This window comes from Symsagittifera roscoffensis, chromosome 8, assembly GCF_963678635.1.
Source record: "Symsagittifera roscoffensis chromosome 8, txSymRosc1.1, whole genome shotgun sequence".
In the NCBI taxonomy this organism is placed as follows: Eukaryota; Metazoa; Xenacoelomorpha; order Acoela; family Convolutidae; genus Symsagittifera; species Symsagittifera roscoffensis.
The window spans coordinates 45,668,488-45,740,576 of NC_087069.1; the positions used below are offsets into that span (position 1 = coordinate 45,668,488).

General features: G+C 35.5%; 2 protein-coding genes across 3 annotated transcripts; both read left to right on the forward strand.

The window, feature by feature from the left end:
- The first annotated feature begins 20,319 nt into the window (after positions 1–20,319).
- On the forward strand, positions 20,320–30,716 carry LOC134853098 (leukocyte receptor cluster member 1-like). Of its 2 annotated transcripts, none has more exons than XR_010164319.1 (4): positions 20,320–20,507; positions 22,910–22,995; positions 23,412–23,561; positions 29,757–30,716. XR_010164319.1 is itself a non-coding variant. In XM_063869036.1 (4 exons), exons 1-4 carry the CDS (start codon positions 20,324–20,326, stop codon positions 30,132–30,134), a joined length of 792 nt encoding a protein of 263 aa, XP_063725106.1. In that variant the 5' UTR covers positions 20,320–20,323; the 3' UTR covers positions 30,135–30,716. The 2 variants fall into 2 exon arrangements, 1 of the variants encoding a protein (XP_063725106.1); XM_063869036.1 differs by having other exon boundaries at positions 23,418–23,561.
- A 3,193-nt stretch (positions 30,717–33,909) lies between these two features.
- Positions 33,910–56,125, forward strand: LOC134852934 (STAM-binding protein-like). Its single transcript, XM_063868808.1, has 10 exons — positions 33,910–34,158; positions 35,262–35,326; positions 35,661–35,736; positions 36,164–36,240; positions 48,459–48,597; positions 50,930–51,074; positions 51,521–51,651; positions 52,215–52,316; positions 55,204–55,352; positions 55,554–56,125. Exons 1-10 carry the CDS (start codon positions 34,042–34,044, stop codon positions 55,714–55,716), a joined length of 1,164 nt encoding a protein of 387 aa, XP_063724878.1. The 5' UTR covers positions 33,910–34,041; the 3' UTR covers positions 55,717–56,125.
- The last annotated feature ends 15,964 nt before the right edge of the window (positions 56,126–72,089 follow it).

Below are 72,089 nucleotides of genomic sequence, written 5' to 3' on the forward strand. Positions count from 1 at the left end.
GAAAGCGTTCAAGGTCTTCGAGTTAATTACTTCTCCTGGCAACATGTTCCAATCTGTAGCTGATCTATTCGTAAAAATTTTTTTTCGCAATTCGAAGTTGGCCTTCTTTGTTATCACTTTTTTTCATTTGTCCTTCGGTCACGATAATTCAATTCGAACATGTCTTTCGTAGCTTTAAGGTCATAACGTTTGTAACCTATTTTGAACGTTTCGATCATTGTTCCTGGCCTTCTGCGCTAGTCAAGTGACGGTAGTTCTAGGTTCTTTAACCTTAATTGTACCTTAGTGTCTGCAGCCCTTGTTCCATTCGTGTGGCTCGTCGTTGCACATTTTCGATTAATCGTGTGTTCTTCTTTAATCGCGTTTACCAAGCTTGATTACAGAACTCCGAATGAGGCCTTATGAGGCCTTTATAAGCCTTTAAGAACACAGGTATAGTCATATTAAGGAATGTTTTCTTAAAAACTGCAATGATAGAATTTGCCTTTTTAAATTTTGCAAAGAAATGAGAGTCAAAGGAGAGTTTACTATTGATTATCACTCCAAGGTCTTTTGTCTTGTCCTACCGTTTCAAGCAGTTTATTGTAAAGTTCATATGATCTTGTTGCACGATCTGATTTTCCATTTGAGATTATCAAATGTACACATTTATCTTCTTTGAATTGTAAAAGACTAAATTTTGATCATTCATCCAGTTTTCTTAGATCTTCTTGCAGCAACTCAACGTCTTTGTTACTGGTAATTTCTCTCTATAGTTTTGCATCGTCTGCAAAAAAATACGATTTTGATTTGACTGTGTTAGGTATTGAATTTGTATATATTACAAACAAAACAGGTCCTAGTACAGATCCTTGGGGAATCCCACTCAGAAAATCTTTCCAAACAGATCTACTGTCGTTTATCACAACTCTTTTTCGTCTTGTTAATAAAAATTCGTTGATCCAGCCGGGTGTTTTTCTTTTTATTCCATAATGTTTCAGGATTTTTATCTGTCTTTTGTGCGGAACCAGGTCGAACGTTTCTTGAAATCCAAGTAGATAACATCCGTTTCTCGGCGACTAACTATTGTTTTTTTGAAGTCATTCAGCACTCTCAGTAGTTGTGATTGTGATGACCTACCGGGCAGAAAACGAAACTGTTCGTTTACAAGCATTTTATTTTTTTCTAGATGTTTCATAAGCTGGGCTCTAAATATTTTCTCAAATAATTTTACAAACTATTGATGTTAAGCTTACTCAATGATAGTTGTCAGCTAACAACTTTTTCGTTTTTTTTTGAAGATAGAGATTATGTGAGCATATTTCCAGTCTTCAAGTAGCTTATGTTTCGACCCAAGATTTGTTTGAAACTTCATTAGAGCTTGAGTCTCTCAATTCAAACAGAAATTTCGGGTGAATTTCGTCGGGTCCTGGAGATTTCGATGTATTGAGTGAGTCTAGTTGCTCTTTCACCAATTGCTCTGTTATTACTTTCGTTCTCCTGTCGGTTTGTGTGTGAAGACTGATGAAAAAACTTTGACAAAACTTCAATTTTTTTGATCTCATTGCTCGTTAAAGATCCATCATCCTGCACTAAAGCTGGTATTGCATTTTGTAACACGGTTTTCTGTCTCACCTAGCGCCAGAATTGTTTTTGGTTTTGTTTTTACATCTTTATCTACTTCATTTTCTTTTGCCCTTTGATCATTTCGTGTAGCTGTCTTAACAGCATTTCTTTTTTCTTTATAGTTGTCAAGATTTACTTTTGCTCTATTGCAGCAAAATTTTTCCAGTATTTTTTTTTGCTCCGATTGCCTGTCGAGTGCAATTGGTGAATAGTAAGTTGTTTCTGATCTCCGGATTGAGCCTAGTTAATGGAACAAACTTTTTTGTTAGTTCAGTCAGGAGTTTGCGCAAATCCGTCCGATGTTTTTCAACATCGTCTTCACTGTGAAGATACGACAAATTTTTTTACCTCATCTCTCATTGGGTCGTAGTCTCCTTTAGCGAAGTTGTATCTAATCATGGTCCTACTAATTTTGCGGTACGCGTTTAACTCCACTTCTATGAGAACGTGGTTGCTCTGTCCCAGAGGTGTGGTTGGATATTAGGTCGCTTAGACCGGTATCAGTTCAAACTTTATCTAGTAGTGATGGTTTATCTCCGGCAGCAATGCGAGTTGGTTGATCGATGTGTTGGGTTAGAAATGCATCCCTAACTGCTTCTAGAAATTTGATTTCTTTGCTCTCCTCGTCCTTGGTTGTACTGCAACCATCCCAGTTGATTGATGCAAAGTTTGTGTCGCCTAAGTTACAGTATAATCCTTCACATCTTTTTCGCATAGTTCTTTGATTGATCGGCAAAAGCCATCAATAGTCATTTTTGGTCAATTTGGGCTCCGGTAGACAATTGACATGCGGATAACTTTTCGATCAATAGCAATGTCACATATCATCGTTTCTTGTAACTCGTCTGGTTTTTTTCGAATGCAGTTGTCTATATCTTTAATTACGAAAAAGAAAATTCCTCGCCCTCAGTCGTTTGGATTCATGTTTACTGACTCAATGTAATAGTTGTTAATTTTGTACCAGGCTAGATTCAATTCGGGTTGGGAATTTTTCTGTTTCGCTTCTACGAGAGCAATTACATCTGGTGCGTTCGTTTTGTCTTCAATTATTTTGATCAACTCCTGATGTTTCGTTTGTGTTTGAGTGTCAATATTTGTGAACTAGAAGTTTAATTTTCTAGTCTTGCTTTCTTCTTGACTTTTAGTATATGCGTTTTCAGGCGTTTTGCACAGTAGTGTTCACGGCAACGCTCACACTCTATGACTTTGTCTAGAGGGTTTCCATGTAGTTCCTTGCAAATTTTACATTCCCAAGGATAAAAGGGATCACTCATTGATGTTGCGCTTTTATGGCGAGTTTTGGGGTGCATTTTTGATGACCTCACTTTCTAATGGCTTCGCCGCTCCAATATAACGAAACCTCAGAAGCTACAAAGCCAGAAAAAAAGAAGTTTTTTGGAATCACCTGCCTCCTACTTCGCCGCACCAATATAATGTAACCTCAGAAGCTACAAAAGCAAGGAAAAATTGAGTTCTCTTGACCAAGTTAATCAATACAAGTCTATCAGCTCACTCCGCCGCTCCATGATAATTAAACCTCAAAAGCTACAGAGCAAGTTTGAAGAAAAGCGATAGATTTTAAATGGGTATTTTACTGCTTCTTGTTCTTTGGTTTCCCTTTTCATTTTCGTTTTCTAGTTTTCGAACTTTTCCTCAAGACTAGTTTACGAAGATTTCGCTTGTTTCGTAAAACAGCCCACAGGAGTTGTAGCTCCAGTACAGAAGAGGGATGAACTATTTGTATCTCGTCTATTACTAAACTTCCTTCATTGTTCTTTTTTGATTTCAAGTTCGCGAATGTTGATTATCGTAAGGGTCTCAGTTTTTAACTCTAGTAGTCGGTCAAAATTCCTGTACTTCTTCTTCGACGGGCGCACAAAATTGCACTGATTCGATGTTTGAATGGATCGATGATTTCGAGGAGTTCTTAAGCTGTGCACGGTTCGTCGTAGTTGCTATGATGAGCGTTGATGGTAATACTAATAACGTCTTCGGGGGGTTTCTGTTATTCGGATGTAATCCTAGCCCACTGACAGTAAAGTACTTTCCTGCAAGTCATTTTTGAATAGTCGATCTAATGATGAAGCTCCGATAACAAACACCATAGACTGAGGGATAAATCTGCACCCGCCTTAAGCTAGAGGCGGGGGGACTTTGGACAAATTATCGTATTCGCAAACTTAATTAGTCAATTGTTCATGCCTCTAGCTCAAATCATTTGAAAACCCACGGTTTCAACAAAGCAAAAGGACATCTATTTAATATGTTTATCACAAGATCAATTCCTATCGTTTTAAGAAGCAGTTAAAAAGATTCTAAGAAAAATGGCTGGCGGAATAAAGACACTGCATTCAATCAAAAAACCCTTTCCAATCAAAACTTGCCTATTATTTAAAAAACGCTCTAGTTACAAGTCATCTTTATTACCCGGCCGTACTCTTGAGAGGAATATCACTATTTTTGATTCCACTAGAAAAACAACAGCTGGGCCATAAAGATCGTTCCAAGTTTGACTCATTGTCTGACTTAAAATTGAAATATAATATAATGTCTATACCCAAGTTTCTTGATTGGAAAATAAAAAACAACCTGTTACCTGCCAATGCAGTGTTTATTATCGAGCTTTTAGACAGTAAAAACCTGAATTTGCGTTTCAGTTTGTCCACTGGTGTACTTTATTTAATTTCTCCGCAGTTCATGTATTTTATGGCAAGTCGTGCGAAGATCTCACGTGGTCTTAAAAGGGTGCTTAAAATCAATTTTAGATAAATAATGAACATCCTTCCTCAAAAAAGATGGCATGTGCGAAGAAAAGAAAATGTAGAAAAAGTTCGTCGCGAGGAGGCGGAAGCTGAAAATAAGCGGCTTGAACAGGAACGCAGGCATTCACAAGCAGAGATAGAGGCACTTAGATCAAAGCTAGGAGGAAGCAAACAGTCAACTGAATCAATTCAAGCTTTGTATTCAAAATAACTTTTCCCTCAACTGCTAGCTTCTCATATTTTGAAATTGATTTTGATGTAATTGAATTCAACTCGGGGTATCCTCAGGAAGCTAAAAGTTTATAAAACAGAGAATTACTGTTTTCTCCCGAGACCCCTCCCGATTCTGGAATCCGGTCAGTTAACAACCTTGTTTCATACCGGAAGTCTGGAACGTCGTCCCATTACCCTTCCTGGTTCTCGGGATTCGTGTCAACAACAACATATAGAACTTATCATTTTAGCAAAAAAAATTCGCGAAAACAAGAAGACAAAAAACTTTCAAGTAAATTAGACCATTACATCATTGAAGAAAATGACAATGTCAAACGCACTAGTTACAAGTCATCTTTATTAACAGGCCATGCTCGCTTATTTATTATTCATTTATTTTGATTTCTTTCAAGATGATGGGCTGCATGGCCAACAACGTGATTTACAATGTGATTTACCTCGGAGTGATATTAGTTCAATTCAGTTCTTTTCTGATCTTTAAGGCGTTTTGTCGCCTCTATCGATCAGCTCATGATGTACTCCTTTTCGATTAATAAGGATCGTATTCATTAATTCCGCTTTTATTCCAATGTTTGTCCAGGCTGTTCTTGAAAGCATTCAAGATCTTCGAGTTAATTACTTCTCCCGGCAACATGTTCCAATCTGTAGCTGATCTAATCGTAAAAAAAAATTTCCGCAGTTCGAATTTGGCCTTCTTCGTTATCACTTCCTTTTCGTTCGATCATTGTTCCTGGCCTTCTGCGCTATTCAAGTGACGGTAGTTCTAGGTTCTTTAACCTTAATTGTACCTTAGTGTCTGCAGCCCTTGTTCCATTCGTGTCGCTCGTCGTTGCACATTTTCGATTAATCGTGTGTTCTTCTTTAACTGCGTTTACCAGGCTTGATTACAAATGAATCTTATGAGGCCTTATAACTCCAAATGAGGCCTTATGAGGCCTTTATAAACGTTTAAAAACACTGGTATAGTCATATTAATGAATGTTTTCTTAACAACTGTAATGATAGAAATTGCCTTTTCAAATTTTGCAAAGATATGAGAGTCAAAGAAGAGTTTACTATTGATTATCACTCCAAGGTCTTTTTCTTGTCTTACCGTTTCAAGCTGTTTATTGTAAAGCTCATATGATCTTGTTTCACGACCTGATCTTCCAATTGAGATTATCATATATACACAGTTATCTTCTTTGAAGTGCAAAAGACTATGTTTTGACCATTCTTCCAGTTTTCTTAGATCTTCTTGCAGCAACTCAACGTCTTTGTTACTGGTAATTTCTCTGTATAGTTTTGCATCGTCTGCAAAAAAAATACGATTTTGATTTGACTGTGTTTGGCATTGAATTTATATTATTACAAACAAAACAGGTCCCAGTACAGATCCTTGAGGAATCCCACTCAGAACATCTTTGCAAACAGATCTACTGTCGTTTATCACAACTCTTTTTCGTCTTGTTATTAAAAACTCGTTGATCCAGCCCAGTGTTTTTCCTTTTTTTCCATAATGTTTTAGGATTCCTATCAGTATTTTGTGCGGAACCAAGTCGAACGCTTTCTTGAAATCCAAGTAGATAACATCCGTTTCTCAGCGACTAACTTTTGTTTTTGTGAAATCATCCAGCACTCTCATTAGTTGTGATTGTGATGATCTACCGGGCAGAAAACCAAACTATTAATTTACAAGCATTTTTTTCTAGATGTTTCATAAGATGTTTCTCAAATATTTTACAAACTATTGATGTTAAGCTTACTGAACGATAGTTGTCAGCTAACGACTTTTTCACTTTTTCGTTCGAAGATAGAGGCAATGTGAGCAAAATTCTAGTCTTCAAGTAGCTTATGTTTCGTCCCAAGATTTGTTTGAAATTTTTATTAGAACTTGAGTCAGGAAATCTCTCAATTTAAACAGAAATTTCGGGTGAATTTCGTCGGGCCCTGGAGATTTCGATTTATTGAGTGAGTTTAGTTGCTCTTTCACCAATTGCTCTGTTATTTCTAAGTCCTCTACTGGATGGGTGATATCCAATTCCGGAATTTTTCATTCTCCTGACAAATCTTTGACAAAACTTCAATTTTTTCGATCTCATTGGTCGTTAAAGATCCATCATCCTGCACTAAAGCTGGTACTGCATTTTGTAACACGGTTTTCTGTCTCACGTAGCGCCAGAATTGTTTTGGTTTTGTTCTTACATCTTTAGCTACTTCACTTAACTTTGCCCTTTGATAATTTCGTGTAGCAGCATTTCTTTTTTCGTAATAGTTGTCAAGATTAACTTTTGTTCTATTGCAGCAAAAAAAAATTTCCAGTATTTCTTTTTTTTTTGCTCTGTTTGCCTGTCGAGTGCAATTGGTGAATAGTAAGTTGTTTCTGCTCTCTGGATTGAGCCTAGTTAATGGAACAAACTTTTTTGTAAGTTCAGTCAGGAGTCGGTTACTCCATTTCTATGAGAACGTGGTCGCTCTGTCCCCGAGGTGTGGTTGGATATTAGGTCGCTTAGACCGGTATCACTTCACACTATATCTAGTAGTGATGGTTTATCTCCGGCAGCAATGCGAGTTGGTTGATCGATGTGTTGGATTAGAAATGCATCCCTAACTGCTTCTAGAAATTTGATTTCTTTGCTCTCCTCGTCCTTGGTTGTACTGCAACCATCCCAGTTGATTGATGCAAAGTTTGTGTCGCCTAAGTTACAGTATAATCCTTCACATCTTTTTCGCATAGTTCTTTGATTGATTGGCAAAAGCAATCAATAGTCATTTTTGGTCAATTTGGGCTCCGGTAGACATTTGACATGCGGATAACTTTTCAATCAATAGCAATGTCACACATCATCGTTTCTTGTAATTCGTCTGGTTTTATTCTAATGCAGTAGTCAAATCTTTAATTACGAAAAAGAAAATTCCTCACCCTCAGTCGTTTGGATTCATGTTTACTGACTCAATGTAATAGTTGTTAATTTTGTACCAGGCTAGATTCAACTCGGGTTGGGAATTTTTCTGTTTGGCTTCTACGAGAGGAATTACATCGGGTGGGTTCGTTTTGTCTTCAGTTATTTTTATCAACTCCTGATGTTTCGTTTGTGTTTGAGTGTCAATATTTGTTTAATTTTCTAGTCTTGCTTTCTTCTTGACTTTTAGTATATGCGTTCCTCGAACCAGATATACATAATTTCCTTCTTCCTGATCGTTCAAGTTTTTTGCTTTCGTAACTAGGTTTCGCACTTCTTCTTTTTCTTTTAAACTCCGATCAGGGCTAATTCTGAGATTTCTGATTTCTTTAGTGCCTAGTGGTCTGTTTAAATCCTCATCGGTTTTCCGACCGAGTCGGATCGTTTTCAAAATTTGTTTATCTTCTATTTTGATAATTGATAAAAAAAATTTAACTATTTTCTCATCAATTTTTTTTTGATTCACTGTCAGTAGCTGCACTCTCCTTGGCTGTGTAGATCACAATGTTGTTTTTTCTTCGGTTTTCTTCAGCTTTCTCTCTCTTTTGTTCTTCTGTTGCTTCTATGATGATCTCTTTCAAAGGTTTCATTCGATTAACATTTTCTTTCCAAACTCCTGTCTGTTCATCAACCTTTCTGTGAGATGGTCCCGCTATGAGTTTATAGAATTTAAAGAATTTTTCATGTTATCCATAGTTGTTTCGAGATCTGCACTTAACTTTTTGATCTAATGACCGGTTCCAATTTCCTGTTCTTCGCTGATAGGTTGCTTCACGGATGGACAGCAAGCTGTGCAACACCAGATTAAAGTAGTTTGGCTCATGTACTGCTAGGCTGCGTCAGGCATTTTCAGGCATTTTGCACAGTAGTGTTCACGGCAACGCTCACACTCTATGGCTTTGTCTAGAGGGTTTCCATGTATTTCTCTGCAAATTTTACATCCCCAAGGATCAAAGGGATCACTCATTGATGTTGCGCCATTATGGCGAGTTTTAGGGTGAATTTTTGATGACCTCACTTTCTACCTGCTTCGCCGCTCCAAGATAACGAAACCTCAGAAGCTACAAAGCCAGAAAAAAAGAAGTTTTTTAGAATCACCTTCCTCCTACTTCGCCGCAACAATATAATTTACCCTCAGTAGCTACAAAAGCAAGGAAGAAATGAGTTCTCTTGACCAAGTTAATCAATACAAGTCTATCAGCTTACTCCGCCGCTCCAAGATAATTAAACCTCAAAAACTACAGAGCAAGTTTGAAGAAAAGCGATAGATTTTAAATGGGTATTTTACTGCTTCTTCTTCTTTGGTTTCCCTTTTCATTTTCGTTTTCTAGTTTTCGAACTTTTCCTCAAGACTAGTTTACGAAGATTTCGCTTGTTTCGTAAAACAGTCCGCAGGAGTTGTAGCTCCAGTACAGAAGAGGGATGAACCATTTGTATCTCGTCTATTACTAAACTTCCTTCATTCTTCTTTTTTGATTTCAAGTTCGGGAACGTTGATTATCGTAAGGGTCTCAGTTTTTAACTCTAGTAGTCGGTCAAAATTCCTGTACTTCCTCTTCGACGGGCGCACAAAATTGCACTGATTCGATGTTTGAATGGCTCGAGGATTTCGAGGAGTTCTTAAGCTGTGCACGGTTCGTCGTAGTTGCTATGATGCGCGTTTATGGTATAACTAATAACGTCTTCAGGGGTTTCTGTTATTCGGGTGGAATCCTAGCCCACCGACAGTAAAGTATTTTCCTGCGAGTCGTTTTTGAATGGGGTGTTTCGCAACTTTGATTGCTCGATCTAATGATGAATCTCCGATAACAAACACCATAGATTGAGGGATAAATCTTCACCCGCCCTAAGCTAGAGGGGGGGGGGGGACGTTAGACAAATTATCGTATTCGTAAATTTAATTAGTCAATTGTTCATGCCTCTAGCTCAAATCATCTGAAAACACGCGAATTGAACTAAGCAAAGGGACATCTATTTAATAATTTTATCACAAGATCAATTCCTATCATTTTAAAAAGCAGTTTAAATGATTCTAAGAAAAATGACCGGCGGAATTAAGACTCTGCAATCAATCAAAAAACTGTTTCCAATCAAAACTTGCCTATTATTTGAAAAACGCTCTAGTTACAAGTCATCTTTTTTTTTACCCGGCCGTACTCTTGAAATGAATATCAGCAAAATTATTGATTTCACTAGAAAAACAACAGCTGGGCCATAAAGATCGTTCCAAGTTTGACTCATTGTCTGATTGCGAATCTTGCCTCCAAGTATGACTGCTCAATACTTTGTAGTTTTCGAGATATGACGTTTTTTGCGATTTTTTTGAAATTTTTCAGAAAACTTGAAGTAATCTATTATATATTTAAATGCGGACTTTTATTTTTGCATGTTTAAGCTATATCGTATATTGCAATGGTTCAGAATTTTTTTTCGATTTTCCAATTTGATTTATGTGGTTACTTTACCGAGTTTAAATTAAGCATTCCAATATTGAATTAGGGGTTGCGAATTTGGCCTCCAATTTTGAATGCCCGAATCATTTTCATTTTAGCTAACAAGATAAGACGATTTTTGAAATTTCAATTAACCAAATAATTTTAAAAACTCGAAGTTCCTAACCCTGTAGTTGGGCGCTGTCAGAGTACTCTAAGGAGTTACAAATCTTGCCTCCAAGTATGACTGTTCAAATCCTTGTAGTTTTCGAGATATGACGGTTTTGGTGATTTTTTAAAAAATTTTCAGAAAATTTTAATTAATTATTTCTCCAAGTTTGAAATTCCCAACCTTGTATTTGGGTGCTGCCAGCGTACTCTAAGGAGTAACAAATCTTCCCTCCAAATATCACTGTTCAAATCCTTGTAGTTTTCGAGATATGACGTTTTTTATGATTTTTTCAAAAATAATTTTAGAAAACTTTCATTAATTTTTTTTGCAAAATCTGAAATTCCCAACCCTGTATTTGGGTCCTGTCAGAGTAATCTCAAAGATTGCGAATCTTGCCTCCAAATATGACTGCTCAATTCTTTGTAGTTTTCGAGATATGACGTTTTTTGTGATTTTTTCAAAAATTTTCAGAAAACTTAAATTATGATTATTTTTTTTAAAATCTGAAATTCCCAACCCTGAAGTTGGGTACTGTCAGAGTACTATCAAGGATCGCGAATCTTGCCTCCAAATATGATTGCTCAAATTATTGTAGTTTTCGAGATACTATGTTTTTTGTGATTTTTTCAAAAATTTTCAGAAATTTTAATTAATTATTTCTTCAAATTTGAAATTCTCAACCTTGTATTTGGGTGCTGCCAGCGTACTCTAAGGAGTAACAAATCTTCCCTCCAAATATCATTGTTCAAATCCTTGTAGTTTTCGAGATATGACGTTTTTTGCGATTTTTTCAAAATTTTTCATCAGAAAACTTAAATTAATATTAGTTTTTAAAAATCTGAAATTCCCAACCCTGTAGTTAGGTCCTGTCGGAGTACTCTCAAAGATTGCAAATCTTGCCTCCAAGTATGACTGCTCAATACTTTGTAGTTTTCGAGATATGACGTTTTTTGCGATTTTTTCGAAATTTTTCAGAAAACTTGAAGTAATCTATTATATATTTAAATGCGGACTTAACAATCTCGCCATGTTTAAGATTCTTCAACGTATTATTTTTGCATGTTTAAGCTATATCGTATATTGCAATGGTTCAGAATTTTTTTTCGATTTTCCAATTTGATTTATGTGGTTACTTTACCGAGTTTAAATTAAGCATTCCAATATTGAATTAGGGGTTGCGAATTTGGCCTCCAATTTTGAATGCCCGAATCATTTTCATTTTAGTTAACAAGAGAAGACGATTTTTGAAATTTCAAATAACCAAATAATTTAAAAAAACTCGAAGTTCCTAACCCTGTAGTTGGGCGCTGTCAGAGTACTCTAAGGAGTTACAAATCTTGCCTCCAAGTATGACTGTTCAATTCCTTGTAGTTTTCGAGATATGACGGTTTTGGTGATTTTTTTTAGAAAATTTTCGGAAAAAAACATAATTTTTTTTCGCAAAATCTGAAATTCCCAACCCTGTATTTGGGTCCTGTCAGAGTAATCTCAAAGATTGCGAATCTTGCCTCCAAATATGACTGCTCAATTCTTTGTAGTTTTCGAGATATGACGTTTTTTGTGATTTTTTCAAAAATTTTCAGAAAACTTAAATTATGATTACTTTTTTTAAAATCTGAAATTCCCAACCCTGAAGTTGGGTACTGTCAGAGTACTATCAAGGATCCTGAATCTTGCCTCCAAATACGATTGCTCAACTCGTTGTAGTTTTCGAGATATGATGTTTTTTTGTGATTTTTAATTAATAATTAATTATTTCTCCAAATTTGAAATTCCCAACCTTGTATTTGGGTGCTGCCAGCGTACTCTAAGGAGTAACAAATCTTCCCTCCAAATATCACTGTTCAAAACTTTGTAGTTTTTGAGATATGACGTTTTTTTATGGTTTTTTCAAAAATAATTTCAGAAAACTTTCCTTAATTTTTTTTGCAAAATCTGAAATTCTCAACCCTGTATTTGGGTCCTGTCATAGTAATCTCACAGATTGCTACTCTTGCCTCCAAAGATGACTGCTAAATTTTTTGTATTTTTCGAGATATGACGTTTTTTGTTATTTTTTCAAAAAATTTTCAGAAAACTTAAATTATTATAAGTTTTTAAAAATCTGAAATTCCCAACCCTCTAGTTAGGTCGTGTCAAAGTACTCTCAAAGATTGCGAATCTTGCCTCTAAGTGTGACTGCTCAAATTTTAGTAGTTTTTGAGATATGACGTTTTTGTGATTTTTTCATAAATTTTCAGAAAACTTAAAGTACTATTATTTTTTTAACATCTGAAATTCCCAACCCTGTAGTTAGGTCCTGTCAGAGTACTCTCAAGGATTGCGAATCTTGCCTCCAAATATGACTGCCCAATTCTTTGTAGTTTTCGAGTTATGAAGTTTTTTGTGATTTTTTCAAAAATTTTCAGAAAATTTAAATTATGATTATTTTTTTTAAAATCTGAAACTCCCAACCCTGAAGTTGGGTACTGTCAGAGTACTATCAAGGATCAAGAATCTTGCCTCCAAATATGATTGCTCAAATCGTTGTAGTTTTCGAGATATGATATTTTTTGTGATTTTTTCAAAAATTTTCAGAAAATTTTAATTAATTATTTCTCCAAATCTGAAATTCCCAACCTTGTATTTGGGTGCTGCCAGCGTACTCTAAGGAGTAACAATTCTTCCCTCCAAATATCACTGTTCAAATCCTAGTAGTTTTTGAGATATGACGTTTTTTTATGGTTTTTTCAAAAATAATTTCAGAAAACTTTCCTCATTTTTTTTTTGCAAAATCTGAAATTCCCAACCCTGTATTTGGGTCCTGTCATAGTAATCTCAAAGATTGCTACTCTTGCCTCCAAATATGACTGCTAAATTTTTTGTATTTTTCGAGATATGACGTTTTTTGTTATTTTTTCAATAAATTTTCAGAAAACTTAAATTATTATAAGTTTTTAAAAATCTGAAATTCCCAACCCTGTAGTTAGGTCGTGTCAAAGTACTCTCAAAGATTGCGAATCTTGCCTCTAAGTGTGACTGCTCAAACTTTAGTAGTTTTTGAGATACGACGTTTTTTGTGATTTTTTCATAAATTTTCAGAAAACTTAAAGTACTATTATTTTTTTAACATCTGAAATTCCCAACCCTGTAGTTAGGTCCTGTCAGAGTACTTTCAAGGATTGCGAATCTTGCCTCCAAATATGACTGCCCAATTCTTTGTAGTTTTCGAGATATGACGTTTTTTGTGATTTTTTCAAAAATTTTCAGAAAATTTAAATTATGATTAATTTTTTTAAAATCTGAAACTCCCAACCCTGAAGTTGGGTACTGTCAGAGTACTATCAAGGATCGCGAATCTTGCCTCCAAATATGATTGCTCAAATTGTTGTAGTTTTTGAGATATGATGTTTTTTGTGATTTTTTCAAAAATTTTCAGAAAATTTTAATTAATTATTTCTCCAAATTTGAAATTCCCAACCTTGTATTTGGGTGCTGCCAGCGTACTCTAAGGAGTACCAAATCTTCCCTCCAAATATCACTGTTCAAATCCTTGTAGTTTTTGAGATATGACGTTTTTTTATGGTTTTTTCAAAAATAATTTCAGAAAACTTTCCTTATTTTTTTTGCAAAATCTGAAATTCCCAACCCTGTATTTGGGTCCTGTCATAGTAATCTCAAAGATTGCTACTCTTGCCTCCAAATATGACTGCTAAATTTTTTGTATTTTTCGAGATATGACGTTTTTTGTTATTTTTTCAAAAAAATTTCAGAAAAATTAAATTATTATAAGTTTTCAAAAATCTGAAATTCCCAACCCTGTATTTGGGTCCTGTCATAGTAATCTCAAAGATTGCTACTCTTGCCTCCAAATATGACTGCTAAATTTTTTGTATTTTTCGAGATATGACGTTTTTTGTTATTTTTTCAAAAAATTTTCAGAAAACTTAAATTATTATAAGTTTTTAAAAATCTGAAATTCCCAACCCTGTAGTTAGGTCGTGTTAAAGTACTCTCAAAGATTGCGAATCTTGCCTCTAAGTGTGACTGCTCAAATTTTAGTAGTTTTTGAGATATGACGTTTTTTGTGATTTTTTCATAAATTTTCTGAAAACTTAAAGTACTATTATTTTTTTAACATCTGAAATTCCCAACCCTGTAGTTAGGTCCTGTCAGAGTACTTTCAAGGATTGCGAATCTTGCCTCCAAATATGACTGCCCAATTCTTAGTAGTTTTCGAGATATGACGTTTTTTGTGATTTTTTCAAAAATTTTCAGAAAATTTAAATTATGATTATTTTTTTAAAATCTGAAACTCCCAACCCTGAAGTTGGGTAATATCAAGGATCGCGAATCTTGCCTCCAAATATGATTGCTCAAATCGTTGTAGTTTTCGAGATATGATGTTTTTTGCGATTTTTTCAAAAATTTTCAGAAAATTTTAATTAATTATTTCTCCAAATTTGAAATTCCCAACCTTGTATTTGGGTGCTGCCAGCGTACTCTAAGGAGTAACAAATCTTCCCTCCAAATATCATTGTTCAAATCCTTGTAGTTTTTGAGATATGACGTTTTTTTATGGTTTTTTCAAAAATAATTTCAGAAAACTTTCCTTAATTTTTTTTGCAAAATCTGAAATTCCCAACCCTGTATTTGGGTCCTGTCATAGTAATCTCAAAGATTGCTACTCTTGCCTCCAAATATGACTGCTAAATTTTTTGTATTTTTCGAGATATGACGTTTTTTGTTATTTTTTCAAAAAATTTTCAGAAAACTTAAATTATTATAAGTTTTTAAAAATCTGAAATTCCCAACCCTGTATTTGGGTCCTGTCATAGTAATCTCAAAGATTGCTACTCTTGCCTCCAAATATGACTGCTAAATTTTTTGTATTTTTCGAGATATGACGTTTTTTGTTATTTTTTCAAAAAATTTTCAGAAAACTTAAATTATTATAAGTTTTTAAAAATCTGAAATTCCTAACCCTGTAGTTAGGTCGTGTCAAAGTACTCTCAAAGATTGCGAATCTTGCCTCTAAGTGTGACTGCTCAAATTTTAGTAGTTTTTGAGATATGACGTTTTTTGTGATTTTTTCATAAATTTTCAGAAAACTTAAAGTACTATTATTTTTTTAACATCTGAAATTCCCAACCCTGTAGTTAGGTCCTGTCAGAGTACTTTCAAGGATTGCGAATATTGCCTCCAAATATGACTGCCCAATTCTTTGTAGTTTTCGAGATGTGACGTTTTTTGTGATTTTTTCAAAATTTTCAGTAAGTACAAATTAATTATTTTTCGAAATTTGAAATTCCCAACACCATAGTTCGGTGTTGTCAGGGTACTCTAAAGAGTTGCAAATGTTGCCACATGCAAATGATAAACGCGACTTCTGAACTGCTTTTAATTTACGAGATGTGACGTTTTGATTTTTTCAAAATTTCTCAAAGAACTTATCTACAAAGAAATTCAAAAAATTTGAAACTACCAGCTTGATGAAGATACAGCCTTATTGTCAGCGTACACCCAGGCGTCTCAAATCTTGCCTTTTAATATGAATGCTCAAATCCTTTTAGTTTCCGAGATTAGACGTTTTTTTTTCATTTTTTTTTCGGGAAACTTAGGCTTAAAAAAGTTCACAAAATTTTGGATTCCTTACCCTATAGTAGGGTGCTCTCAGGGACTCTCAGTGGTTGCAAATTGGGCCTCCAAAATTCTCCAGAGGCCCACTAAGTTTTTGAGATGACGCTTTTAAAATGGGAATTAAAAAAAATTTAAAGTTTGTAATTGGTTGCAGTCAGAGTACAGTAAAATTTGCAGATGTTGTTTCCAATATATGCGGTTTTTACTGAGTTGTCAAAAAATTTCGAAGCACCGAAGGTGCGTTAAACGCTAGTTATATATTTAAATGCGGGCTTCACTATCTCGCCATGTTTAAGCTTTTTCAACGTATTATTTTTGCTATATCGTATATTGTAATGGTTAAGAACTTTTTTTTGATTTTCCAATTTGATTTTAGTGGTAATTTTACCGAATTTAAGTTAAGCAGCCCAATATCGAATTAGGGGTTGCAAATTTGACCTCCAATTTTGAATGCCCGAATCATTTTCGCTAACGAGATAAGACGATTTTTGAGATTTTTTCAAAAATTTTCAGAAGTTTCCAATAACAAAATAATTTACAAAACTTGAAGTTCCCAACCCTGTAGTTGGGTGCTGTCGGAACACTCTAAGGAGTTACAAATCTTGCCTCCAAATATGACTGCTCAATTCTTTGTAGTTTTCGAGATGTGACGTTTTTTAAGATTTTTTTCAAAATTTTTCAGAAAACTTAAATTATTATTAGTTTTTAAAAATCTGAAATTCCCAACCCTGTAGTTTGGTCCTGTCGGAGTACTCTCAAAGATTGCGGATCTTGCCTCGAAGTTTGACTGCTCAATACTTTGTAGTTTTCGAGATATGACTTTTTCTGCGATTTTTTCAAAATTTTTCAGAAAGTGCAAATTAATTATGTTTCAAAAATTTAAAATCCCAACTCTATATTTCGGTGTTGTCAGGGTACTCTAAAGAGTTGCAAATGTTGCCACATGCAAATGATAAACGCGACTTCTGAACTGTTTTTAAATTACGAGATGTGACGTTTTTGATTTTTCCAAAATTTCTCAAATTCTCAAAGAACTTATCTACAAAGAAATTCAAAAAATTTGAAACTACCAGCTTGATGAAGATACAGCCTTATTGTCAGCGTACACCCAGGTGTCTCAAATCTTGCCTCAGTGGTTGAAAATCTGGCTTCCAAATTTTTCCAGAAGCCCATTAAGTTTTCTAGATGACGCTTTTAAAATGGGAATTAAAAAAAAATTGTAAGTTCGAAATTACCAACCCTGTAATTGGGGTGGTAAAAACGGCAGATCACTGTAAAATAAATTCCAGAAACGTTTTCGACATAAAAGTCATCATCAGCCAATCTAAAAAACAAAACACCTGTAAAACCGGAATGGAATTGGATGTGTAGAAATTACAAAAAATGTATAAAAACTAACATTAAAAAGAATATAAAAATAGCATCAGTTAAGACCCGAGTTAGTCATGTGACTAAAACAAACGGACTTAAAAAACCACACAACTTGACTGTGAGGTACCGCTGCCGGTATTCCTCGTGCGTGTTGAGGGCAGATCTTCTCCTCGAATTATAAAGCGCTTCTAAGGTCAAAAGTTTATTCGTGTCCAAGCATCCGTCTAAAATTCTCGCCTCAACTGCAGCCTTGTCTGCTCCGCCGGGGCAGAGTCCCTAAGGTGTTCAATTTTTCGGGTGATCAGGTGTCGGACGGTCTGTCCAACATAGCAGGAATTGCATCCTGGACAACATATCTCATAAACCACCCTACTCGTCAAATACCTAGAGAAATCTGTTTTCAAAGTGGGAAGACAGGTTCTGAGTTTGCGGGTCGTGAATATTGTAGAAATACCACAGTTTTGCAGCCTTATCGCGAAAATATCAGACACTTTTCCTCGATACTGGAACCGGATAACTGGTTTCTTGATACTTTCAGGCTTTATTGAATTGGTTGTTGCTTGTGTGGTCGTGATTTTAAGAAGAGAATCTGTCACTATGGTTTCATAAAAAGCCGGAGAAAACTGATTTGTTTCCCAATCATTTTTTGCTTTCCTCAAACCTTTATCAAAGGCCTCCCAAGTGGAAGTGGAGTGATCAATTCTGTGACAGGTGCCCTAAACAATGTTTCTCTTGTATTTTTGTGGCGCACAGGCGTGAAACCCAAGGGTGAGTCCAGTGTCTGTAGGTTTGCTGTACCATTCTGTGCTGATAGTACGGCCGGACTGTCTAATAAGCATATCGAGAAAAGGAAGCGTCCCATTGAGCTGTAATTTTATTGTGAACTCCAGGTTTGGATGTAGCGTATTCACATATGATAACAAGCGATCAATCTCAGCAACCTTGACCGAACGCAGGATGTCATCTACGTACCTACCAAAAATTTTTGCTTTAGCACCGCAACCACCATTCCAATAATTATCATCCATACCTTTGAGCTGGCGGATGGTTAAATTGGTGCTTTTAAGATGAAACCATCGGTCATAGTCATCACAGCAAATAGAAAAACCTTCATCCAGGACCTCCAACATGCACGTGCCACAGGGATAGCGCTCTTGTGAACCATTGCTGTTGAAGTTATCAGGTGGTTGTCTGCTGATTCTCTCTTCGAAACTTTTCATCCAGATATTGGCAAGAATGACTGCTAAAGAAGAACCCATCGCAGATAAAATAAACATCTGTAACCGCCATTCTCATGAGATCTTTAAAAGTTTCTTTATCAACAGGAGGAAGTTCCTCCGAATTATTGAAAATGTCTGCTGCTAACTCGATCGACTTTAGGACAGGGACGTTGGTATATAGGCTCTTGACGTCGAGAGAAACAATAACTTCGTCTTCCTCTAAACTCACCCCCATCAAGTCACGTTTGATATTGATAGTAGACGTCTCTATTTCGGCTTCTTCAATTTTATCATACCATTTACTCAACTGGTTGGTAAAATGCTCATAACAGCTACCCGGGAGAGACAGAGCTGGACGGAGAGGTGTTTTCTGTTTATGTACTTTCGCCAGGCCATATAGTCTCGCCGGCTGAGCACCCGTAGATCTGAATTTACTGTATAAATCGGGTAAGATCTTCCCCGCACGAAGTAGTGACATGAGGTTTCTATTGAACGTCGACACAATCGGAATTAAAACACCCTTCTTTCTAGAATCATCGAAAGGCTTGAACTGTTCTCCATTCAGAATTTCTAAGAGTCGTTCGCTATAATCTCCGGCAGACATCAAACAGTAGCTAGCACCCTTATCGAAAGGGACAACCTTCAAGTTGTTCTTTTTGAGATAAAAGGTAACCATTTTTACTTCGCGGTCAGGCCTCTGTCTCTTCATCTGCTTGAGATAACCAACCGTCAACGCGTTTACTTCGTTCATAGCATCAATATTTGAGTCATCATTTTTCATTTGAGCCAGTACTTTGTCGATATCTGCCAAAAAATGTATCTCATTGAATTGGTCCAGAACAGGGTGCTTGGGACCCAATGAAAGCAGATCAATAACATACTTCGGTGGCTCCAAATCACCAATAATTTTGACAGTATTTCCCACAGATCTCAAGGGTTTTTCCTGTTCGGCAGCCAGTGCCACAAGTTTTTTGTTGTGTCTATCATGAATAGTAAGGCGTTCCGCTCTGGTGTTCCTACGCGAATGCCAAGCAACAGAGAGAAGTAAATAATCTGTGCATTTTTCTTTCAGAAATTGTCGGGCGTTGCGTGACTGAACCGATCTCATGATCATTGTCCGGTGTGCTTCCGACACCTCTCGTCGTAGTAGTCTTCTTTGAAAGTTATGGACTATTGTTGCCTCAAAGCAACCATTTTCAGGAATACGAAACTTGAGGAAGCGGGGAATTAAGTCATTGCTCAGACACTTTTTCAAAAATAAAATACGTTGTTGACAATTTGTCCCTTTTGTCAAAGCCGCTGTGTAATCCAAATAAATTTTCCAAATCCCGTCTTGCTGTAATATCTTCTTCAAAAGTTTAAAAGGGATAACACACATTGATATGTAGACAGTGGTAAAAACGGCAGATCAATGTAAAATAAATTCAAGAAACGTTTTCGACATAAAAGTCATCATCAGCCAATCTAAAAAACAAAGCACCTGTAAAACCGGAATGGAAATGGATGTGTAGAAATTACAAAAAATTTATAAAAACTAACGTTAAAAAGAATATAAAAATAGCATCAGTTAAGACCCGAGTTAGTCATGTGACTAAAACAAACGGACTAAAAGTCAGAGTAATTGGGTGCAGTCAGAGTACACTAAAAGTTTGCAGATGTTGTTTCCAATATATGCGGTTTTTCATGAGTTGTCAAAAAATTTCGAAGCACCGAACGTGCGTTAATTGCTAGTATAATATAATGTCTATACCCATGTTTCTTGATTGGAAAATAAAAAACCACCTGTTACCTGCCAATTCAGTGTTTATTATCGATTTTTTAGAAAGTAAAAAACCTGAATTTGCGTTTCATTTTGTCCACTGGTGTACTTTATTCAATTTCTCCGCAGTTCATGTATTTTATGGCAAGTAGTGCGAAGATCTCACGTGGTCGTAGAAGGTTGCTTAAAATAAATTTTAGATAAATAATGAACATTCTTCCTCAAAAAAGTTGGCATGTGCGAAGAAAAGAAAATGTAGAAAAAGTTCGTCGCGATGAGGCGGAAGCTGAAAATAAGCGGCTTGAACAGGAACGCAGGCATTCACAAGCGGAGATAGAGGCACTTAGATCAAGGCTAGGAGGAAGCAAACAGTCAACTGAATCAATTCAAGGTTTGTATTCAAAATAACTGTTCAACAGTATGCTCACAGGGTACTTTATCAGAAGATCAAATGCCAAGAACTTTATTCGATGAGTCCCTTCACACTGTTTACGAGAGTTTGGGGGAATAGCTCGATATATCTGTGTTCAAAATTGGGGCACGGTTGGGAATGTTACCTTCTAAAAGTATTGCACGGCGCGTCCGCCTATAGTATTCATATTTTAATTATAATCTCTTTACGTAATTTATTAAGTGTCAATGAACGGAGAGAAAACACTTTTTGAGGCCGTGGGATTTTTTGTTTCTTTCTTAAGAAGAAAAATATCACGCTCAAAAATGTTTTTTGTTGTTGTTAATTGACTTGGAGTTCAATTCAAATCCGGTTGTTAACAGCAAAGCAAATTACAATGCAAATACGCAAGTGAAAATTGCACTAAAAATGCGAATGACTACGTTTCAGAAGTAATTTGTAATTCTAAGATATCCCAGCGGGATAGAAACTTTACCTGTTGATCCAATGTTCTCTTATCGAGTTAGTTTTGAGAAGTACCGGCAATGAAAGATTCCTCAATTTAAAGAGCTTTGATGTGATGTTTTTCTACGAACATTATTTCTCGGTTTTCGTGAGCTCATTGGCACTTTCACTGCCCCTGTAGGAGCAGCACTTTCACTGGAGGAGCTGCACTGGGCTATAAAAACCATCCAAAAATTAGCAGAGAAATTAAGCGAAAATTGAATCAAATCATGCTACAACACAATAAACTTTGTAAGAACCAAAATATGCCTTGAACTTATGTGGAGTGGAATCCTCTGACTCAGGGTTGCAAAAAACTTAAAAATACATGCATGCTAAAGTATGCTAAAAACTTTGCTAAAGCGTTTGACACAGTACCGCATAGTGTGCTAGTTAGCAAATTAAGGTCTCTTGGAATTGGTGGAAACATCTTAGGACTTCAAAAATCATACTTAAGCCAACGCAAGCAATACGTGCAAATAAGCGGCGCACCCTAAGAAATGTAACCAGCGGTGTTCCCAAAGGATCATTTCTGGGTCCCCTCCTCTTTCTGCTATTTATTAATGATCTTCCAGAGTGTATGTCCGATATGGACAGTTTCGGGTATACTGATGATTTCAAAGTAATCGTAACAAAGCAAGTAGCGATGAACAAGGCGACCGATAACATCCAAGCCTGGCTAAATACAAATATGATTCTACCAAACACAAAAAAGAAGCATACTCTTAACATCAAAGGAAACCTTGAAGCACACTTATGCAATGCCAAACTCACCCCCGTACAGTCGCAACGTGACCTAGGGCTCATAGTGCAGCAAAACCTAAGTTGGAATGAAAATTGCAAACGCATATCGAACAAAGCAATGGGCGCCTTATTCCAAATAAAGCGAAATCTAACATCAAATTGTAACTGGAGAATCAAATTAAATGCATACGCTGGATACGTTGTCCCAATTGCTGTATATGCTTCTCAGACCTGGTTGCCAAATAAAGGAAATTTAACTGAATTCGAAAAAGTTCACCATCATGCAATAAAATGGATAATAGATTCTGACTTCGGCTATCGAAATCGGTTAATTAAATTTCAGATTCTTCCGTTAAGCCTGTATGTTGAAATGCATGATCTCCCTATGCTTTTATCTATTAAAACAGGTGAATTTGATGTTGAAAGTTCAATTGAAAATGAGAAAATATGCGATACTACTCGACAGAGCAATCGAGGTGAATTCAAGTTTTCGAAACCGCGACTAAATAAAACCAACGAAAACTTCCTTCGAAGGACGAAACTACTCTACAACTACGTTCTTCGTGTTAATGAAAGTTTCGGGAAATATCTAAATAAAGCTACTATTCAGAACATTTACTGGAACTTTTTCACTAAACAATACACCGAAGAAAATAAATGTACTTGGAGAGTAATATGCAGATGTGGCAACTGCAATTCTCTCAGTAAAATAAAACGGAACTGAAGATGAACTGAAAAATGGGTGAAAACCCTTGAGACTCTCTAAATTCTGTATTATTATTATTATTATAGATAATTCTATCAGTGCTATAATCGGGGAGGGTAGATTTTTATTGACAATTGCCTATTTGCTTTACAAACGACTTAATTTTTTCATAAAATTTGCCGATGTATGTATATAGCGTTGGTATGGCCCTAGCTAACCTGTGCACGGATCGTCGCATGACGATAGGGCCCATTTTATTTGACCCCCTTTTTCCATCACTGCCCCAACTTGTTGACTATGATAGGTAATTCTGGTTCAAAATGACTCTTGTACTGTCTTTTCATTTGGTTTTCTGCAGTTTTTAAATTTTTTATTAGTTACACCAAGTTTGACTTAGTTTTCTAAATTCGGTTAATTTCTAAATACAAGCTTTTTTGTTCTGTTTAAGAAAAGCATATTAATCTGTTTGTTGACCGGGACTTCGACTACAGTGAGAAGAACAAAGACACCCATCGTGAAACTGAGCTGAAAAAAGTGCTCATTTACCGTTTTCTCTTCGATGAATACAAACGGATCTGCTGGACAATCTTGATCTTTATTACATTAGAGATAGAAGTTGTCCGCTAAACAGAAAGCTCAAAATTTACATTGTACAGACCCACTATGTTTCACTGCCTATTCTGAATGATTTTTCATGTTAATTTCATATGCAAAGAGAACCGCGCATTTTAGTGTTTTTGGGGTAAATGTAAAGGTTATCGATAATGACATATTTTCACAAAATTACGTAACGCAACCTGTTGTTATGTTGCATAACATTGCATTGTTAAATTTAGGCTTGTTGGAATGGTAATTTTTTTAATGCTTGTTGGCCTACCGCTCCTTAAGTAGAATCAAATTTAATAGATAACAATTCTATTCATTGTCGAAGGGAAACTGTAAAAGAGCAGAGTTAGGATACAGAGCAATGGGCGAGGAAAGTGGGCATCTCAGTCGGGCTAAACGACAAGTCAGAAGAAGCACAAAGTCATTGGGTGTTTGGGAAGAGTGCAGGAAAAGACTCGAAGACGACCCTAGTCGAAGATCTGGAGTTGCAAAAGGTTTGGCATCTTGGAACAATTAAGAATTAATCACCTCACCACCTCATTTTGAACAAACAAGCCTTAGTCACCTCACCTCTTGCGTCTAAGGTCTCTAGCAAAAACTTAAGCAGTTTCACAGAAGGTTAAGTTGTCTCGTTTTACATCAAATTTTTCAGTTGTTTAATACATTTTTTATGACGACTTGAAGTGTCACATTGTTTTTAATTTCACTCTTTGTACCAAATACTGTGTTTGCCTCCTGCACGTTTGTTCATAATTTGGTGTCTTGGTTGCAAAAATCAAAAGATTAAAATACTATAGTAGTGTTACTTTAGTGAGTGATAATTAGCTGGTGCTGATGTCACGAATTTAAGCTAATTTTTAGATTAGCTTCATTTGTGTTCTAATTTGAGTTCAATTTTTCCAATCAAAGTCGAGCATTTCATTGCACAGTTTTTGAACATGTATTAGCCAGAAATACAATCTAAATCCAGAAAAAAATAGTTAACAAGAAAATCGTATTAAAGCAAATTCACCGCCTCGATGTAAGTCTGAAACAATCAAAGAATATAGCCTGGATGGTCGAGGGACTCGAGAATAATTATTTTATTTGGCTAATTTGTTTTTTGGCGCGATAAGGATTGGATTCTTTATTTAACTTCAATGATGTTTGATTCGTTCTACAGCTTTCAGAGTATAATGAAATAAGTAATTTTTTTGTTCATTTAGGTTGTTTGGTTGTTTCTGTGTAGGCCCTCACAGCCCGTCAGTTTCGGTCGCGGCTCTTCTTGGGTCGGTCCACAGAGTTTCTGGAGCTAGGTTGGCAAGTAAAAGGCTAGCACGTGTACCGCTGTCTCTCTTTCTTTCCTACAGAATCCACATGTTGTTGTCTCGATAGTGTTTTCTCTATTTCGTCGATCTCGCTTTATTTATTGGAGATTGGGTGTTGAGAACTTTTTTATTCGTTTGTAGTTTTTCGATAGTATTAATAACGTAGGTTTTGTGTTAGTTCTCTCCCGTGGTTTCTTCGTCTGTCATGTCAAGGCTTGTTTGTGCGCTTTTCAGGTAGCTACTCAGTGATTTTCGGGTTGTCCGTCTACCTTCATTAATTGTTTGTAGCTAGTGGCAAGGGTGGTTGGGGTTTTTCATGTCTCCGGCAAACTCGCTGGCTAGAGCATTTTGCTGTGGGTTTTCACTGGGAGGCAGAGTGTTTCTTGTCGAAGGTGGTCAATAGCTGTCATTCTTGTGCACCCTGTGGCGGTTCTCAGTGCGTCGTTCTGTTTTGCTCCCAACTTCTTCCAGTGGTTTTCGGTGAGGTTTGGAGACCAGAATGGTGCGGCGTAGTTGAGGACGGAGAGGGTAATCGCTTTGTACATAATTGTAACATTCTTTTTCTTGAGTCGTTGTTTTCCGGAGGCGATGGCTCGGAGCGCGTTGTTTGTTGCCTGCTGTGTTGTTAAGGGTTTTTGCGTGTTATCCGAAGGTTATTGATTGGTCCAGTATGACGCCAAGTAATTTGATTTTGTGCTCGGTTGGTATTGGCCCCTTCCTCCCCGATATTCAGTTCAGTATTCCATTCTGCGTTTCAGGTGCTGAAGAGCATTGCTGCGCACTTAGTGGCGGAGACAAAGAACGAGTAGGGGGCGAGTCTGTCGAGATATGTTGTGTGGTTACTTACGCTAGCGTTAGCGTAGTCTAATGTTGCAACATTTTTTTTCTATTCTAACTCGCAAATAAAAGTGTTAATTAAAAGTGTACACTAATTTGGAAATTTCACTGTAGCATTGGAAATTGCATGGCATCTGTTCTCTTTATTTGTGAGAAGTGTTTGGTTTGTGTAAATTAAGCTACCGTGGCTTAGTGGTTAGGTTGTGCGATTCTTAATCTCTAGGGCGCAGGTTCGAATCTGAGACATAGCGGATTTTTTTTTGCTATTTCGAGGCTTGTTCATACTTTTTAATATTGCACTTTATAGAGCTGCTTTTTGTCGTAGTCTGGCTAATGCTTCCGAAGCGAAGCTTCGCCTCTATGTCTAATTCATGCAAATAAATTGGTTTGAAGTTTTATTGCTTCGTAGGTAGTCTTCAAGTTCATTGTTTCCTCCATTTTTTCAGATTAAATTCTAAATTTCTCAGCCATCAAACGAAATGTTAAGCTACTTCAATCCATATTGCCTAGTCGCGTACAATGTATTTTGAAAACATGAATGCTATGCAATTGAAATTCAGCTCTTAATGTTTTTGTTTTAACGTGATATGGACTTCGAAAAATAAATTTTAATATTTTCTGAACCGAAAAATTGGGCTCAGGAAAGAGCGACTGTAACACCCATAAATAAGTACAACATATTGAATCAAAGGCTTACAATTACTTTTAGAGCCACAAATATGAGAGGCTAGTTTCTAAGTAACACATTGGCGGAGTTTGAATTGACAATCTAGAGTCTAGCTAGATGTATAAATATTTATAAGAAAGAAAGAGAAAGAATTCAATTTTTCAATAATTGTTTAGTAAGGTTATATAGCATCAGATAAGTAGACTCGGAGAAGACAGACAACAGGATACTAGGATCCACCAAGCGTTCATTTGCAATGTTTTAGATATCTCTTTGAAACATCTAGCTCGGATTTAACATTTTCGACAGTGCATCCCATTGCTTTAACTTTGTATCATCTGCAAAATAATTGTTTTGCCGACCTACTCAAAGGAAGATCATTAATATAAATAATAAATAACAAAGCTCTTAAAGTTGATCCTTGTGGAACACCGCATTCAATTTCATTCCGATCAGAGCTCATTCCATTAACTTCAACACGCTGTATTCGAATGCGAAGATATGTTTTGAACCAATTTGGACAATTGCTTGCGAGGTCATATTTTTCTAGTTTGTAAATTAGTATGTCGTGGTCAATCGAACGTCTTTTTTAGATCTAAGAAGAAGCTTTAATTTCATCAGATAATGGCGATCTTATTCTTTTGATTAATTCCGCTAGTGCATCAATTGTACTATGTTTACGGAAACCATTCTGTTAGAGATACAACAGGAAGAAGTTTTCGAGGTAAGAATATACACGGTTGTACATTGCTCGTTCATAGATTTTACTCCAAGCAATTAAAACAGATATAGCTCAATGATCTTTTCCGTTTGCTCTTGATCCTTCCTTATGCAAAGTAAAGGCCCTCGCATTGTAGAGATTTTTGGGAAACAAACGTTTTGAAAATGAAAGGTTTATTATGAACGCTAAGTAGGGAGCCAAAATTTTAGTCGAAACTTTGACTATTATTTTTTTAATGTAGTTGTCAACTGACGAATATTTATTATCTAAACAGTTAATTATTTTTAAAACTTCTTGTTCATTGAAAAAGGAACGTTAACAATTTTCGGTATCTCAATTGTATGAATGTCTCTTTTGAGTGTTTTCCCTATGGTTGAAAAAAATTATTTAATTTTATTCGCAATATCAGCATCTGTTGAATTATCGCAAAGATTAAGACACGATTGCAATGGTTGAATTTTTTAGGTATGAGGTTTTTGCCACTAAAATCATTTAGTAGTTTATAAGTTTGTCTTGAGTCTCCGATACAATTTTTGAACTTTTTCCAATAGAAATTTTTTGGGGTTGCTTCACTTTTTCGAATTGCACTCTTAAGCTTTTGAATTTATACCAAAAATTGTTTGCATCGTTTTGACTGCTTTTTCATTTCTTGTGCGCTGCATTTACTTTTTTCGTAGATTTACGAGTCTGTTGGTGAACGAAATTGGACGATGTCTTGATTGATTTTTCGTGCACGTAAGAACAAAATTATTCAGCACTTTCGCAATTATACTCTGAAAATAATCAGAAGCATGGGTTGGATCCTCAGTATCAAATAGTTATTTTTTGTTGTTTTGGAAACCATCTATTTTTTTTCCAGAAAATCAGATACTTTAGGCGGCGACTTTAGAAACGATGTATCCCGAAAAAGAATTTCATCATTGAAACTTTTAGTTTTATGCCCCTTTCCAAAGTTTTTGGATAATGGTCCGATGTTTTTTGGTATTGAGTACCTTCGAAACAGAGATAGTATAATTTGGTATATGAAAAGATCCAAACGAGTTTGCATGTTTTCGGTAACGCAATTTGCTTAATTTCTAGTGATCTCAAAGCCATTTGAAGTTATTTTGGTTTTATAATTCTGAACAAGTAGGTTGTTCTGCATGGTATCTATATTGATATTGCCACACTATCAGAGGCCTATTCAAAGATTTCTTATCGTTTAAGAGTTGATCCTGCTTTTCTACGAATGACTTTTTGTTTGTTTTTGGTTGTTATTGAGAACTTTTCGACATTTCAGCACGTATACCTTCCTCAAAAGGCATTTGAACCTGTTTCAACAAACAGTAAGTACCTCTTGTTTGTATCATGATACAGCCACCATGAGTGCTTCTACTTTTGGGGTACAATTGATTATAACCACTAATTAACCAGCTTTCACTTGTGTCACTTTCTGTAGGCCATATTTCAGTTTGACATAATATATCGGGAGGAGATTCAAGAGTTATCAAAAGTGCTTCCGATACTTCTAAGTGCGGTTTTAAAGATCGAAGGTGCATATTAGTTATTTTGGGCCTTACACGAATTGATTGATAGATAATGACTAGCACTATTTGATAAATCCGTTTTATTAATGAGAACAGCTTTTAACATCATTCAATTTATAGCCAAGATCAATTCCTCCATCATAAAGGTTGCTGATTTTGTTTAAATTAGAATTGTTACGAAATTTATATATATTTTGCGCTCTTTTGTCCAAACACTTAGAATACTGCTGTCACGTTTCATCAATTTTAGAAACATGGCTCGCGCTCGGCTCAGGTCTTCGATCATTTTATTTTCTTTCCTATCCGTTGCCTTCGCTAGTTCTGTCCGTAGACTTCAGCATGAGATCAGTTTTTCAACCCTTCCTGAAAACTTTACAATACTGGGTTTAATAGCTCATTTTTAGTTGTTAGGCGTTTTGCAATGGAGATATCTTTTTCATCCATGCAGGCATCAACTGTTTTTGAGAGAATTAGCACCTTTTGCAAGGTCTCCTCTGATTTCTCAATAATTGTCTTTCCGTGTTCATCGGTTTTAGTATCCTCTTTTAGTCCAAAAGGATTGATGTTATCCTTTTATGTTTCCAGCTTCCCTGCCTCACACTTTGTCATCAGGTCTTTTTTTGCTTTCGCTAAGTTCTAGATCTTGCGCAACATTAGCATTAACTTCGTGTTTCAGCCCATTCACTGCTTTTCTGACACCTGAAAAAGCTGACTGCAATTCAACTATCACTTGCGCTACTAAAGAAAGAACCGCATTGCTGATTGCTCTTTCTACCGCGGAGCTCATTAGTTTTAGCAATTTTGTATCGCTTTCGTCTTCGCTGAGTGGGCTTAGAACTGTACAAGGTCTTTTTGATGTGCTTTTCCTTGCAGGAGTCTGGTTCAGATATCGCATCTCGGCAACGTTTGCTTCAATGCTGTTGTTGTCTTCTACTTGATTTTCGGTATTCTGAACTTCAAATGAATTTGGTGAATTAGTATTCATGTCTCTCCTGAAACTATTTAATAAGTTTATCAGATCAATTAAGCTAAAAGAACAAGGTTCTTCATCAATGTTATCGAAAAATGTTTTTTCGTTTCAAATAAGTCCTATTTTTAGCTGAGGAGTCTTTTCTAACTTCCAAGCAAGAAATTCAGATCTTCAAATCATTATATGCCGACTAAGAAAACTTATGAACTAAATTTTTGGAATCCGGTTGAACAGTAAAAGGAGTGTAAGTTCCTGCAATTGTTTAATATATGCACGACATATATTTTCAACCCTTCTAAACAAACAATGCGTGTTAGTTCACCAATACACTTTTTCCTACGTAAGTCTTGTTTTACGATTCCATTTTGTGGAAGATTGTCTGTGTTATGCAGTTAGAACTTTTGCCACTTAAATAAAGTGTATTTAACACTGAATGGTATATACGAGTAATTTGTGCATGTGTGAAAATCAGATAAAATAAATCCCCGTGATACCGTACATGTATCGCAAGTTCTTTTTCCGTTTTTTTTTTTTTTTACAGTTTCAGGCTGATTTGATTTTTTTGTGTTCCATTTTGTTTATTGCATATTTACTAGAAGCAGCTTTTCGTCTGTGCCTAACTCGCCTGTAACCTTGATTTTTAAAATATTGTTTGTTTTAGAAACTGAAGAAAGATCTGAAAAGAAAAAGTTGCGAAGACCCAATGAATTCATTTTCTTCAAACTCTAAAAAGTATATCGAAGGTAGCGACAAATCCGATTATAGTAAATCAGATAGTTATTCTGCCGATTTAGCTTACAAAGCACTTAAGTTCTCAAACGGCGAGCAAGATGTGAAAGAAAAGAAACGTCAAATAGAAAAGAAAAAGAAACACAAATCAAAAAAGTATTCGTCATTCGAATCGAGCTCATCTTCTGAAGAAGAGAAAACGAAAAAGAAAACGAGTATTGAACAGTTGCGGAAAGAGCGATTAGCGAGAGAAGAAAGAGAAAGAAAAAGAGCCGAAGAGTTAATTAAACAAAAAGCTGGGATAAAATAGTGCAGTGCTTCCTCTTTGCAAATACGAGAGGCGTCTAAAGAAATCAAAGACTGAACATGCAGATGTCTTGAAGTTGCTCGGTATCGGAAATAGGAAAATGTTGAAAGTGGAAGTATTTGGAATGCTGGAAAGGAAAGTTTTGGCCGAACTTTTTAAAACCGAGTACTAATCAATTGGTGCTTGCCGAACTTTAATATTTTATTTTATATTAATTGATAGTCTAAATGCGCCTTGGACGTAACTTTTTAAACTTTTCTATCGAGCACAACGTTTAAGAAGGCTTGGATAAGAACATTTAAGAATCATTCAGAGCTCAATGTTTAAGTGGCGTTCATGCAAAAACTTTCTAGAACTTTAAATCAATCTTGAGTCTGAAATATTCTAGAAAACTTTTGAAAAAGGCTTGAAACTCTTCAAACAAAATGAACTCGACTCAAACTCAAGGCTAGACAGTACCTGCTCACTTTTTGTCCAAAGTTTTGCGTATGTAGATTCATTTTAGTCTGAAATGAATCAACTAAAAACGGCAACCTCCATGATTAGAAATATGTTTTTGCACGAGAACTAATCATCCTACGAAATATTTCATAGACTAAACACATAAACTTGAAAATTAATTTTTTTCTCGTTATAAGTTGATTTTAGAAAAAAATGTTAAAAACAAAAATTGCTTAGAATTGTAGCAGAGTTTTTATGGGGCATTTTTTTTTTCGAAATTGGGCTTCAAGATTTTACCCCGAAAATAGATTATTTTTGGCTTTTTTAGTCTGTCAAAAATTACGCTGAATATACACAGTCAATTAGTGACAAAATTAAATCAAAATAAGCGCTATATAAAGCTCAACAAATCTTGAAAGGGTATAGTTACCTATTAAAAGTATAAATCAATTTTTTTTGTTTGATAACAAAAATGTCAATTATTTTATATTAAAAATCATTTTTATGAAAACATTTTAAAACGTTTTGCTTAAGTTTTAGAGGCAATACTCTTCTTTAGAAGCTCACTTTGATGTAATTTTGTCACCAATTGAGTCGATTGTTTCCGCGTGTTTTTTGATAGACTGAAAAAGTCATAAATATTTTGTTTTTGGAGTAAAATTTAAGAATATTTATGGCTTTTTAGTCAATCAAAAAACACGCTGAAACAATCGACTCAATTGGTGGCAAAATTTCATCAAAGTGAGCTTCTTAAAAAAGCTCATCAAAGTCATATCGGTCGTGTTTCAGATTCCAAAGAAAATCAAAATATTTGTCCGAGTATGGAGAATATTTTGTCAGATTTTGTTTGAGTTTTCAGACTAATTAAGACAAAAGTTCAGATGTTGACCTCCCAACTCTAATTGAAACGTTAGTTAGTTTTCAGTTGCTGCGTTATTTAGCGATCACCATTATTGCAGTTTTTCATCTATTTCAGTCGCTTCACATTAAAAAAAATGACACAAATTTAGAAAAAAATCAGTGGCGTGGCGTGGTAAGAAATACGTGAATGACATTTAGTTTTAGAAGAGATTTTTTTTATTAGAACTGCAAGTGAAAAAAGAAACGTTGAACTAAATTTTGATTCGACTACTAGAGTGAGAAGGACTTCTGGCGTAGGGTACGTTTTTAAATTTTTTTCTAGTCAATTTTGACTACCTGAAGGAAACCGCGTTGGACGTTAGGTGTGGTGTCAATTCAAAGCTACTTTAGTCGGTTTTTTAATTTTTCATAAAGATGTCGGTTTTTATTTGTCTGCTTATGTTTTATCGGCCTAGGTGCCACAATACCTAGGTGTTTGTCTGAAAATTTTTCTGTCCATATGATTTTGGCTGATATTTTATCGGCTTAGTGACCTAATTTTCAGTCGCTCAAAGTGGACCATATTTTTATTGCTCACATGTGGCTCGCTTATTTTGCTAAAATCCGTAATAGAAATTATAGTTCAAGTTTTTCATGAGGGCAGTTATTTTTCGGGATTTTTCTTCTCCTTTTTTCGCCTTAATTGCTTTCGGCCTATATTATATCGGCTTAATGGCCTCATATTGCGTCTGTCAACCAGCGAAAAAAAAATTGTGTGTGCCTGTGTGTTTTGAGGTTGAGGGGGACTTAATCATTTTTTATTTGTCTTAAAATTTTATACTTTTCGTTTTTTTAGAAATTTTCGTCCTAATTGGTTTGGGCCTTTATTATATCGGCTTAGTGGCCTCATATTGGTTCTTTTGGCGGTTTATTAAAGTTTTTTTGTTTGTGTGTAATGAAGGCGAGGGCAACTTGTTAACTCTTTATTAGTCTTGATTTTTTTCGGCTTAAAGGGTTTGTGCTAAGGTATTTTTGGCTTTGTTACCGCTTTGTAATTTTTCTTCCGATGCTAATTCACATTCTATTGCCCTGTATAATTGTTGTATCGCAGGTGGTGCGAAGCTCAGCTTCGCCTCTGTCGAACTTGAATTACTGAATGAGAACTAAATATTTCTGGAAGTTCTTGGGGTCTAATATTTTTTTTGCGGTTTTTATTGTTCCGACCATTGAAAACAGGGAGGAACTTTGTATTCGGGTGTATTTTAGTTTTTTTCTTTTTTCTCTCCATGCAAAATCAGCTACCACAAACAATCATCAGGCTGGTTTGAGTGATATATCATATTAAAGCCATTCGAGTCGAGATTCAAAATTCAAAAATGTTTCCCAGTGTCGAGAAAAACCGGTTTGAAATGTTTGATTTTTCGTCTAATTTCGAGCGAGTGAGCAGGCTTACATTAACTTATTTATGCTTGATTTAAGCCTTGAAAATTTGAATTTTCTCAAATGAAGCTAGTTTTTGGAGTTTTTATTTTCATCTTAGGAATCAAAAACTTCAAAAAATTGGGGGGAAAGTTTTGAAAATTAAAAATAGTTCAATTTTTTTTCCGCTTTTTTTTTGTTTTTCTTGTTATTTGTCTTCGAAAATTGTTTTTCATTTTGTATATTTTATAAGGAATGACGAAAATGCCTCAGCTGTACTTTTTCGCTCAGATTCCTTTATCAAACCACGCCGAAAAAAAAACGACACTAATTTGAAAAATTAATTTTGTTGTAATTGTTTAAAACTGGTCAGAACATTCTGTGCTACTTGCACAGTAACCGGCTTTCTTTGTCTCAGTTTTTTTATTCGGCTATTTTTTGAACGAACCTCCGATTTTCGTTAAAAAATCATTTAATCATCAAAGCAATGGTTGGAAGGCTATGGCATAAATTATCCAATGTTATGATTTGTATATGATCTTAAATTTGGAAAAGATGATTTTTGCTGATTTATTTTTTCGAATAGTCGCTTTGCTTAAGCTTTTTTAAATCATAGGTTCGTTAGATAATCCTTGTTTGTTAGATAATCTTTTGTGGGAGAATTCCTTTGAAACTCATTGTTCCATTTTAAATTGTTCCATTTTAAAAAAATGAATCTAGTTTCGTCCAAATTTCTTTTTGACATTTTTAGACACGTGTATTTGTGAAGGGCAGCCTCGTCCATAACCTTTTTCAAATCATGTCTTTTTTGTTGCGTGATTATGTTTATGCTTACCTCAGCAAGCAGCTGATTGTTTGTTCAAAATAGCTGGTATGCTATTATGATCAAAATGGTGAGCTCTTGTTTTTGAGCCACATGTAGGTCATCTCAAATCGTGATTCTTGGGTTGGGCTTGTAGATTATAAGCTTAAAAATCAATTTTAGTCAAAATTTGATTTTTTTTGAGTTCTTTGTGTTCTAATATTATAGTGTGCATTACCTTTAGATTAATCTTCATCGTTGAACCTTTTCTAGATTCGTTGTATGTTGTTTTGACCCGTTGTGTTGACCTTCAACCTCCAGCGTTGTATGTCGTGTTGAGCCTTAGTTCCTTACCCTGTGGTGTCAAGTGAGAGTACTTTATTTGTGTCTGTGTGTGTGTGGGGGGTGATGTTGACGCCTAGTGAGACCCTGTGCCAACTGCACCAACAGGCGGCAGAAGTGAGGGTCTATGCCCATATAGGTGCCCGCATGTATGTCAGAAGTGGAGCTGAGATGATACGCATGGTAAGCAGTGTCAAAAACAAACACTTGAAACGCAGTGAGGTCCAATTAAAAAAAGTTAAACCGATGTTTTAACCATTAACCAATGAATTTTTTTAAACCAAATCGGTTTAACGAATTTTGATTTTAAACAAGCTCAAAACAAATTGTAAATACTCTCAAACCTATAGTAAATGATGCTAGTTTTGAAAGTAGTCGGCACGCAAATTTAGCCGGACATAGTCAATTAAATCGCCAAAATTGCTAATTATCGATCGATGGCGCACGACTGAGTAAAAGTTTGGAGTGGCATGGAAAAAATGATTCCCATGGCCTAACTTAGATTCGGAATACACTCCTGAAAAGCTAATATATGAGCCAATATTAATTGGTTAAAACGTACCTGTTTTTAACCAAATCGGTTTAACCAATTGCTTATTGGTTAAATCAGCTTAACAAACCATTTTTTTTAACCAATTGGTTAAACCAATTGTTAAACAATTAGTTATATTGGACATCACAGTTTGAACATTCCATTTAAAGAAGTAAGTTAATTTAAGATGAGTGCAACCAATTTGTGGTCGGAAGAAAGCAGCAGTCTTATACAGTATCTCTGATTGTGTCTGAATAAGCTTAGGCTCTTAACCTTTGCAGTGCAGCGCTATCTAGTTACAAAGTTGAAGACCAGCACAGTTAGATTTTTGCATTATGTGGGGCTATAGTTTTTGGGAATTATAATTTGCTGAGAACTAAAATTTAATGGGAATTAAAACTCACCGCGGCTATAATGGGAAAAGAGCCAAAAATTCTCGACGGAGAAACCATGTATATAAACGTTAATATCTCTATTTTGCATCGACTGTAGGTTTTCTCAACATATTCAAAGAACGTTCGATAAAGAGCTAGAAAAAAGAGATATATAAACGTTCTATCTCTTTATCGAACGTTCTTTGAATATGTTGAGAAAACCTACAATCGATGCCAAATCAGCGCCTATACCATCATTTAGAGATTTCTGCAAAAAATTTCAGCTTAATTTCACCAATGATAAAAAAAAAACGTTTTTCGCTGCTTTTTATTGGCACAAGATTTATCTGTTCAAAAGCTGAGCATCGTGTTTTATTTAGGGCGGAGTTTACATGGACGAGAAGAACCTTGCAAGTGCATATGTGTTGTACACAAAATACGCAGTGTAAGTCGTATCTCTCATCACTTTCATAATGTATTTTATGATTTAAATTTGAAAGATGTCAAAATCTCAATTAAACTCATATTTACAAAACACTAAACGTAATTTTGTCACAGATAATTTTCATTCCTTCACCTGATATTTAACAAGTGATCTAATTCCTGCCTTTTCTTCTCCTCAACTTATTCTGTAAAAGTCTACCTTATGGGACGTCTCCTCGAGGGGCTTTAGGGCCCGTGAGCTCGATCCCTGTGAGTATCTTATGACTGATGCTTGTTAGTTATATGTGCTCACTAAATAATTCAAACTTTAAATGAGCAGAAAATGTCACTTTCAGATTGGCGCTGGAGAAACTTCCGAAGCATCCTGGGTATTCAAAGTTGTCACCTGAAGACCTTAAAGTCCTGAAAAAGGTGCGTACATTTTGTGTAAAAAAGGTTTGAAGTTTGAAGGAAAACAAGACATTTGAAGAAACTTCATTAATTGTAACAACACTAACAGAAACAAAGTTTTGACCTCGTTAAAAATTTAATAAAAAAACAGTGCAATTATTTTATACATTTTTGGTCTCTTACATCATTTTTAGAATGCTACTAATGACAAATTGAATATTTCAGAAGTATACATAACTTTCAAGACAATAGTTTTGTTTGAGCTTTCAAATTCTCAAGATAAAAATCATTGTGTTTAAAATAGACTTTCAAAATTTCAGTTTTCTTTGAAATGCTTGCTCATAATATATGGATAACTTCAAAGCTGTTAAAGAACTTGAATCGTCATCAGTTGGTCGAGCATTTCAAAAACTTAGGCTTTCTTGAATCTCTAATAACTTTGTTGCAGCGTGCCAAAACGTCTCTGGACGTCGCCGAAGAGCTGAAGAAACGAATCCGAACTCAACTGGACAAAGAATACGAGAGGTAGGAAAGTTTGATGTGTTTCGTTATTTACTAGACTGACCCAATCAGAGTACGAACAAACAATCTGCACAGCTCTCCTTTGAACTTATACTTTTACGTAGATAACAATAACGGCATCAAATTGTTTAAAAACTAACACTAAACAGTGAGCAAAGAAAGGATAAATAATTGACTTATGCGTGATTTTGTTCAGAGCCCCCCCCCCATCTAACAGGGGTGGGAAATAACTATGTGGTAGAGCGTTTTTTCGCCTCATTGTGACGACTTACTTCCATGAAATGTCGGTGGATAATCAACAAGCCGCCATATCTCCATATCTTGAAGCCGCAATTAGATCAGCATTACGTAACGATTGCAGTTATTACGTAACAATTGCATAACAACAGTGACGATCTGTTTGCTGGTTATGTTGCATATTAATATTAGTTTTGTGCTTGTTGGAATGGTAATCTTAGTTACGGTTTGTTGGCCCTTCGATTTGATGGTCTACCACCGAAACGTCATAGGTGCCAATTGTGATATTATTTTAAAAATCTACTAGTCGTAATAAACTATTCTTATTCTATGGTTCTATATGTTCAAAGTATGTACATAAGCTTAAAGGTTAAAACGTTAAAATGAAGTAGTTGAATTAAGAACGTTAAAAAGGACAACTGAACTTCCGTTCATATCGACCGATGGTCGTAACTAAACTGGTATTAATTAAAATACCGAAGGTCATTATAAGATACTAAAAACAAATCACAACATTTCCCACCGGGAAAAAAAATGAAACTGCAAACTAACTATATAACTCTATATACACCCTTTTTCCCCCTCCGAAAATGGAAGAATTTTACAAACTGCGCCCAGAGGGTAAATATACAGAAGCAAAAAAAATCCACAATTGAAAGAGAATGTAGCAAATGTACAGGGTGGCTATACAGAATTACAAAATTTACAGAATACGGTAACTAACTAAATAAAACTAATCCACAACATGTACATTAACATGTACAATTGTATCTACAGGTAAAATTAAAAAAAGTCCGGCGGTAAAATATGGATTACAGAATTGTTTTGTTAAGTTTGAATTGATATGTCGATTACAAGAATTGGTCCTCAAACTGATCCAATTTAGTCCTCACTTCCGAATCTATAGTCGATGAGATCTCGCTATAGTTGTCCACCTCTAGCGTGGGGTCCTTTGAGGTCGGGTAGGTTAAATTTGAGTCCGAAGAATTCTCGTGAAAGTGAGTCTTCGTGGTAGATGTTGCAAGTCTGACCGTCGGGAGGGAGTTCCTTGAAGACCAGGACAACGTAGTTTCTGCGACGAGAATCTGTCTGGAAGGCGCCTCCGCTAATGGAGTCAAAAGGTCAGAAGGAGAGTTGACCGAGAAAGTAGACCTGTGGGAGTCCGGTGCCGGAGAGAATATGGAAGTTGACGCCCCTAGGTCGTCTTTTTCTTGCACCACGTCTAAAAATCTCCGATTTCCGTAAAACTTTGGGGGGCCCACATTTCTGCGTGGTCTAGAGTTTCGGGTCTTTGGAGTCGCGCTGATCGTCTGTTCCGGAATACTGTCTACCATAATTGGATTGTCCTGAGATCCTTCAGTAGTATTCACATCGTGGATGACAACAATCTCCCGTGGGTCGTTGTTCACTGTCCTTTCTGAGCTCAGTAGTAGGGATTCGACAGGACCTGTAATACTTAAGCCCTGATTAGACTCGGTATGGGGATTTTGAGGTACGTTATTATTGGTCACATCGTCAAAGTAATCCTCGATTATCCCGTCCCACGAATCTAGATTTAAGGAAGATGAACCTGAAGAAAATCTTGGAGAGTCTTGAGTGGCTGTGCTCGCGGTCGGTGCGCTAGTCCCTGCTCTGGTGTTATCCGTTCTCGGGGTGCCTTGACTCGAGTGACCAGCGGGTGTCGATCCAGCTTTCTTCGGTGGAGAGAGTTTCCTTTTCCCAGCTAAACTCGAATGAGTATGAAGATTATGCCCAGTGGGTGTCTGATTCACTATTATCTTTTTGGGCCCTGGGAGTATTTTTCCTTTTATAGCCAGATCCGATTTACGTAAAACGTGACCGTTGTCGAGAGTAACTGTGTGCTCTGAAGAATCGATGATATCCTTCTTAACCAGATTAAAATATGGGTCCCTATTTTCCTGTTAGACACCTTTCTATATAAGTTACCTCTCATTACTGCTTTTCTTTTTGCCAGTGGTTCTGAAGTTCCGATAGTGACGTCCGGGGTTGTGTGTAAGCTGAAAGTCCTAGCTAGTGGCATGTTTTCTTCTGGGTCCGACGTGCTGTCCTTTTTCTCGTCCAAATAGCCATCTTCTGCCCCGTCGTGTAGTTCCCAGTTAGTGGCCCGCTCTTTGGACATTAAAGCCTTCCCTTTATCTAAATGGTCAATATTGGACATAAGATTTTTCCACCTAGTGTTCGCTACTCTATTAAAATGCTTTTCAAACGGAGTACAGCCGATCGCAGTTTGTTTTGAGATTCTCAGATTCCAGATGATTTTCTTCATCGAATCGTTTAGAGATGGCTTGGGTACTTCGAATGACATTGCCAGTAATTTCGATTTAATTGTGTACACTAGTCTTTCCACTAGCCCATTGGATCTGTGGTCTCCGACAGTGCAGTAAATATTTTCTATATTAATTTTATCGCAGAAGTTTTTGAAATCATGTGATAAGAAGCATGACCCATGGTCGACTCTAATTTTTCTTGGGAATCCGTGGAGGTGACAGTAATCGTTTAGTAATGAAATTACGTTTCTTGTAGAGGTGTTATTGACGATCTTGGCCGAAGGAAACTTAGTGTAACGGTCAATGCAAAGAAGAATGTATTTGTTGTTACCCCAGCACGCGTCCAACGGTCCCGCAAAATCCAAATTAATTTCTTCGTTCGCGAATGTCAACGTCGGGAATTTCGAAATATTATGGGTGCCTAGTAAAACTTCAATGTTCTTACCCGCTTTTAGACATTGGCTACATGTTCTCCCGTGATGGTAAATTTACCGGTAAATATGCGGCCACCACAAATATTCGGCGAGGGATTTCATTCCAAACTGTCCCGGGTGAGTCTCATCGAATTAAAAGTTCCCCTGATGGTAGCTGGGACGACTAGTTTATTGTCTAAAAAGAGTAGCTCATCCTTCACGTGTAGGTCTTTGGTGTAGTTCTTCATGTAAGTCCCGTGTATGCCCATAGGTCGATTCCTCTTTATCGTCTCTATCAAATCCCACAGCACCTTGTCTTCTCTAGTCATGATCTGAAGCAATTTCTTCGAACAGTGGTTTTCCGGGCGAATTGGGGAGTTCGGTAAATTCAGGTCGGCCTTATATCTTCTTAAGAGGTCTGCGTGGTCGGGTGGAAGTCTGTCGTCTCTGAATTTGAGGGCGATATTATGTTCTTCGGGAATGATCAAAAGGGGTTCGTTCACTTTGTCCATTGGTAGTTCTGGTTTTTTTTGCTAGATGGTATGAAGTGTCTGTTTAGTAGTAAGAAATGTAAAAGGACTTTGTCCGAAAAGGTAATACTTTTAAAATTAAATTTAGAATTATCGACTGGTTGGCAAATTGTAGTGCAATTTTCTGTCCGATAGTGATTATTGTGGCAAATTTTTATCGACTGAGCGATACAAGATATGATAGCAGCAATAATCTTGAGATTGAGTAAAGCTAAAGAGCTATTCAACCGATGCTGACCAATCACGTCGCTTGAATTTTCGTTTCCCGACGGGATTGTATTAACTCGTGAATTAGTATTTACAGCGACAGCTGGTCTATCTACAGAACTTACAGTAACTATTTTAGAATCTTGTTTAGTCGATAAAATGTTCTGAATTTTGTCGATTGAAGCGACTACAAATTCGTCGTCTTAATGGGAAATTGGAAGGGCTTTGCCCGAAGAAAGTCTAGATAAAAGGTCGGTAAAGCCCATGTCATCTCCTGGTAAATGTGAAATTTTAAAATTGAATGGTAAAAGTCTGTTTACCCAACGGGTCAATCGGCTATGCATCGTTTTGTTTCCATGATTTGCCGAAAGTGCTGATAGTAATGCTTTGTGATCAGTTACTATTTGGACTTCTGTTCCGTATAGGTAGTTTCTGAAATGTTCTGTAGCCCATACGACTCCCAGCAACTCTAATTCGTTAGTAGAATATTTCATTTCATGGTTGTTTAAAAATCTGGATGCAAACGCGATTGTTTTCCACTGGTCGTCCTGTAATTGTTCTAGGGTTGCCCCTAGTCCGCTATGTGAAGCGTCCGTTTTCAGTCTAGTCTTCTCTTTTATATCGAAATGGCTGTTTTCTGCAATATTTACAATTTCCGTTTTTAACTTCTCAAAAGCTATTGAAGGGCTGGTATCCCATTTGTATAACGATTTTTTTGTTTAGAAGAGGTCGAAGAGGGGAGCTCAACGTCGATAAGTTAGGGACGATTTTTACATATTGGTTTATCGAGCCGAAAAATGAACGAAGTTCAGAAATATTCTTCGGGGTTGGCAAATTTTTTTTGCGTCGGCTTTACCGACCAACGGTCGTACTCCATCGCCTGAGATCTTGAAGCCAAGCCATTCGATGTGAGATTTGAAAAATGCGCATTTCCCCCATTTAACTGCCATTTTGTTCTTATCTAATATTGATAAAATTTTGTACACTATTGATTTGTGTTCTTCCAGGGATCCACGCGAGGCTACCAGGATGTCTTCTATGTAACAATTTGTAAACGGGATATTTTTCAACAGTGAGTCCATGACCCGTTGGAATTCATTGGGCATGTCTCCCAATCCGTAAAATCCCGTTAGAAATCGATACGTTCCGGTCGTTTCGCCGCCTACTATGCTAAAATTGCACTGTTCACTTGTTTGATCGCATAGTTAAGTTGGCTATAGGCGTTTTTCAGGTCTAAATTACTAAACCACACTCGCCCGTTGGATTTTTCTGAAATTTGGAGCGCCACGTTATCAATCAGTTCATGGACATTCGGCATTTGATGTGATTCTGTAAATTTGTATTGTTTTCAGTTTGATGTGTTTGGCGGGGTTTTAATACAGTTCATCTTGTTACCTGTTTTACGAAATCTTCATGGTAGCAGGGTCTCAAGATGCCGCTAGAGAGAATACAGAGAACACAGAAGCAGATTCAGTTGCAGTAGGAGGAAGCATCAACTTCAAAACCCCGCCAATATGGAGATCGAATATGAGTTTTGAAGAGTGGAAAGCAGATATCGATGTATGGAATGTGGTCACTGACCTAGATTTGTCAAAAAGAGGACCTGCAGTACGTTTAACACTGACTGGAGCAAAGAAAATTACAGCGTCAAACGTCACAATTGACGACCTAAAATCAAATGATGGGCTCACAATTTTGCTAGAATCTCTAAAACAGGCGTTCGGGAAAGAATCAGCCGACGAACTATTCGCGGACTATGAAAAATTTGAGCGTATAACTCGAGGAAACAGACCTATCATTGAGTATATTACCGAGTTTGACCAAGCGCATTCCAGGCTGAGCAAACACAATTTGAAAGTTCCGGACAGTTTAGCATGTAAGCTTTTAGCATGTGCATCGCTTGACGACATGCATAAAAAGCTAGTTTTATCTGCCACGCCTGAGATGACGCTTTTAGCCATGAAGAAAAGTCTGAAAAGGATTTTTTCTTCACATATCAGCACGGAGCGTGAACTGAATGGCAATGCGCCAACTGTGAAAGAAGAGCCGACATATCTAGTAGACGAAACCTCTGCGCTGTGGTCAGGTTCTGGTGGACGAGGCAGAGGTGGAAAACCGTTTTTCAGAGGCCGTTATCCTCAACGAGGACAGAATTTCAGGGGACGAGGCCAACGAGCGTCTGGTACGAATCCTATGAATCGAGAAGGAAGAATTTCCACATGCGCAATTTGCGGATCAAGATATCACTGGGTGCGTGATTGTCCAAACAACGAGAACAAAGAAAATCAGACGTTGCTGACGAACGAGAGTAAAGAAAATGCCGAAGATGCCGAGGTTTTCCTCAATTTTGTGATGCTAGAAGGGAAAATAGTACAGTGGCAGGAGAAGTATGGCTTGAGAATTACATTTCCAAGCTTTGTGACAGTCAGAAATCGTTGATGACCACGAAAAACGTCCGACGTTCTGTTGTTTTTGGAGGAGGAGAAAAGTCAAAAGTTTTGTATTCTGTTTCCTTGCCTGTTGTTATCGGAGACATATCGTGTTTTCTTGACGTCTCCGTCATACCCGGCAATTTACCTCTTTTACTGAGCGAAAAGTCCATGTCGAAAGCAAAATTCATCATTGATTTTGCAAGAAACAAAGTTTTGCTTCCAACGGGTTATGAAATTGCTGTTACGAGAGCTTCGAGTGGACATATGCTGCTAGACATATTGAAACACGAGAAAAATGACTATATATTATTCCCTGAGAGTAAATCGCTGAGTGAAGCTGAAATATCAAAGTTACACCGTCAATTCGGTCACTGTTCCGCCGACAAATTATCGTCGCTGGTGCGAAACGCAGGAAACAAAGTATCTGCTTCCATCGAAACAATCGGGAAAATTATAGAGAAATGCGAAATTTGCCGTCAATTTGGAAGGTCGAGTCCGAAACCGGTAACTTGCCTCCCTTTGTCTGTCAGCTGGAATGAGACAATTGCAATGGATTTACACAAAATGGTAGAACTTGGGAAAGGGGTCTGGTATTTACATATTATTGACCTTTTTACCAGGTTCTCTGTGGCTATTTTCATCAAAAATAAACGAGCAGAGACAATTGTGGAGCAGTTTGCTATCAACTGGGGATTGGCTTTCGGATTTCCGAAAAATGTACTATTCGACAATGGAGGAGAGTTCGAGAATGAGATCATGAAATCTATGGGCGAAAATTACGATTTCACCATCAAAACTACAGCAGCTAGATCGCCCTGGTCGAACGGCGTTGTTGAGAGGCATAATGCCGTCATAACAGAAATGTTCCTAAAAATGCGTGCTGATGACCAAGTTAACGCAACTGATGATATGGTGTTGAAATATGCAGTTTTTGCAAAGAATTCTCTGTACAACAAAGATGGGTTTTCTCCTTATCAACTCCTTTTTGGGTCTAATGCAAGATTGCCAAATGTGTTTGGGCACAAGGAACCAGCACTGGAGAATACGACAACAAGTGAAGTAATTTCGCAGCATATTCGACTTCTGAACACATCTCGGAGAGCGTTTCTAGAGTCTGAATCAAGTAATCGCGTGAAGAAAGCTCTTAAATCGAAGATATATGCTGATAAGGATGTCAATTTTGAGTATGGTCAGTCCGTTTACTATAAAATGGACAATGAGAACCGCTGGAGAGGTCCCGGAACTGTAACTGGAATAGATAGATCAGTAATCTTTGTTCGTCATGGCGGATCTTTGAGACGAGTTCATAAATCGAAGCTACGAAGCGCCACTTCTCTGGAAAATTGGACAAGTCAAGAAAGCGGAATGCAACTTTTGCCAAAAACTGACGAAATCCCAGCTTATCAGGGCCAAATTTGCGTTAATCCCGTTGATCAGCGTCAAAAGTCCGGTTTGACAGACGATGAACAAAGTTTAGAGAGGTTAGAGAACATCAATTTTGATGATTCCGATGATAACCAGGTGATACAGAAGGATTTGAAGTCCAAAACAGACGATTCTGACGTCGCCACTACCAGTTTTAGACCCCACAAGGTGAAAATCGGAGAGAAAGTGATGTTTATTTCAAATGAACCAGGTTTTGACGGTGAAAATATCGTTGCCACGGTGATTTCTCGCGGAGGGAAAGCGCGCGGGAAAAACAAAGACTGGTGGAATGTAACCTATGACCAACCAGAGTGCATCAGAGGCCAAACTGACTGTGTAGATGTGACTAAACTGCAAGATTTTGACGTTATGACTAGTGAATCTGTGATCCCGATAGGTCCAGTAACTGAGGAGAACGCTGCTGAAGTGTTCATGGCTGTGAGCGACGAGTTTCACGAGCAGAAGAAAGAAGAATTCAAAAGTTGGGCTTCTAACAACGTTTTTGAGAAAGTCGAAGACGCAGGGCAGCTATACCTAAACACGCGATGGGTTTTGACTGACAAAGATGGCCGAAAGAAAGCCAGGTTGGTTGTTAAAGGCTTTGAGGACCCCGAGTATTACAATGTGATAAAGGACTCACCCACGTGTTCGAAGGACGCGTTCAGAATTTTACTCGCTATATCCAGCTGCAAGGGTTGGATTTCTCATTCGATTGACATAAAAACGGCGTTTTTACAAGGCGAAGATCTAAAGCGGGAAGTGCATCTAAAACCGCCTGTTGAAGCAGATGAACCACCCACTGTTTTGTGGAGGCTCAAAAAATGCGTTTACGGGCTCGTAGACGCTGCTAGACACTGGTACGAGAGAGTAAAAAGTGTCATTTTGAGTACAGGCTGTCAAGTTTCCGCTTTCGACCCGTCATTGTTCATTTACAAAGAAAACGGAGTTTTGCTGGGTTTAATAGCGACGCACGTGGATGATTTCTGGTGGTCAGGCACCCAGAATTTCGGAAAATGCCGTTATCAGAAAGATTTCGTCGGATTTCGATGTGAGAAAGTCCGAAAAAGCTCCCTTCAAGTACCTAGGATTCGACGTTTCAGACGTCACAGACGGTATCAAGATCGACCAGCAACAATATGCCTTGGAGATTGAACCCGTTGATGTTCCACATAAAGACGAATTTATGAGCAAACGACGTAAGAGACCATTACGGGCTCTTTTGGGGAAATTACAATGGTTAGCCATGCAGACTAGACCAGATTTGTGTTTCGATGTGAATAGAATTCTGTCCACTTCAAGTGAATGGTCACCGAAAGATTTTGTAGCTGGAAATAAGCTTTTACGGCGAGTTCAAGCTACCTCAGACAAGTGTAACCTGACTTTTCTAGCTCTTGGGAATCTAGAACAGTGCAAAATTCTGGTTTATAGTGATGCTAGCTTCAATAACATAAATGGCACCGGAACTCAGGCTGGGTATCTCGTATTTTTGCAAGGGTCCAACGGCACAAGGGCACTTTTATCCTGGAAATCGCACAAACTAAGAAGGGTAGTACGTAGCACCCTTTGCGCAGAAACTATTGCTGCCATGAATGCTGCAGAAGCTGGTTTTCTTTGTTGTAAATTGGTGGAAGAGTTATTGTCTATTTCAGTACCTGTGTATTGCTTTACCGATAACCGTTCTCTTGTGGAGTCCGTATATTCGACCAAAATTCCCCAAGACAAACGACTTCAGATAGAAATAACGTCTTTTCGTTCAATGATAGAAACGGGAGAAATCAGCAAACTCGAGTGGATTCCGACGAATATTCAGGTCGCTGATTGCCTTAAGAAATCGTCTGGTTACGCTTCTGAAATGCTGATGAAGTTCATCCACAACAAGGCTATTTATTAGTGTTTATGTGAAACTTTCAATGTATGTGCTCGAACATGTCATTTTGACTGCATAATGTATTCATTTCTATGTGATTTTGCGTGTTCTGTGCTATTTTCGTTAGTTGACCGTTTACGTGCTATATTCACTCCATAATGTATTCATTTCAATGTGCAATGCTCTGATTGGATCAACAGTGTTTCGCAATTTACAATGATTGCGTTTACAGCTTAATTGCTGTTTTAGCTACCGCTTTGTGCTTGTGTGTAATTACTCTGTTATTTAATTAATCGACACTATCGCCACTGAACTGCAGTAAAATTTCCTTTTCATTTAGTAACCCTCTGAATAAGGGGGATCTGTGATTCTGTAAATTTGTATTGTTTTCAGTTTGATGTGTTTGGCGGGGTTTTAATACAGTTCATCTTGTTACCTGTTTTACGAAATCTTCATTTGATACTTATTTTTACTAATTTGATCATTTGAAAGCTTAGAGTCAAGTGCCAGTTTTATTGAAGTATCCTTTTTCCGAGTGATTACAATTGGGCTGATAAAACAATCTTCGTCGCATTTCTCTAATTTTATTATGTGACCTTCTTTTTCCATTCTTTTTAACTCTTCGTTCACTCCCGCGAGTAAGTGGAGTGGAACTCTTTTCCCTTTGGACTGTATTGGTTTAAAAGGTGTGTGAAAATGGGTTACCTTTCGATCGTTAGGTATTTTCCCCACTCTAGTGAATAAGTTTTTGAACTCGTTAAAAATTTTGTCTGATAAAGAAGGTAAGTTTTTGTACTCACTCTCGAGTGTGGGTTGATTGACCATGCAGATTGGTTGGGGGCATTTCCTCTGCGTTATTTCTATGCCCAGTTTGGGTGAATTGTCGTTCCCCAATATGTTTCGCTCGTGTCCGCTGGTTATGAAGAATGGGGTTTCTTCGCTGTTCCACCCATTGGACTGTGTTCTGACAATTATTTTTCCCAAAATATTGATCGTATCATTGGTGAATCCGCAGTATAGGTCTTTTATTCTTTTCTCCACTGGGTGTATCTTGAGGTTCGGGTATCTTAGTTTAATTTCGTGTAGTACATTCTGTTTTAAAAAACTTACAGGGCTTGCTGAATCTACAGGTATGTTCATATTTACAATCATGTCCCAGCCTAGGTTCAGGAGTTTCTTTGTTTCGAGACCATTATTGTCGTAAATAGTTCTGACGCTCAACACCGAGAAATCGTCATCGTCGCTCTGTCCGTACTCATTCCACGTATTTATAACGTCGCACAATTCTTTTTCTTCCATCCACGAGTTTTCCGGAGGTGTGTATGTACAATTCTCAGTATTTACGTTATTATCTGATACAGTATTTACAGTTGGTCTCTTATTGCGTGATTTACATAATTTGGCAAAGTGTCCCTTATAATTACAGTTTTTACAGGTTATTCCCTTCGCTGGGCAAACGTTTAAGTGCCCTTTCGTAAATGTATTTCCGCATTTCATGCACGAGTTACTCCTTTCGATGTTTCAACTTGGTTCCTTTTTGATATGATTGTGGTTACTAAAAGATTTAAAAGTTGTCCCGTTGGTCGATGACCGTGACATATTTGTCAGTTTCTGGTGGTTAAAATATCCCTTTTCGTCGATTAGGGCTTGGTTAAGTGCTTCCGACGGGCTTATGGTAGCTGAAAGTAGCTTCCTCTGGGTGTCTGTGTTCTTCATATTGCAAATGAAGATATCCCTTATCCATTCCGCCTCGTCAGATTCCTTGATGTTGCACGTGCTGGCTAGGTCCGTCAGTGCTCCCCAGAATTGTTCGTACGACTCACGATCTTTTTGCTTTCGAATTAGTAGTTTATATCTTTCGAACGTAGTGTTGGGCGGTTTGTTAAATGCTGCGTCTAGTAGAGTCCAGAACTCAGAGAACGATATTGCTAGAATCTTGACTCTCGGGTTCCTTTGTGTAAAAACTCTTTTTCCTTCGCTCCCTAGGGCTAGAAATAAAATTGATCGCAGTTTCTTGTCCGCCTCCGCTCGTCTCATTCCATTAAATTTCCCCTTCTCTTCGTTGATCCGTTTCTCTTCTGCGGATTCGTACTGTTTCATTGTGCTTTTGTTCCTGCTCTCTCTGTTGGCTTTTTCCGCGTCCGACTCGCTGCCTGTTGCTTGTTCCAAAATTGGAATTTGCGTCTCCGGTATCTCTGGTCCATGTAGGCTCTCTAAATCCAGATTTTCTTTCGCAATGATCGCCAATTGATGCGGTGGCTCTAGAGTGTGATTAGGCCAAAAGGGGGGAATTCCACGCACGTTCAAATCATTTGACTGCGCCATAATAAACTATTCTAATTCTATGGTTCTATATGTACAAAGTATGTACATAAGCTTAAAGGTTAAAACGTTAAAAGGAAGTAGTTTAAAAGGAGAAGTTAAAAAGGACAACTGAACTTCCGTTCATATCGGCCGATGGTCGTAACTAAACTGGTATTAATTAAAATACCGAAGGTCATTATAAGACACTAAAAACAAATCACAACAAGTCGACTTAGGAAAAATCAAAAAAAGTCGCTTGTGTCAATTTTTCAGACCAATTCTGCGGCTTTTAATTATGTTTAAGCTGTAATTAGTTGATTCATATGGCTCATTTTTCAATTCTGTCACCTCTTACTGTTTAAAAAACAAACGACAATCAAACATCCACTCAAAAAGGAATTTAAATTATAGTAGTAGGCGTGGTCGGAACATTCTGTTATACTCGAACACCAAACGACGATTGTTGCTCTTGTTTTGGGAATTACGATTCATTTGCATTGAGCTTTTTTTCCGTCTAGATACGAAGCAGAGAGAGCAGAGAATGATCGTCTGAGTGACCGACTAGCCGAAGATCTCCAGTTGACCGAAAAAGAGAGTGGGAAAAAACTGACAGACGAGGAGAGGGAAGATTACGAGAGGAGATTGGCTAAAATCAAGGTGAGATGATTTTTGTTTTTGGTTTCTACGAAGTAGTGCTGTAAAATACATGCGTATTCTACTAATTGAGTAGTCTTTTCTCTATTATGTTGTTTGCACTTGCGATCAGCTTCCTATATAATAGATGAACGATCGAAAAATGAATGCGGCAAATGAATGCGTGCCCTTAACCTGTGACGTATCACTTTTATGTTTTACCATGTCCTAAGTTTTGCCTATTTAAGTTTTTCATAATTGAAGTTTCAAATTGGTTCCATGTTTTTCGTCAGCCAAGAATGTGTGGTATAATTCTGACAAAAAATCTGAATTTCATACGTTTTAAAACTCAACCCTGTGAATGCCAAGTTTTAGCCGACATAAGGCGCGATGGTTTAGAGCAATCATTAAGCTCAACGTTAAAAAAATCTTCAGAATTTAGAATGTTCTAAAATTTTTCTGTCAAATCAAATTGACGCTTCAGTTTTTTTTAAACATGGAAATTTTCACCATCGGAATTGCTGCATAAAGTAACTTGAAAGTTTCATAGCTGGAATAGCTTGCTGGAAAAAAAAAAAAATTCAACAACTAAAAAAAGATTGCTGAAAAAAAAACTTAAACTAACAAACTGATTCAATCTATGAAATAATTTGAAGTAATTCAAAGTTTCATAGACTGAATCAGTTTAGGAAACAATTTCATATTTTTTAAAGTTTCATCGTTTGAATAGCTGGCTAACAAAGGTTGAAATTTTTCGCTCAATGAAACAACTTGAAATATTTCTAAGATTTTTTTTGCTTGAATAGCTTGCATAGAAAAGTTGAATTTTTCGATAAACGATTCGGTCTAAGAACCAACTTGAATTACTTCAAAGTTTTATCGCTTGTACGGCTGCAATAGAGAAACCTAAATTTTTTGCTATCCGATTCCCTTCATGAAATAACTTCTTAGCTTGAATAGTTGCTTGAGAAAAACTTTAACTTTAGCGTACCAATTCGCTCCATGAACATAACCGAAACATTTCAAAGTTTCATCTCTTGTTTCTCCATGAAAATAATTGAAACATTTCAAAATTTCGTCAAAGTTTCTCAGCTTGAATGGCTTGCCGAAGAAAAAAAACTATTTTTGTCTCGAACTGATTAGCTCTATGAAACAACTTGCTATGTTTCAAAATTTCATCTCTTGAATGGCCTAAATAGTTTATCTTTAAATTTATGCCAGCCGATTGGGTCATGAAATAACTTGCTTGATGTAGTTTGCTTGAAAAAGTTTAAATTTTCGCGAACCAATTTGGTCTATAAAATAACTTGGATAGTTTAAGAAAAATTAATTTTTAACGAACCGATTCCTTCTTTGAAATAGCTTTTTTAAAGTTTTATTGGTTGCGTGGCTCCTATTGAAAAACTAAAACGATTCATTCTATTCCCTTCATGAAATAACTTGAATAAATTTTATTGATTGATTAACTTGCATAGGAAAACTTTTTATTTTCGCAAAATGTTTCGGTCTAAGATAAAACTGAAAATATTTCAAAGTTTCATCGCTTGAATAGCTTGCTAAGACAAACTTTCACTTTCCGCTGACCGATTCGCTTCATAAAATAAATGGAAATTTTTTTGAAAATTCTCAGCTGTCATAGCTTGCATAGAAAAACTCTTTTCGGCATCAGATTTGCTCCATGAAATAAATTGAAATATTTGAAAGTTTGGTAGTTTGCTTAGAAAAACTTAACTTTTCGCTAAACGATTCGGTCTATGAAATTTGTAGTTTTTCAAACTGATAAACGATATAGTTTAACTTAATCTCTAGGTTGCAGGTTCGAATCTCAGATGTAGATAGTTTTACCTTGTAAAGCTGCTTTTTGTCGTGTTCCTGCAAGTGTTTGCGAAGCGAAGCTTTGCCTCTGTGTTAAACCATATTTTGATTTTGCTTAAAAAATTGCAATGGATGCAAAGCCCGTTTGTTGTTAGATTTTCGAAACCAATGAGCGATATTGTAAACTTCCCCTCTGCCATCTAACAAAAATTATAGCTTCGCAAGCAGAGAATTTTGTTTGTGGGGTGTTTGAATGATTTGGTGGGAGGAATAAATGACAGTGAGCGAAAAGCTCCACTACGCATAATGTAAAAAAGCTCCTTGAACAAGTCAAAAATATCATCTTCCGGTAATCAATTTAGAGATGGGATAGTTTACTTGGTTAAATGTATTTTTCAACCAATCAGAATTAGGCGTTTTTAATGTTGGTTTTACTGATTGAACTCATCATTTATTTTTGGAGGCGTGATGGTTTACTTGGCTAATAACAGAAAAATTGTTCACATGAGACGAGCTTCTTTAAAGAAGTACTATGTTTCAGGAGGCAGAGCGGTTAAGAGCACTTTCTGAAGCTAACACAATAGTACCACCAGATTCATCGAAGTCACGGTCGTCTCGAAGTATAGAGCCTTCGCCAGATGATAACAGAAATTATTCGAGAGATGTCTATAACCTCATTGATTCAGGTGGTGACGATTTTTATAAAGAACGTATTCTTTTTACGAAATGACATATCCTGATTTTAAGCTTAGTTTGTTAGGCGTAATTCCTAAAAATATGCATTATTTTGATCTAAAATGAGTTTCTAAATTGTTTTTTTTTTCGCACCGACTTGAAAAAACTGGAAAAGGCTGTTAAGGAAATGATTATTACTGTCTCTAGTCTAATGAGAATATTACGAGTATGATTCATTCAAAAAAGCAACTATAAAAAATATCCACTGAAAGTGAGTTTTTTTAAAAAAAATTTAGAACAATAGAAATGGACAAAATTTCAAGCAAATTGTCCAAGCATAGTTAGGCTGTAGTGTGATGAATATGTAAAATATCAATCAATGTATTTTCTGCCTTGTTTTGCCTAAAGTGTTCCCTATCTAGGTTCTCATAGGAGTTTAGTTTGGTTTTGCTTGAAGGTGCAAATCGAGGGTCGCAGCAGTTGAGACCCCTGTTGGTGCCTGGAATTCTGAGGGAGAAGTTTGCAGCACTTGCTGAGAGAAATACTGAAAGAAATGTAGAGACGTGTGGTGTTCTGTGTGGGAAAATGGTAAGGTTATTTATGCCTATATGGGTCCCATTGTCACGTGTTCAACCATGGGTGGATTTAGGGAGCGACGGTGTGGGGGGGGGGGGGGGGGGCGGGGGTACTATTTTATGAAATCCATTTTGAGCTTACGGTCCCCAACATTTTTCTAAAGGAGATGTTTGTAGCTATATATATACAAATTTTGAGGGGATGAGCGTGCCTCTCAAAAAAAAGCTGAAAACGGAATTTTTGGCCTGATTTTTCAAAAGCTCAGATAAAATAAGGTCTTTAAACTGTTTTAGTGTTTCGGCGAGCTTGAAAAATTAATTTGATTGGCCTGAAAAAAGGGTGACAAAACTTTGAAATTCCGACCTCGAAAAGTTCTTGGATACGCCTCTATGTTCAACTAAACAAAACTGGAATGGGTGGAGTGAACTATCGTTTTGAAAAACTAAAAATACTGTTTTTTTTTATAAATATTTATAAATTGTGTCGAGGAAAATAACTTGGATTTGAAATTGAAGTTGAAATTGATTTAAAGTATTTTGCTGTCTACTAGACTTCATTTGTAGTTTCTATTGTAGAGCAACAACCAGTTCACTGTGACGGTGGTGGTACTACCCAAACAGTCTGGCACTTCTGATTCATGTCTGACTTCACACGAGGAGGAGCTCTTCGAAGTGCAGGCAAGTAGGGGTGGTGTTGATGATAGAACGTACCAAACGAACACAAGAAGTTATGGACCAATATATGCATAGGTGTTCCATTTGAGTTAGATGATTTGACTGCTGACAAGAAGGTCCTTAAATAGATTTGAACCTGGCACAGTCCGGCGTCGGTAGTCTGCGCTAACCATAATTGACTACAATATGTTCTTTTAAGACGATTAACAAGAATGCTCGTATCAGGGCAAAGCCCTGAATGTTGGGACTGCTATACATCAATTTTTGTGGGGTCTTTCTACTTATGCCAATATCCTTATTTGCACATATGAAGATGAAACCAATGTTTTTGTGTCTGATTGGCTAGAATTAGCCACAGATTCCAACGTCAGCTCGAAGTTTTTTCTTATCCATTTTAAGTTGGTTTATATATTTGCCGAACTGACCAAAATTGTTTGGTTAAAATTTCAATTTTGTTTCAAATAAGCTGCATAGTTTTTTTTTCGGACCACAGAAATCACAAAAAGCTCCGGGAAAAAAATTAATCAACTTCTGCTCGAAGCTGGCTTCGTTGGAAATTGGCTGAAGAAAATTTTTAACGCAGTGGTATTAACCATTCGAGCCCAATCCGTGTGTTTTTTCTCCACGTAAAAGATTGACTTCGCAAAATTAGGCGGAATAAGTACAAAGACCTGTTCCCCCTGAAATAATTTTTGATAAAAGCTTAAGTAAACTTCAAAGTTGATAAAATTTCAAAAAATATATATTTGTTAAAAAAATCCCCATGCGCTATGTTTAATGGCAAAGTGACGTATTTAGCTAGCGTCTAGTAACATTTATAAGACTAAATGTTTTGCATCAGTTTGGAACGAGTGCTGAGCGGATTAAATCACAGCTCTCGTGTTAAAAGCACGAACTAAGTTGCGTGCTAATTGTCTCAGATTGACAATTTCCTCTCATCCATAACCTTACGAAAAATGATCACTGGTGATTTTTTTAAAATTGTACTTGGAATGTTAATAACTTTCAGATTGTATAAAAAACTCAGCATGACAATTGAAGTCCTCGTTCTTTTAGCTTATAACTGGTGTTCTCAACCTAGATTTTACCCGTCGTCTTGGAAATACCAATTGAGAGTAACCAATATAAAAAGGTTAATAGAAAAGGAGTTTCTATGCTATAAAACGTACAGTACTGGTAAAGCGTTTTCCGACTTTTGAAGAACGTGAGGGAGTATTTATGCTCGGCGAGGTTTTTTTCTGGACAAAGATTTAAATTGTTCTAAGTGAAAGCTTAAATGATTTCTTAAATATTATCAAAAAGCTATTTACGACTTCAGCTTAAGTTTAAAAAGATTCACCTGTGATCTATTTTCGAAAGTTTTGGGGGTTTGAATATTGGCAACTTTCTAAGGCTATTTTAATGAGTTTAATCGGTAGTGGAGACGAGACATTCAGGGATTTGCCCTGACACGAGCAGTCTTGTTTGCTTGTCATTTTGCTCGCTGGTACTTCAAAACTTATGGGCGGCTTTTGTTGTTTCGATCATTTGAAAAATAGGGAGGAACTTTGTATTTGGTTGTTTTAGTTTTAAAATTTTTTTTGGTTTTCCATGCAAAATCAGGTACCAGAATAAGCATCGGACTGGTTTGAGTGATATGTCTTATTAAAACCCTTTCAGTCGTGATGCTAACGACATTAAGAATGTTCCAAAGTTTGTTCTCAGTGTCGAGAAAAACCGGTTTCAAGTTTTTGATTTGTTCGAATTTCGAGCTGATAAGGTGAGCTCATTTATGCTTTATTTACGCCGTGAAAACATTATTATACTCGAGTAAAGTTAGTTTGTAGTTTTAGCGCCACTTTGGGAATCAAAAGTTTTTCGTTTTTCTTGTCATTCTTTTCAAAACTGTTTTCCTATTGGCCTATTTTACAGTGACTGTCGAATATGCCTAAGCTCTATTTTTTCAGCTCTTTTTATCAGACCACGCAGAAAAAGACGACGCTAATTTGAGGAAAAAATCAGAGTACCAGAATATTTTGGGTTACTTGCACAGTAACCAGATGTCTTTTTTTTAAGAGTTATGAACGCGGTGAAGACTCTTATATAGGTCTTGGTGGTTTTTTGTTTTTTTTTCGCAGGAAAATTTGTTCACACTTCTTTTTTCGCGGTTTGACGTGTGGTTTGTTTTTTCGCGGTTTGATTGAACATTTCTTTTTAATTTCAGTGCATTTGCATTGTTAAAAGGAGGCAAACTTCACTATCGAACAGCAAAAGTGTAAAGATCAGAAAAACGAGATCGACTTCAAGTTTCGAAAGTGGAATTTAATTATCAGTTTTCCCAGCAAAATAAAAGTTTCAGCTATTGATCCAGTTTTCTCAATTTGGGTTAATTTTATGAAAAAAATTGTCAATCATAAATTGTTTTAGAAATTCAAAGAGGTTCAAGGCCATTTTTTTCTTCGAAACTCGAAAGTTAGTTTTTTTTCCTGTTTCTTGGCGTTCATTACTCTTTTCCAACTGTCAGTTGGCTATGTTTATTTGAGTTTCGTTTATAAGATTTCACTAGGTTGGACTGTTTGATGTAAAAAAAAACTAATTGAATTTTGAGCAACAAAATAGCACGAAATCTGTTCAGACATCAAAAGTGAGACATCACGCAAAATCAGACTTAATCTCGCGTTCAAATAGTTTGAAATTGAGTTCAACCTTTTTTCGTCTAAAGCCCGCCTTTCCAGTTTCAAAATAGTATAATCTAAATAAAGAAAATAATCGAAATATGCAGAAAGTATCCAATGCAGCGCGACTAAGCTTCAATTCAACAGTCTATAATTATTCCAATGCATATGTACTTTTAATGCATCGCACATCCTTATACTGGTTTTTGTGTTCACGTTTTGTCGTTTGGTTTCAGGAGAAGTATGACGTAATCACTCTTGGCTGGATCCACACCCACCCCACCCAGTCTGCATTCCTGTCCAGTGTGGATCTCCACACCCAGTTCAGCTACCAGAGCATGATTCCAGAGTCCGTAGCCATCGTCTACTCCCCCAAATACCAGCAGTGAGTTACGATAAGATTTAATGGGGAACATTTAGGGTCGGGTTGTCAAATAACAACAGGAATACCGTTGTCGGCTATTTTTTCATGGCTTATGTGCTATTTTTTGCAATTTTAAAGCTCCTTTTTGCCAGTTTATTGCTTAATTGTGCAAATATTTATAGCAAAAGAAGTATATGTTAAACTTGAGAGTCGTTGTTTTAGGTACCAGTCGTTTTCAATCACACAACATGGCCTGAAAGTACTGAGCGAATGTAGAGAGGCTGGATTCCACTACCATGCAAAAGAGCCCCCCTTGCAACAAGTGTCGCCCCACGTGACTATGGACCCTTCTATAGGAATCACAACTGTAGACTTGAGACTGTGATGTGAAATTGGATTTTAGTAGAGGCTCTTTTTTGATCTACAGGCAACACAGCGCATAGTTGTAAAGATTTTTTTCCAATTTGGAGTTTCAGTGTGGCAGAAAACTAAAAGTTCAAAGTTTCTGCGTTTTGTTCTCTGAGTTCAATGCGTAATTTTTATTTTATTTCGACAAAATTTTTCAGACCATTGTAGACTTCCGCATTTTGCACTGAAGAGAAAAATTGGTTTGCAAATATGGATTTGCATGGTGTTTTGCCCGTAGACTGAAAAAAAAGGTCTCGCTTGCACTTTGACTTTAATTTAATTCATCATTCGGTGCATCATAGTTCGTTAGTTTTAAATCGCAGATTAGTTAATCAATTGTACAACCTGTCCTAATTAAAAGCTACGAAATAGATGATTCAGTGGAGTACGTTTTCAATTGAGAAAAACGCATTTAAAGAGGCTATGAAAGGTGACTGATCCACGATACTCAATGCATAAGCATAAATTGCTTACGTTCGGTAAATTATGCCCTCAAAACCCTTGGAAATTATTTTGATTAAAGCTAAACAGTGTCCTCGGTTCTCTAGAAAACTCAAATTAAAATGCTAAAATACTTAGCACAGTAGTAATGTGATCACTTTGAAAGCGTCAGATTGTTAATCGATACTTTGTCATGACAATGATTTCTCTCCTTGGACTAATAGTTTCAGGTCAACCACAGCCTTACCTAATTCGGCTGCAATAGCGGTAGAGGCAAAAAGACCGTTTTGAATTGCTAAAAAGATCTTGGAGCATCAAATAACCTTATCTAGAACATGAAAATGAGAAAACTGACTATGAGACAGGCTGGAAATTTTTAGAAATTAATTCTGTTTTAACAAGTTACTTTTGTTAATATTACGCAAAAGTAGTGTAAAAACCAGTTGGCATAAAAAAGTTTTTGTAATTATCAGGTTAAATTACCTCAAAGACGACATTTTAATAGTTTTGCTGTAGCTTGAGAATTCTAGCTTTTGGCGAATAAATAACTGTTTTCGGCGTTTCCCTTTCCTCCCATGTCATATAAGCATCAAATTTGCTGTGTAACGAGGGGTATTTAAAAGGTTAATTATGTTTGTCATCAAATAGGTTTGTCCGATGGCAATTAGCAAGAGTTGGCAAATCGGAATAAGATTTTTTCTCGGGTAAACAACTAGTTAAATAAAAATCATTCGGCACAGTTGTTTTGTTGGAAGCAGAACAAACTATCTGCCAAGAGATAATTTTGAGTATGATTGCTTTTTAAATTGCCATCCCATTCGAATATTTTTTGTTGGTTGTATATCAACTCTTGTTTTTAGTTTCTTTTTTGCTTATTAATTTTCGCGGAAGTTTTTTTAACATTTTTTTCTAGCTTTTAGAAAATGCGGCGGTTTCATCCAGTGCAAAGTTTATTCTAAATAAAATGTAGGCGCGCAAATTGACCCAAGATTGTGTTAACGGATGCAAAAAGTTTTGTTTTCTTCTTCCATTTAGTGTGCAAGGTGTGAGTCTTAAAACAACTGCCAGTTTTTTTCGTCAAACAATTTCTAATTTTTTTATCTAATTTTTTTCTCATGTTAATAAAAGCAGTCGGAAATTTTTATAATATTAATAGAAATTTTCATTTTAATTTTGAATCGATTTCTTATAAATCTGTAGCATGCACAAATCCCCATGTTTCGAAGAATTAAAAGTCATCTAGACGCCAACTCAAGCTCTACCGAAAGCAGAATTGTTCAATTTTTTTCAAGTCATTCTCATATCAATGTGTTTGGATTGAGCAAAATTTGAGAGCATAAATTTTCAAATTGACCCATTAATGATCTTCCGCCGTGATTTAAAGATCTTCTGTCGCATTGAAGATCATCCGTCCTATCGAAGATCGTCCGCTGTGACCTAAACATCTAGCGACGTGACCTATAGACCAAGAATTGATGCTTTAAAATATAGCAATGAAAGACGAATATTTGGGTGCTAGTTGAGCGGGATAAAAAAATTTTCCGATAACCTCCCTTCTCCTTGCAACTCTCTATCAATTTGCCCCTGGTTTTATATCATTCCATCTGGTAGCAATCGATAAAAATTGTATGGATCTTTCAAATCTGTCTATTGCTCTATGGTTCCACGTGCAATTCGGGCATTATTTTCAGAAATTGGGCTTTCCTGCTGATTTCATGGTAACCGTAAATGACATTTATGGGAAAACGGTTGAAGCAGTTTTGCAAATTTTGCCAGAGCAACTGTTTCCTTTGAAGTTGTTTACCTATAAATACATATTGTTTAGCACGAAACGATCTTAAATACAAAAGTCATTACCTGAAACGCAAGAAGGTTGAGTTTCGGTATATTGTTAATTACCTCAATCCTTTGCAAGAGGACAGGAATTTATTTACAGGAGGGAAATGTTGAAAAGTTCCTCAAGGAATGAGGGGACTAACTAACAAGATTCGAATTTTAAAAGCCATCTTTGTTCTCAGTGAAAAACAGTGCAGGGGCGAACTTATCCCCATCACACGAACTGATCAACGCCCAAGCCAATCAAGCTTACTTAATGTTTTTTGACAGAAACTGACGCTCAGAATTTTTCTCGGGTAAACAACTCTTTTAATAAAATCAGTTGGAACAGTTGTTTTGTTGGAAGCAGAACAGAATATTTGCCAAGAGATAACTTTGAGTATGATTGCATTTTAAATTGACTTCCCATTCGAACTTTATTTGTTGGTTGTATATCAACTCTTGGTTTTAATTTCTTTTTTTTGCTTATTATATTTTGCTGAAGTTTTTTACATTTTTTTCGAGCTTTTAGAAAATGCGGCGGATTTATCAAATCCAAAAACTATTCCAAATAAAATGTAGGCGCGCAAATTGACCCAAGATTGTGTTAACGGATGCAAAAAGTTTCTTTTTCTTCTTCCATTCAGCGTGCAAGGTGTGAGTCTTAAAAAACTGCAACTTTTTTTGTCAAACTGTTTCTAATTTCTATATCTAATTTTTTTTTTCATTTTAGTAAAAGCAGTCGGAACTTTTGATATTATAAATAGACAATTTTTATTTTAATTTTGAATGGATTTCTTATAAATCTGTAGCATGCACAAATCCCCAGGTTTCGAAGAGTTGAAAGTCATCTAGACGCCAACTCAAGCTCTACCGAAAGCAGAATCTTCCATTTTTTTTCAAGTCATTCTCATATCAATGTGTTTGGGTTAAGCAAAATTTGAGAGCATAAGTTTTCAAATTGACCCATTAATGATCTTCCGTCGTGATTTAAAGATCTTCTGCCGCATTGAAGTTCATCGGCCCTATCGAAGATCATCCGCTGTGACCTAAATATCTAGCGACGTGACCTTTAGACCAAGAATTGATGCTTTAAAATATAGCAATGAAAGACAAATATTTGGGTGCTAGTTGAGCGGGATAAAAAAATTTTCCGATAACCTCCCTTCTCCTTGCAACTCTCTATCAATCTGCCCCTGGTTTTATATCATTCCATCTGGTAGCAATCGATAAAAATTGTATGGATCTTTCAAATCGGTCTATTGCTCTATGGTTCCACGTGCAATTTGGGCATTATTTTCAGAAATTGGGCTTTCCTGCTCATTTCATGGTAACCGTAAATGACATTTATGGGAAAATGGTTGAAGCAGTTTTGCAAATTTTGCCAGAGCAACTGTTTCCTTTGAAGTTGTTTACCTATAAGTACATATTGTTTAGCCCGAAACGATCTTAAATACAAAAGTCATTACCTGAAACGCAAGAAGGTTGAGTTTCGGTATATTGTTAATTACCTCAATCCTTTGCAAGAGGACAGGAAATTATTTACAGGGGGATTTTTGAAAAGTTCCTCAAGGAATGAGGGGACTAACTAACAAGATTCGAATTTTAAAAGCCATCTTTGTTCTCAGTGAAAAGCAGTGCAGGGGCGAACTTATCCCCATCACACGAACTGATCAACGCCCAAGCCAATCAAGCTTACTTAATGTTTTTTGACACAAACTGACGCTCAGAATTTTTCTCGGGTAAACAACTCTTTTAATAAAATCAGTTGGAACAGTTGTTTTGTTGGAAGCAGAACAGAATATTTGCCAAGAGATAACTTTGAGTATGACTACTTTTTAAATTGACATGCCATTCGAACTTTATTTGTTGGTTGTATATCAACTCTTTGTTTTGGTTTCTTTTTTTTGTTTATTAAATTTTGCTGAAGTTTTGTACATTTTTTTCGAGCTTTTAGAAAATGCGGCGGATTCATCAAGTCCAAAAATTATTCCAAATAAAATGTAGGTGCGCAAATTGACCCAAGATTGTGTTAACGGATGCAAAAAGTTTCTTTTTCTTCTTCCATTCAGCTTGCAAGGTGTGAGTCTTAAAAAACTGCCAATTTTTCTGTCAAACTATTTCTAATTTTTATATCTTATTTTTTTTTCATTTTAGTAAAAGCAGTCGGAATTTTTTATGTTTTAAATAGACACTTTTTATTTTAATTTCGAATGGATTTCTTATAAATCTGTAGCATGCACAAATCCCCAGGTTTCGAAGAATTAAAAGTCATCTAGACGCAAACTCAAGCTCTACCGAAAGCAGAATTGTTCCATTTTTTTTTCAAATCATTCTCATATCAATGTGTTTGGGTTAAGCAAAATTTGAGAGCATAAGGTTTCGAATTGACACATTAATGATCTTCTGCCGTGATTTAAAGATCTTCTGCCGCATTGAAGTTCATTGGCCCTATCGAAGATCGTCCGCTGTGACCTAAATATCTAGCGACGTGACCTATAGACCAAGAATTGATGCTTTAAAATATAGCAATGAAAGACAAATATTTGGGTGCTAGTTGAGCGGGATAAAAAAATTTTCCGATAACCTCCCTTCTCCTTGCAACTCTCTATCAATCTACCCCTGGTTTTATATCATTCCATCTGGTAGCAATCGATAAAAATTGTATGGATCTTTCAAATCGGTCTATTGCTCTATGGTTCCACGTGCAATTTGGGCATTATTTTCAGAAATTGGGCTTTCCTGCTCATTTCATGGTAACCGTAAATGACATTTATGGGAAAATGGTTGAAGCAGTTTTGCAAATTTTGCCAGAGCAACTGTTTCCTTTGAAGTTGTTTACCTATAAATACATATTGTTTAGCACGAAACGATCTTAAATACAAAAGTCATTACCTGAAACGCAAGAAGGTTGAGTTTCGGTATATTGTTAATTACCTCAATCCTTTGCAAGAGGACAGGAAATTATTTACAGGGGGATTGTTGAAAAGTTCCTCAAGGAATGAGGGGACTAACTAACAAGATTCGAATTTTAAAAGCCATCTTTGTTCTCAGTGAAAAGCAGTGCAGGGGCGAACTTATCCCCATCACACGAACTGATCAACGCCCAAGCCAATCAAGCTTACTTAATGCTTTTTGAAACAAACTGACGCTCAGAATTTTTCTCGGGTAACAACTCTTTTAATAAAATCAGTTGGAACAGTTGTTTTGTTGGAAGCGGAACAGAATATTTGCCAAGAGATAACTTTGAGTATGATTGCTTTTTAAATTGACATCCCGTTCGATATTTATTTGTTGGTTGTATATCAACTCTTGGTTTTAGTTTTTTTTTTGCCTAATAAATTTCGCTGAATTTTTTTTTTTCGTTTTTTTTCGAGCTTTTAGAAAATGCGGCGGATTCATCAAGTCCAAAAATTATTCCAAACAAAATTTAGGCGTGCAAATTGACCCAAGATTGTGTTAACGGATGCAAAAAGTTTCTTTTTCTTCTTCCATTCAGCGCGCAAGGTGTGATCCTTAAAAAACTGCCAATTTTTTTGTCAAACTGTTTCTAATTTTTATATTTTTTTTTCATTTTAGTAAAAGCAGTCGGAACATTTAAAAAAATATATATAGACAATTTTTATGTTAATTTTGAATCGATTTTTTATAATTCTGTAGCTCGCACAATTCCCCAGGTTTCGAAGAATGAAAAGTCATTTAGACACCAACTCAAGCTCTAGTAAAAGCAGATTTGTTCCATTTTTTTTCAAGTAAGGTTATTTGCAAAGTATTTGCATTTTTTTTTGTGTTTATCTGTACGACAAAAAATAAGAAAAATCCAACATTCTCATATCAATGTGTTTGGATTAAGCAAGCAAAATTTTAGAACATAAATTTTCAAATTGACCCAGTGATGATTTTCCGCCGTAATTTAAAGATCTTCAGCCGCATCGAAGATTCTACACCGTGACCTAAAGATCTTCCGCCGTATCGAGGATCTTCCCCCGTATCAAAGATCTTCCTCTGCGACCTAAAGATCTAGCGCTGTGACCTTTAGATGTTCCGCCGTGACATATAGATCTTCCGCCGTGACCTAAAGATCTTTCGCCAAATCGAAGATTTTCGATATGACAATCGGCAATTTTGCGCTAGAGTAAAATTTCTCATTCTCTTTCAAAAAAGTTTTGAGTTGCAGAGTGTTAACTTGATTCGGTTGTAAAGTATTCATTGGAGACGTTAGTAGTAGAGGAGTGAGGGAGAGTGGGGGGGGGTGGTGGGAGACCCCCATGTATTAAGATAGGGAATAGAACATCCGGTCTCCCAGCTATGTATTAAGATTGGGTATAGAGTCTACAATGTATTAAGGTAGGGAATAGGTTTCCCATCTATTAGGATGGTAGGTTTCAGATAGTAAGTTTCAGAAAAATTTTTGGCGCCCGATCTTACCATGTTTTAAGATAGTGTTTAGATTTCCTATGTATTAAGATAGTGTATAGGTATCCCTATGTATAAGGATTAGAAATTCCTTGTATTAACATAGGGAATAGATTTCCCAATGTATTAAGATAGGGAATGGTAAGGTTTCAGTGTGATGGTAAGAAAATAGTAAGAAAAACGGTATTTTTTGGATTTTGTGTGGAAATGTCTAGTTTTTTCACAAAAAATCTCGGCATGCGTTATGTAATTCTTGAGTGTTACATGTAGAATGTGCAATGAAGAGAATATGTTTATTGGTTCATGGTAAGTCCATGGTAAGATGTGCAAAAATTTGGAAATGCTTATAAAAAAAATTGACATTTTTTCAAAAAACTTCAAAACACGATATGATTTGATATAATTTGACTGAATAACTATTTTATTAGATGATCCTTTTTTTGAAACTGTACTCAATCTAGCTTAAGCTATGCTGAAACCTACTGAAACCTTAAAAAAATTTCAAGTTTTTGGAGAAAACTGCCAAAATTTCAAAGTTTTTGGAAAAATTTCAAGTTCTGAAAAAATTGCAAAAAATTTCAAATTTTTTGGAACAAACTGCAAATTTTTGGAAAGAAATGCAAAAATATCAAGATTTTGGCTAGTTTTTTGTTGCTTCTGATCTGATTCAATAAAAAGTAAATACGTTTAGAGTTTAAAATTAAGCTCAAATTTTATTTCAATTGGCATCATGTTGAGACACTGATACAAAAACTTTGAATAGACATATGGAATTTTCCAAATTTTTCTCACAAAAAAAATGAAATACAATAAATTTAAGCATTATTTGAGTAACAAAGCGGGATATATAATGCTCTCAACATTAACAAGAAAGCTCATAAAAGCTGAATCGAAATTGAAACTTGTGGAAGATAGTGAAAATAACCGTAATTTTTAAGAAAGTAAAATAAAAATTATTCAAATTTATCAAAAATTTTCCATTTACAACCTTTTAATTGGATATTTAATTAATTTTTTGTCCAATTCAGTGAGAATTGAAATAGGACTCTCAAAACAAATGAACATTAAGAGCAATATTCCATAAAATGCAATATTCCATAAAATTTCTAGATTTTTGCTCAATGATTAACCCAAATTTGTGCAAAATTTACAAATTCAGAGAAGTTATTCACCTTAATAGTAGAGAATTTCAGATCAATGATAAAATATGAACAGTTAATAGCTAAAATTGACTAAAAACGAGATAAATTTTTCTTAAAAATTTATTCGATATTTGCTCAAATTCAACAAAATCTTTTTCATAAGTGATGATTATCTCTCTGTTGCTTCTGCAACGTAGTTTCACAAGTTTTCGTAGAAATGTTCTATTCTTAAAGGTTATTCTTACTTTCTGCTTAATACATGATTCCGCTATTTAACACACTTTGCAATAAAATTTAGTCAGAACTGGAGAATTTAGGGGGAAAATAGTATCAATCGAACGAACAATTTGCTAGCAGAGATGAAACTAGAACTGATACCGTCTGATTATTTTGATAAAAATTGTAAATGTCTGCCTCAAGTTTCATTTGTTAGGTGCTACAGTAAACTATTTAAGCAAAAATACAACTTTTGGGATAAATATCTATCACTTTTCTGGAAAAATAGTCAATTTTTCATGATTTTCTGTTGAAATGCTCCATGCTTAAAGGTTATTCCTGCTTTCTGCTTAATGCATGTTTTCGCTATTGAACAAAATTTGCAAGAAAATTTAAGCAGATCTGGAGAATTTAGGAGAAAAATGGTATCAATTGAATAAACAATTTGCTGTCAAAGATGAAATCAGAACTGATACCGTCTGATTCTTATGATAAAAATTGTAAATGTCTTCCTCAAATTTCCCTTTTTAGGTGCTACAGTAAACTATTTAAGCAAAAATACAACTTATGGGATCAATATTTATCACTTTTCTGGAAAAAAAGTCAATTTTTTATGATTTTCTCTAGAAATGCTCTATGTTTTAAGGTTTTCCTTGCTTTCTGCTTAATGCATGTTTTCGCTATTGAACACACTTTGCAAGAAAATTTAGTCAGAACTGGAGAATTTAGGAGGAAAATAGTATCAATTGAACAAACAATTTGCTAGCAGAGATGAAATTAGAATTGACACCATCTGATTATTACGATAAAAATTGTAATTGTCTTCCTCAAGGTTGTCTTGATAGGTTCTAGAGTAACTTATTTCAGCAAAATTACAATTTTTGTGTCAATAACTATCACTTTTCTTGCAAAATAAATTTTAAATAGCTTTTTTTTTCTTATTTAAAAGGGAACTTTTTTCAAAAATTTTGAATTGAGAAGGAATCGGTGCTGGTTAAAACATTCAAAAAAATATGTAAAAAATGAGAATATAAATGTGTTTTTACAATAAAAGAACAAATTAGGAGCAGCTCTATTAGTTATATTCTGAAAACTTCCGGAAATACGCAAGAGAACCTAGTTCCTAACATCTACAATATCTAAAAACTTCTAAAAGAGCGCGTCTCAAAAAATGATTTAGCAAAGGAAATCAAGGTGCAAACTGGAACAATTGTGTAATTTTCGGATTTTTATTAAGCAAAAGAAAACTCTATATAGTTAAAAAAATAATGAAATGTAGATCTTGAAAGCTGTTTTTGCATTATGCTTCATGTATCTTCTTCCAAAAGATGTCGGATTGAGTTTGCTCTACAAACACTATCCTCAAAACATCTGATTTTTCATAAAAAGTTACCTTATATATCAAAGGATAACAAACTTCTCTAATGAATTACACATAAATACCAATCTTTGACTCTATTTATGTCCCTGTTTCTCTCAAAATATGGTTTATAAGCTAAATTTTAATAAAATTATGTCAAAACTCTTAATGAATGAAATCGAGTTTCTATCTCATTTTCTCAGTTTCTGCTTCATCTTCTATCTATCAAGTTAATCCAATTTGAGCAAAAATTACTTGAAAATTGAACTTTTGATGGAAAAATGTATCGTTTCAACGACCGTTCAACAATCCGAAGCTGAATTAATACCACGAATCCTTTGCTAAACGTCTTTAAATGATTTTCTCTATTTGATAATTTTATATTGCTGTTTCAACTCTGAATTTCTATTTTGAAGTAAATTTTGGGTTGAGAATGAAGTATACTATTATCTTGAAATTTTCAAATGTCAGCAAAACATAAAGTTTCAAGGTCAGTTATCAATTCCTTTTCTGAAATGTAGAAAAAAAGCGAAAAAAAACCATAATTCTTAGTAAATCAATCCCCAATATCTGCTACGCACTACTCTAAGATTACTTTTACAACAACTAAGCAAGGAAAACTTTAAATTGGTTACTAGGCAAAACCTTTCAATTAATCGATGTTATATAAATATCCAGTTTTTTATTGTAATTCAACAAATTCTGAAGCACTCATTAGCGTATGTAATTCGCTTTTACTACAAATTTACCGCAACAAAATCTCCGCAAGCTTGCCACCAATGGAGTTTTTACTGTAGCTTGAAGATTTTCGGATTGATTTCCGTCGAAAGTTTCACGACAATTTGAACTCGATTGTTGCTGGTTTTACCATCAATCAGAACCTTTGAGTATGACAGAACAAGAGTAATGACAAAAAACTGTAAATTTTTTACCAAAAATTTTTCAAATATAGTGTATAGACTTTTCAGACTCAGTAAAAATTATTATTCAAATTATTTTCTACTATGTTTTTCTTAAAAATATATCAGTTTTACCTTCTCTTAGAGTGTTTTTTGAGACTGCCGAGCACATATTTTAACATTATATTGACACTGCTTCATCTTGATATGATTAGTAAGTTCCTCGCTGCTAAATGTATAAAAGTTACAATTGGAACACTTTAAAACGTCACAGTGCTTTCGATGTCTTGACGCATCTTTACATGTGTAATCTCTCCCACATTCAAGACATGCAATTATTTTGTTTCTATTAAGTAACGGCATCTCAATAGGAAGAAAAAGAAAAAAAATGGGAGATTTAGAATGTCCCAAATTTTCAGTAAAGAAAAGTTGAATAGGCTCAAAAAATGAGTAAAAGCGAATAAAAAAAGCAAATTTCTTGAACAATTGTTTTTGACGTGAAAGAAAGTCAGAATAGATACGCTATTTAGCCTAGTTGAAATGAAAATCATCCAATCTAACCATGGAGTTTTCAAAAATTTGCTATCAACCAATCAGAATCGAGCATTCATTTTAAGGAAATTTTTAACTTTTTCTGATACCAACCAATCAGAATCGAGCTTCAATGGTCATGGATTTTTTAATAAAGTTTATGTCAACCAATCGAAACTGATTTCTACTTCTCATGGGTTTTTCAACAGTTTTGATATCGTTTGTAGATAACAAGGATTTCTTCAAAGGTAGTATTTGTGATAATAACCAAGCAGAATGAAGTATTCACAGATTTTAAAATACTTTGTAGATCAGAACCAAACTATGTTTATAAATCTTCCCAATCAATCATTTTAATTTAATTGTTCTTACATAACTAAGATATAAAATTTGATACCTTGGAGAGATAAATGAGATTTCTTGTCTGGTTTATATTGTTTTTTCGATGCTGAAATCAAATTTTGAAATTTCAATCAAAATTTTTTCGATTTGTTCTATTTCTAACCAGTGAAAAGAAAAATTATCGAAATATACATTTTTGTTTTTTTCTTTTTGGTATATTGTAATAAAAACAACCGGAAGATTTTTAAATTTGGATAGTCGATTAAAAGATAATCTGACAACTCTTAGATTTTGCATTTGTATCAAATTCAAAACAGTAATCGAAATGATGTTCCTTATCTTCAATATTTGTTTCATAGAATCTTCCATTCTTTTGTTTTTTACTGATCGACCAGTCACTTTGAGTTAGTTCTTCTAAATAAAAACATTGTTGATAAATCTGGCAGTACTCTTCTTTTCTGAAATCTCATCTCCATCTTTTTAACAGAATTATTGAACTTTCTGTGTTTCTATACAAGTTAAAACTAATACGATCTCCATCGACGTCATCTGTCTACCACTCTTTTTGTTTTTTGCAGTAGTTCAACCTTAAAATCTGATAAATGTTCATTTCAGACATTGAAAACGCTTTTGATAGAAACATATGTCTTACTGAAATTAACAAAGAAACATGAAAAAACTCGAATTGTTGAACCATTTTTTACTTATTTTGCAGTCAACATAAAGTGTATTTCCCTTATTTAGAGACTGGTTATTTTTAAGTTAATTCATGTAGCCAATCAAAACCTCAAATTAAGGCAATTGAAAACAACCAATGAAATTCAGAATTTCGAAAAATAATGATATTGTTACAACTAACTATACATTTTGTTTGTAATGTTGTTCAAATAAGGCACTTTTTACTCAAATTTTAATAAAAGCATTAATTAAATAAATTTTTCTGTATTTTCCTAAACAAATAGTGGAAAATCTATTGATGATTGGATAGAGCTTTATGTCAATTTTGATTAAATTTTCATGTTTTGTCTAACTTTTCCTCAGATATCCCCGCTCTAAATGTGAACTTCAGTGACAAAAGATAGTTTTGAATCAACAATTTTTCAATTAACCAACATACAAAACATCAGAAAGCATTACTGAGGCTTACATTTATCAACAAACAAAAAGTCTCCCAAAATTTGGGACAGTTCTTTGAATTCGTTCAAAGTATAGTTGACATAGGCAACTTGTTTCATTGCTTCATTCTCTTTTGCGGTGAACAGTCGAATCTGAATGTAGGGAGGTTTGTTAATATTGTACTTCTTGATTGTGACACACACCCTCCTCATGTTGTATGTTGCTATTTCATATACTCTATTACAGATCTCCAGCTCCTGATCCATAGTTGATTCTTTGCCAGGTTTGGCTTCATATATAGGTACAAGTCCAAGGTTTTCAGCATCGTGAATAACAGTATTCCGCATTGTCGATAATGCTTCACCTTCTTTTTCACTAAGATAGACTTGTTGGGACATTTCAAATTGTCCCAAATTGTTAATTTTTAATAGTTGAAAGCAGGGCTCAAAATAAAATTTCCCCTTGTAGGATTTTGGAACCAAACAAATCTCCCAATTCTTGTTTGATTTTTTGAAAACTCAATATAATTGGGACTAGTGTCTTTTCTTGAGTACATTTTTGAAGAACAGACTGATCAGATGAAGAGAAATGAGAAAAATGCTTTTGAGATTAATTGAAAGTTGAAGTAAAATGTATGACTCATCATGATTTCAATTTATGGAGGTAAAATCAAATAAGGAAAGTTTTGTATGAAATTTACATATACCGAAATCACGTAGACGTGATTTCTCCTATATAAATCCACAATTCTCAGCAAAAATCTTTCTTCCCAATGGCTGCTGCTATGTGTCAAGCTCTTCCCAGCTTTTATTCAGATTATTGTAAAAAATCACTATTTATTTCCGTTTCCAGTGATTTTTACGAAAAATACATAGTAACACAGGATTATTGTGTCTCTACTCACAACTCTTTATGTTCTTTGGAAATTTGTAAGTTCCATTTGGTTTTAATAGGAATATCTCTTAGCCAAATTTTTCAGAGATTAGATAAATATGTATACATATATCAAGAAATTGACTGTCTTTACACTTTGTTCAAACACAGATTCTATTCAAGTATTGTTACCTCCAGCGGAGAAGTGTTCAATCAGCTTATACGAGCTGTTCAACATAACTTACGATGGAGAGGAGCCGAAAAGATGCCTGGTATTGCAAAGAAACGACTAATTCGGAAAAAATTCAAGAGACATTATTTATGTTCCAACCAGAAACTGGCTTCCACACAAAATCTTGGTTCAGCGTTTCTGGATAGAATTCGAAAAATTCAAAACTCAAAATATGAACCTGATATGTTCAAGATTATTGATTGCTTTATTGATTGTCATGGTTCTGTGCATGGTGATTATGTGAGCTTTGTGATAAAATAATCAATTGTTTTCAAATGTGCTCTTCAAAGTTTACATTGATAAATCTTTAAAAACAAAGCTTTGGTTCAGGAGCACTTTATTCAAATGATGAAAAAAAAACAATTTACAATTCAATGGGAAACTTGAAAAAATGTGTAAAAATCAAAAAATGAGTTAATTTTTCATGAGTTCTTTGTCACTTACTTCTTCATGTGCCACACCATGTTTCCTTCTAAACAGAGTTAAGTTATCCTGTTGAACCTTCAATTTTTCTTTCTTGTACCTTCTATCACAAATTGTTTCAATTTTTCGCCAATCATGTAGGGAAATTCTTAAGGGACTGAAACACTTCTTCGGATCTCTGTAGAAGATGTCAAATTCAACCATTTTTTCAAAAATAGTCATTTGTAGTAAATGTTCACTTGTAAGCAAACGAAAACTATTTCCGTATCCCAGATCCACAACTTCATCATAATATTTTTCATTTGAATCATATGAAAACCAGTACTTTTTTCTCGAAGGTGACTTAGACATAGCCAATTCTTTTCCAAATTCCCTAACTCTTCTACTCTCGAGTTCTCTCCATTCTGAAAGATCTATGATAATTTGCTCACTAGCTTGGGACATTTTAATAAATTTGAGAATCCTGACAATTTCGGTGCCAATTTCAAACTGGATGCAGTAACTCGCTCGTTCTATTAAAATTGGTTTCAAAGTTTGAGATAGATTTCCGTTTCTTCTAAAAATTCTTCTCATGTCGGTAAAATGAACTGAACTGTGGGAGATTTCAAATGAAATGAAATATATATTTTTTCACCTGTACATTTTGCTGAATTTCTCATAAAAAACTGAACTCCAAAATTTTTGCAACACTTGGTTGACTTTAATTGTTTATAAAAGATTTTGTAAAATAAGAATTTTTTGTTGATTAAGATTTTTCAAAAGGGAAGAATTTCATTGAAAACTATTCCTATTATTTACAACCCTGGTTGCGTATCTTTTTTTAAATTTAAAAAACTAGCAAAATAACTAAAATCCACAAATTTTTTTCGTCACTGTCATCACCTTAGAGTTAGTTCTGGAATTCTGATTGGTTAAAATTTACTGTTTATTTCTAGAATTTAGAAGATTGAGGAAAATGTAGATGTTAATGTGTAATGACTTTTTATAAAATTCAAGGATTTAATCTGAAGATTCTAAAAATTAGAAGATTCTAGATTTTAATGAATAATGACGTCAATTTCTCTGGTGGAAATATTCCACAACTTTTACTGTTCTATAAAAATTAAAGTGTAATGACGTCATTTTCTCAGATGGAATTACTTTTTTATTACCTAAATAATTCAAAAGACACCTTCCTAGCTCTGTAGAGGAATCATGTCAGACCCTCTGAATGGCTTTTTCAAATAGTTTTTCTTAAGATAATTGAATATTTGTTACAAGAATTTTGTCAAAAATAATTTTTTCTAGCCTGAACAGTTTTTAACATATAAATATAAAAAAATTTTTTTACGTATACCTATCTTAGAAATTATTTCGGTAAAATGCACGTTTTTTCTTTGTATTTTCAAAAACTATGTTGAATTTTTTTTCATTTTTAAAATGATAAGGCAAAAAACGCAGAACTTTGATGTACAAAGCATAATGACTTATTGCTTAGAAAACTTCTAATACCTTGGTTTTCAATTGTTTCTGATCAACGGACATGCAAAAATTAGTTTTCTGAAGGATTTGATTTTGAATAAAAGTTTCATAAAGATTAGCAATTAACTGTGCAAGAAAAATTGTAATGATTTATTTCGGCAAGATGGGAAAAGTGTTTCAATTTTTGAAGCGTATGCGAAAATTGTTTCACTTTGTTGTACAAATGCGAAAATTGATTCAATTTTTTTGACAAAATGCGAAAAGTGTTTTAATTTTTTTTTGACAAAATACGAAAATGTTTCAATTTTTTCGACAAGATGCGAAAAGTGTTTCACTTTTTTTGATAAGATTCGAAAAGTGTTTTACTTTTTTCGATACAATGCGAAAAGTGTTTCAATTTTTTCGACAAAATGCGAAAAATGTTTCAACTTTTTTTGACAAAATGCGAAAAATGTTTCAATATTTATGACAATTTGCGAAAAGTCTTTCATTTTTTTTGATGAGTTGCAAAAAGTGTTTCAATTTTTCTACAAAGTGCGAAAAGTGTGTACAAGATGCAAAACCATTAGGTAACTTTTAACATGTATAAAAAATTTTTTTAAGTGTTTTTCCTAATATGTGTGCAAAAATTATTTGAGTTTCTTAACATATGTGCAAGTTCGGAGTACTGAATTAGGTTTTAATTGTTTTTAAATAGTTTAGTCTGAACCTCTCAACTATTCTCATAATTAAAATGAAATTGAAGAAATTAATTAATTACAAAGAACAAAAATAATACCAAACAACAATTATTTACAAAAACATTTAATCAAAGAGCTGTCGAGCAGCAGAAGAGTTCTGTAGGTTCTCTATAGAACGCAGAGCTGGACGAGGTTCCATTGCTGGTGGTTGTTGTGGAGCTGGAGGCGTCATTGTTTCTGAGAAACCCTCATCTTCATCTATTGTGATGGGGTTTTCGACTGATCCTTCCTCTTCCCAAGGAAAGACGAAGTCGTCGACTGGTTGAGCCACAAATCTTGAGTCCGGAATCTCGGGGTACTTCATGCCCACATGATTAGAAACTTCCTCCATCATTTGCATTTC

Coding starts and splice junctions, on each gene's coding strand:
- LOC134852934 (XM_063868808.1), top strand. CDS start 34,042: ATGTTGACGCCTAGTGAGACCCTGTGCCAACTGCACCAACAGGCGGCA. Junction 34,159..35,261: donor GAGCTGAGATGATACGCATG/GTAAGCAGTGTC, acceptor TGTTTTATTTAG/GGCGGAGTTTACATGGACGA. Junction 35,737..36,163: donor ACCTTAAAGTCCTGAAAAAG/GTGCGTACATTT, acceptor ACTTTGTTGCAG/CGTGCCAAAACGTCTCTGGA.
- LOC134853098 (XM_063869036.1), top strand. CDS start 20,324: ATGAACATTCTTCCTCAAAAAAGTTGGCATGTGCGAAGAAAAGAAAAT. Junction 20,508..22,909: donor GTCAACTGAATCAATTCAAG/GTTTGTATTCAA, acceptor GTTCTGTTTAAG/AAAAGCATATTAATCTGTTT. Junction 23,562..29,756: donor AAGATCTGGAGTTGCAAAAG/GTTTGGCATCTT, acceptor TGTTTGTTTTAG/AAACTGAAGAAAGATCTGAA.